This window comes from Silene latifolia, chromosome 11, assembly GCF_048544455.1.
Source record: "Silene latifolia isolate original U9 population chromosome 11, ASM4854445v1, whole genome shotgun sequence".
NCBI lineage: Eukaryota > Viridiplantae > Streptophyta > Magnoliopsida > Caryophyllales > Caryophyllaceae > Silene > Silene latifolia.
Genome location: NC_133536.1, coordinates 159586391 through 159658479, shown reverse-complemented (window position 1 = coordinate 159658479; position 72089 = coordinate 159586391). Strand labels below are relative to the sequence as shown.

Below are 72089 nucleotides of genomic sequence, written 5' to 3'. Positions count from 1 at the left end.
GATCTGTATCTAGAGTGGTTTCCCCGACTAGAGAGTAACTTAACTGATAAAACGAATCCGTATCCGAGCATGGCCATGCATTTCGATTCTGACTCCTCGAGTGGCCCCGAGAAATATCGAGTACACGATAAAGGCTGAATATTTCCTTCTACTCGACTCCTTCCGATCTAAGCACAGCATGAAATGACCCAGAAAAAATCTACTTGGCCCCCTGTTACGGATGACCGTGAGAAAGAAACCAAAGTCACCCAAAATCTGCCGTAGTCTCAAGAGACAGTCGATAGTCAAAGAATCGACTCTTAGGATCACCATGGCAGTCCTATCCACGACCGGGCAGCGAATGTTATAAAACATTTAGGACTCCACGTCGATGTCACAATTGTGTCCTACGAGATATCCGTATAACTCGCCTCTCGTGATTGGGGTCAACCGGTTGACTTATGGCTCGTTGAACCCACCATCAACCAACGCCACAAAATAATTGCCGAGTTATCACTCATGAGGGCAATTAAGGACTAAAAACTATAATGTTTGTTGATTCACTTTGTGGTGTTCAAAATTGTCGTACAATTCCACATGAAAAACAAAATATATATATAAAATATCAAAATGATGATGTCGTATAGAGTACAAACGAGAATGAATCTAATCCATAAAAAGTACTACAACTCAGGAACACGTTTGATTCCCATGGAATTAACGTGCCCTTCATGCTTATCTTGTCGTAATGCTTTAGTGAGAGGATCTGCTATGTTATCATCGGTAGCAATCTTTTCTATCACTACTTCCTTTTGCTCCACGTAATCCCGGATTAGATGAGCTTTCCGTTGTACATGTCTAGATTTGTTGCTAGACTTAGGCTCCTTAGCTTGGAAGATGGCACCACTATTGTCGCAATAGATGGTGATTGGGTCATTCGAACTAGGCACTACGGATAGTCCATGTAAGAATTGACGCATCCATATCGCTTCCTTTGTTGCTTCAGACGCGGCATAGTACTCGGACTCGGTCGTAGAATCTCTTTGAACAGATTTGTTTGAACTCTTCCACCGATGATCAGCGCCATTAAGAGTAAAAACGAATCCAGATCGAGATTTCGAGTCATCTCGATCCGTTTGGAAGCTAGCATCTGCAGAACCTAGGTTGCGCATAGCTTTTGTTCGCCTCCATAAGTCAATGCCCAATCTTTAGTCCTCCGTAGGTACTTAAGAATGTTCTTTGACCAACCAATGTGGTTCACCTGGTTCTTTGTTGGAATCGACTTGTCATACTCAATGCATATGCCACGCCTGGACGTGTGCATATCATGGCATACATGATTGATCCTATTGCCGAAGCATAAGGAATCCGTGTCATGCGCTCTTTCTCTTCCGGTGTCTCTGGTGCCTGAGACTTGCTCAAATGCACCCCTGGAGCCATAGGAAGGAACCCCTTCTTGGAGTTAGTCATCTTTGAATCTCTCTAGGACTTTGTCTATGTAAGACTCCGATCGAGAGATAACATCCGTCGTGATCTATCTCGATAGATACGGATGCCTAGAATTCTTTGTGCCTCTCCCAGATCTTTCATCTGGAAATGGTTTTTCAACCATACTTTCACCGAAGTTAAGAGAGGTATGTCATTCCCAATCAGGAGTATGTCGTCAACATACAATATTAGGAAGACAATCTTGCTCCCACTCGACTTGATATATAGACATGGTTCCTCGACAGATCGAGTAAATCCATTTTCTTTTATCACTTGGTCGAAGCGATGATTCCAACTCCTTGATGCTTGCTTAAGTCCATAAATGGAACGCTTAAGCTTGCACACTTTCTTAGGATGTACTGGATCGATGAAACCTTCGGGTTGTACCATGTACAACTCTTCTTCCAAAAAGCCGTTTAGGAAGGCGGTTTTCACGTCCATTTGCCAAATTTCATAGTCATGAAAAGCGGCGATCGCTAAGATAATCCGAATGGAACGCAGCATGACTACGGGTGCAAAAATCTCATCGTAGTGCAAACCTGGCACTTGGGTGAAACCTTTAGCAACTAGTCGTGCTTTGTAGATATCTTGTTGACCTTCCACAGAATGCTTTATCTTGTAAAGCCATTTGCATTGAAGGGGACGAACCTTAGCAGGTAAGTCAACAAGATCCCACACGTTGTTCTCATACATGGAGTCCATCTCGGATTGCATGGCCTCAAGCCATAGCTTTGAGTCAGAACTTGTCATGGCACCTTTATAGGTTTCGGGTTCACTACTCGTTAAGAGTAGAACGTCATCTATGTCATGTTCCTCGACCATACCAATGTATCTGTCCGGAGGAATAGAGACTCTTCCCGACCTCCTAGGTTCCTCAGGAATGTTCACCGCAGCCGGGATTGAAGGAATAGGTTCCTCCAATAGTTGCTCGGTACTTGGCTCTGGAATCTCCGACAGGTCGAAGGTTCTATCACTCTTTGCATTCTTGAGAAATTCCTTCTCTAAGAATGTCGCACTAGCCGCAACAAAAACACGTTGTTCGGTTGGCGAATAGAAGTAATGACCAAGCGTTCCTTTAGGATAGCCTATAAAGTATGTCTTGACCGATCGCGGGCCGAGCTTATCCTCGTGTCTCCACTTGACATAAGCCTCGCAGCCCCAAACCCGTATAAAGGACAAGTTAGGGACCGTTCCTTTCCATAGTTCATATGGAGTCTTGTCATGACTTTAGACGGACTTGTTAAGTATTAGAGCGGCCGACATAAGAGCATAACCCCATAATGAATCGGGTAAAACCGTGTGACTCATCATGGATCGAACCATATCAAGTAGTGTTCGATTTCTCCGTTCGGACACACCATTCAACTGAGGTGTTCCGGGTGGAGTTAACTGTAGGGCAATCCCACAGTCCTTTAGGTGTTGATCAAACTCGTGAGAAAGATACTCGCCACCACGATCCGAACGCAGTGTTTTTATCTTTCTACCCAATAGGTTCTGTACCCTATTTTGGTATTCCTTGAATTTCTCAAAGGATTCACTTTTGTGCTTCATTAAGTAGACATAGCCATATCTACTCAAATCGTCCGTGAAAGTGATGAAATACCTATAGCCTTCTCGTGCGGTGATTGACATAGGACCACATACATCCGTGTGTATGAGCCCTAATAGGTCAGCAGCGCGCATTCCAACACCTTTGAAGGAAATCCGAGTCATCTTACCGATGAGACATGATTCACACGTGCCAAAAGATTGAAAATCAAAGGCCGAGATAGCTCCATTCTTGATGAGCTGTTTTACGCGTTTCTCATTAATGTGTCCCATGCGGCAGTGCCATAGATACGTTTGATCTTTGTCACCAACCTTTAACTTTTTATTCATTACGTGTAATATTTCCGTGGTCGGATCTAAAACATAAATTCCGTTCATGGAGACGGCTTGTCAGTAAATCATATCGTGTAATGAGAAAATGCAAGTATTATTTTCTATTACAAATGAAAAACCAAGTTTATCAAGCGCAGAAACTGAAATAATGTTTTTGGAAAGACTGGGTACATAATAGCAATCATATAATGATAACTCAAATCCGCTAGGAAGCTGGATCACATATGTCCCCTTGGAGATGGCAGCTACTCTTGCTCCATTCCCAACACGCAGGTCCACCTCACCCTTTACGAGGGGTTCGATGTTTCGGAGCCCCTGCACATGATTACACAGATGAGAACCACAACCAGTATCAAGTACCCAAGTTCCGTAACTTGCGTGGTTAATCTCAATCATATGAATAAAAGTAGAAGAGAGAGAAGACATACCAACAGGTTTAACACGACCTGCCTTTAAGTCCTCATGATAAACAGGACATGTGCGTCTCCAATGCCCAGTCTTGTGGCAATGATGGCATTCCATGTTTTCACTCTTGCTCTTTGTCATGCCTGATGAGTTGCTCGACTCACCAGGTCCACTCTACCGAACCCGACTTCTTGAACTTCGCCTTACCTACTGTTAGGTTTGCCGGAGCTTTGCCCTTACCTTTCCCTTTGTTTGACACAACGAGAACATCCTGTTTCGAGCTCCCACTGAACTTCATGTCCTTCTCGGTCTGTACGAGAAGGGAGTGCAGTTCATGGGGAGTTTTCTTCAAATCATTCATATAGTATTTCGCTCTAAATTGCGAAAAACCATCGTGGAGTGAGTGAAGCATGCGGTCGATAACAATGTTCTCGCTGATGTTACAGTTAAAGGTCTCACTTCTCGACATTCTCAATCATGCCGAGAATGTGTGGGCTAACCGGTTGGCCCTTCTCGAGTCTCGCATCAAAGAAGCGAGTGGTATGCTCATAGGTCACGATTCTCGGTGCTTTCGAGAATTCCTTAGTGAGCGTGGTGAAAATCTTGTTTGCACCATGGGCTATGAAGCGCTTCTGCAAATTGAATTCCATTGCAAAAATGAGTACGTTTTTAATCGCACCGCTTCCATACGAAATCGTTAAACTTGGCGATTTCGGTAGCTCTAGCCGTGGGACCTGGGTTTCCCGGGAGGGGCTCTAACAAAAATTTGAGCTTCCGTCGGCGGTGGCGGCATTCCGTAATGCCGCCTCCCGGTCCGCGAAGTTGGATCCATCATTCTTGATCGAGTAGACCGATTCATCCGATTCATGAAGATCCGCCAGGACTCACGGTCCAATGTGGCACTTGGCATTGGGTTATCACTTGAACCAGCCATTTGTTGTTTAGCAGTTTAAAATCGTGATCTACACTGAAAAAGAAAGAAAAACAAAACGAAATAAGCAACTCATCGAGGTGATTTAAGTCTATTTTAAAATTCATTTTAAACATGTAGACTCTTACACTTGCATAATTGATCTCCCTCAAGAATGATACAAGTGATCCCAAGACTCAATTTCTGTAAATTGATAAGCCAACTGTTTAGCCAATTCTTCCGGAAGAACTCTTGGTCGATAGATTTCCGTAAATCCTATCTATAGTCCACCATAGTCACAGGATCGTACGAGTGACCATAGTGTTGAGATAAAATAGGTCAATCGGTTCCAACTTACCCGACGTAGAAGGGGTCATAGTATGCCTACCGACGAAGAAGGGACTCATTGGAGTTTGACCTATAAAGACCGTTCTCAATTTTTGTTTATACGAGGAAGATCCCATCAACTAAATTATAATTCATTTTAAGTGAACGAATAACTAGCGTTTGTCGTGAATGAATTTATTTGGATGATGGCTTTAAAACGTGTGACATGAGAATGTCAATGAAAACTAACTCGTGACCTCTATATGTGTCAGTTTTCATGCAATTATCAGGTGGTTTGGTTTTTAAGCGGAAAATGATGCATATTATCGTAACGATAAAAATAAAGGAATACAATACGTAAATAAAATTCCTAGTGTGGCCTATCCTTGTAAAAAAAAACATAAAACAACTTTGGAATCCACCGTTGGACCCGAGAAGCTTGTCTTGATGTTCCATCTTGATCCAAGTAGCGGGAGTGAGCATCCGGTCTCCATCTTTGGTCTTCTCAAAAAATACAATTTAAAATTACAAATATAAACCTATTTACATTCTAATTAAAACTGTAATTACAAGTGAAAAATCCAAAACGGAGATACAAGATCTCAAAATACAACCAAGACCGTGTTCCATCATTACGGTAACACGTTCTACTAAGGCCACACTAAGTTACAATCGTTTGCAAAATTAAATACGTAATAAAAAGGCATTCACGGCATTCAAGATAAACGATAAATAAAAAATGCATCAACTAAAACAAATTCATTCGTGACATAATTCCGTAATTATGTTAAAATTATCCAAACCACCTTTTAATGATTAAAATTACGTGATAAAACCGCTTCTATCATTTAATTTTAATCTAATACAGTCCGTTACTTTAAATACATGTTAAAATAACTTAATGGTACGTGTGTGAACCGTTTCACAATCATAGCGAGTGTACTATATCCGTATAAAGTACATATTGAAGCCAAAAGAAAATTTAAGTTAAAAGAAACAAATTTTCAAAGCTGTCAAAATGGAAATCCCTCGATCCAGGGACACAAGTGCTCGATCGAGGGACAAAAGGGCTCGATCGACTGAATTGCAAGTCGATCGAGAGGTGTGCTAATCAGGAGGTACTCGATCGACAACACTGGTGGTCGATCGAGGACTTATATCAGCAATACTGCTCGATCGAGTACGAGGACTTCTCGATCGAGCAGTGGGGTTTTAAAAGCAGGTCGATCGAGCACAACAAGGACTCGATCGAACAAAAACTTGTCAGAAAACCACTCGATCGATTAATAACTTGGTCGATCGAGTGCAAAAACTTCTGAAAACTTCAAACCCTCGTGAAACAGTTTTGGCGAGACAAAACAAACGCTATTTTGATCAAAACTGATTGAAAACAAATCTAGAAATTGCTAGACATTAACATATTGTTATAATGATCGTGTAAAATAACAATATGCATAATATCAAAACGAAAATAACCCGTGTAACATGTCACGGTACGGTTTTCGAGACAAAACAACAACAAGAGCAACCGAAAACGCAGCAACAACAGAAAAAATTTCTGCCGTGAGAAAAATAGGCTGATGCCGCACGGTTTTTAGACAAAACAAAAAACGTTTCAAGATAGTTTTATGAAAAACACATGGAAAAATTCACGTGGCCTCGCTCTGATACCACTTGTGGGGTAATATCCGTATACGACCCTCTAAATTTAGGACTATAACGTAAAATTTGCATGTGATTATAGTCATAAAACGAAAAACATAATGAAACGATAAAGATATAGAAATAACCTTCGGTCCTAGTGCAAAAGGCAATGAGAGATCAAGTTAGATCTCCTCCTAATCGTTGCACCCAAGATGTCCGAGTAATGCCCTTGTGCTAGAGAGAATCCCCTAATTGCCTTGCAATATCGAGGGGATTGTTTTGTGAGTTTGTGTTGGATGAGAGATCCGAGTTCTGAGAGGCACAATTCCCAAAACCCTAGTTTTGTTTCAAATGAATCAACTAGGTTAGACAAGAGGAGAGAACTCCCCTTTTGTCTATGCATGTCTCGGCCAAACCGAGTGAGAGGAGCCCCTATGGGCTTTTCATTTTCTCTTCACTTAAACTCGTGGTCCGGTCCATGACTCGCTAAGTGTATATGACGCGGTTTCATTATAAACTGTTATCGGTTATCGGAAATTAAGGCATCAGCTAATAATACGGGTTAGCTGAATTATTAATTCGTGTCCGACAAAACAGTATTGTATAATTATATTCAATATACATTTAATTAAATATAAATCGTTTATATTTAATTTTACGAATTAACTGGTTAATCCGCCTTAGCCCATGATATTTAATCCGTATTAAATATAATATCTCAACATCACATATTTGACTAATTACTAGTCAAATAACTCAGACTAACTGGTTAGTCAATTTTGGCATCTACATGACTGTATTTTCATACCGTCACATCTCTCGAACGTATCCTATAGGTGTGACTTTTAGGGACCAGTTGATCACCGCCATCTGTATGACAATAACGTCAAACTTATCTAGCAAGCCAACCGTTATTGATAAACGTGGATCAACTGATAATAATACCAAAAGTATGCCCTTTGATCCTTTTAGAGGTTTATAAGTCCTTGCACTAACTGTTAAGGACACCAACCCCAACAGTAATAGATGCATCTACAAAAATGGATAGCCACTTTCCTCATCTAAGTGGCGGAAATTATCTAAAAGGGAAACAATCTAAGGGTACACACTCCATCATTTATACGGTTTCCTTAAGCTACTAAGCCTAGGAGGATACCAATAAATCACCTCCAAGTTGTGTCAAGCTAGGGTACCTTTGTCCTCAATCGTTAAATTCTTTCGTCAAGAATAGATTCCTTATGGGGTTAAAAACACTGTAGGAACGCGGAATTCCCCTTCTTGCCTAGACAAGAAGAAGGGTCGTCCCCTCTCCACCATGCATAAAAGTGGGTTGAATGGATAAAGGGATCAATGTGTTTTAAGTTTCATATGGGAGTTTGGTTTTGATGTTGTTATTCCCCCCAATTTCTTGTGGCATTTGACATTTGAGAACAATTTCTTTTTGCCATTTCTTGATGTTTGGCATTTGATGCTTGACAATTCTTTTCTATATTGCATTTTTGAACATTTTCAAAGTCACCCTAATTTATAAGGAGGCTGCTTATATTTGAAGCATAGGAGTCTATTTTTGCTCCTCTTTTCTTTGATGCATTTTGCAAACTTTTTTATTTTCATTTCAATGCTTGAACTCAAATTGATAATTTTTGTGCCCATTCCCTTTTTTTGTTGACAAAATGTGATAGATATGGAAGATGGCTGCATGGCTTCAAAGGTCACCTTGGAATAAACGGTAGCCAAGGAGTTATCACACCACAAGGTACTCTTGACTAGGCCTTAATCCATGGGTCAAAAGATACTAGCATGACACATCCTAGGGTGTTTTAGAAGCATTCTAGTGAACAAAGTCTCAAGAAGAAAAAGTATCTACAAAGGCCTTATATGCACTTGTCAAGTTTCCCAAATAGATGTTTTCACAATTTTTTTTCTAAAATGCAACTATATGCCATGATACAACTAACATTTATACAACCTAATGCAAATGCTTCTATCAACTAGTATGTCATATAAGCTAAATGCAACTCCTAAAATCACATTGGTTCATACCGCATCAATCAAAATAAAGCCACATAGTCATTAACATAGAGAGGAAAAAGGAGATTGGAAAGATCATACCATGCGGTCTTCATAATCCTCATGCCTCGGATATGGCGTAGTCGATCAATGTGATAGAAGGATAAACAAACAAACAAACAAACAAACAAACAAGTATATACAAAATATACAATTCTACACTATAAAGGAATGAACATGTTTTTGGTTTTTTTTCAAATTTTTCAAATTTTTATGGTTTTTGTTTTTGTGAAATAAAAGAACATATTTTTGTATTTTTCAAAAAAATTCAATTTTTATAATTTTTGATTTAAAAGTCAAGTTAGAATTTTTCATCCCCACACTAGTATGGGCATTGTCCTCAATGGCCAATACGATAGGAAATTATGCAAGCTAAATGAGAATGCATGATTTCTACACTAATATGCAAACTACATGACATATATACAAGTGATGCCTTCTAAATTACACTATATGATGCATGATTTTATTGGTTGGAGAGCTAATTTGGATTAACTCCCAATGCTTGTGTTTGAACTTCCCCAAACCGAGTAAAACACTATTTCTAGTGTAGAAGTAGGGAAGTTCATGCACAAGTATGCAATGCATGAAACTAGTTGTCATTTTGGATTTTCAAAAGTGGGAACAAAATGAGACACCTCAATGGGACCGAGGTGGGAGTCCTTTGAGTGTTGCTAGGACTCAAAACTAATGATCAAGATTAAAAATTTGAAAACAAGAGATATAAACAAAGCTAGAGGAGGTGTAGGAAATTCACAATGGAATGGGTTATCAACCCCACACTTGTGACATCCCCCAAAAGTTTGTCAATCCTCAATTGTCGCTCATTGTGACATCCTTATCACTATCATTGCTCTCATCATCCTTCCTCATCATCATCTACCTCCATTGACCCGGAGGCTTCACCATCTTCATCTTCACTTTAATTTTGCTCTTCTTCCTATTCTTCTTCTTGGCAAGAGTCACTACCTTCCCCGTCATCAACAACAATCTCCTTCCCCCTAGCAACTCGACTATCCATGTTGGCATCTCTAGAAGCATTTGGGAAGAATACCTCCCTAACTGCCCAACTAGGCAAAGGACATGAAGGATCAAGTAGTTCTTGCCTAGCTAAATGAAGGAGGGGCGGATATTGAGGACGGTAAGCATTGACTCGATCTTCATAAGCTTCCTTATGCATATGTTGCATAAGTTGGGTCAAGTAGTCGTTGCCTACCACGACATTCGTGCCACTTGGTTTGAATTCTTGGTAGGCAAATGGATATGGTAGAGTCACAATGGATGAGGAGGAGGGCTTTGCATCCGGTTCCCTATGTTGCTTCATAATCAATTCGGCTTCATTGGAGACGAGTAGTAGGTAGTTTGGACTACGGACGTTGATGCGGCATATCTTGCTAGGCAAGATGAAGGACTTAGCTTCTTTGGTGAGCCACTCATACTTGTTGTCAAGATTATAATTCTTGACCCAATGGAATTTGTTGATCATAGTGGCCATATCTAGAAGGTTGCCTCCTTTAACCGGTTTGTATGTATTATCTTTGTTGAAATCCGGGTTAAAGTGCTTGACTAACCATGGTACTAAGCCTCCGTTGACAATAAAAGCCGCTCCTTCTTTTCCATTATCAATTTCAAGCCACCGATCAAGTAAAAGTTGTAGGATGTTTTATTCTTTGGTGAACTTTTTATTGATATTCATGGTAGACTTAAGGTAGACAAAATCGAGCTCGGTAAAGTGATTGGTGCCTTTTCTTGCAATCAAAGTGTTGCCCACAAACTTATGCCACACTCTTATGCCCGGATGGTGGACATATAGAACATGGCACTCCCGGAAAGAGTCAAACTTTCGCCCGGTAATCGCTTTCCAAAGGGGTGAGGTATCATATTTTAAAGGCTTCTTCTCATAATGATAATGTCGTACAAGACCAAACACTTCACCAAATTCACCCAAGGTCATCCTTCTACACTTGTTCTCAAGGCGGAATTCAACATATTTTTGAGCCTCTAACTTAAGCACCTTCAAGGAGCTTATGAACTCCATGGTAAGTGAAGGGTAAGTCAATTCTTGCATTTCAAAGAGGGTAAGCAATTTCATGGACTCAAAAAATGTCTTAGTTCTCCCAAGCACACCCAATTTTTCTAAGGCATCTTGACATACAAACTTGGTAGCAATAATGGTCTTCTTAGTAAGGGATAAAAATGCATTCCTATGAGCATCGGTTAAGAAAGTTACCTCCGGAAAATTTTGCAATTGTTCTATAACCGGAGTAAGTGTAGCTTCCTCAATAGGAGTTGCAATCTCTTGGATTTCCACCCTTGGTTGATGCACTACCAAAGCTTTTGAGGCAAGAAGAGCTTGTTGCCTTTTGGATAAATTTGAGGTTTTGGGTGCCTTGTTTCCGCCTTTTGTTCTTGCCATGTTGTTCTCCTTGTCAAATTTGTATCAACAAACCAATATTGTGCTTGAATGCTCCTTGCTTCCTCAAGCTTCAATCAATTCCAATCAATTTTAGGATTTTCGAATTTGTACCCAAACCCTAGAAAATTGATTCAATATGTGAGGATTTTGATGTGTAGATGGTATTTTGTTAATAAAGTAGTGGTTTAATCTTGATTTGAGGAAGTTTTGTTTTGATGGTGTTGAATTTGGTTGAGAAATTTGTATTTTTGAATGAGGGGATTGAGGGTTTTAACGGAGAAACGATGTGTGTTTGTGTTTGTAAAAGATAGAAATAAAATGGGAAGGAGGGGTGAATCCTGTGTTTTTAATAAGTAGCAGCTCGGGACCCTCGGCTTCAAGAAGGGACGCTCAGATCCTCAGTCAGTGCACTCTAAGATTTCCAACCCGTGCTGGGACGCGCGGATTCTGCTCAGGACGAGCGGATTCTGCCGGGGACGCTCGGATTCTTCTGGGGACGCTCAGATTTACAAACAACATGGACTCAAAATTTTGAAGCATGTCAGGACGCGCAGATCCTTGTCAGGACGAGCGGCTCAAAGTCTGGTACGGGCGTCTTGTCTATGGTATGTGCATATTTTATAACAGACCCCTTTCTTCAATTCCAGCATTCCAAAAAACCCGCGTCCTAAGGCCAGGACGCTCGGATGCTCCTCTGGGACGCCCGGTTTGTCAGCAGCTGGAGCGGATTCCCTCCTGGGACGCTCGGATTCTCCTCTGCACCCACAAGCTCAGTTCTGCCCATGGGGATCTCCTTTTCCCGTATCATCCTTTCTTCATTTCCTTTGTTCAACATTGTGGGTGCACCACGAATGTTCGGTTCGCCTAGGCATTTGCTATCCTCACACTAGATCAAACACTACACATTAAAACATGTTAAAATACCTCCCTCACTTTCTCTCATGTCGAAAATCTTGATCAAAGTATGAAATTGCAGATCCAAAAGTGACAAAAATGCAATAAAGGAAATAAAATGCTAGTTAAAGGGTTAGAATATTTACAAATGGTGGTTTAGGGAGGACTCTACCAAACTCTCATTCTTGAATGAGACGTCAAGGGGGCAAAGCCAAGGTGTTGTTGATGTTGCTCAACACGTTGTAGAAGTAGTCGAAGGTTTGTTCATTTTCATTATAAAGATCTTGCATAGATCTTTGCACATTGTAATCTTCATGGTGGTGACCCATGTCAAAGTGATGACAAGGATCAACAAAGCCTTGGTCTAAGGTCATAACATTACCAATGTAGGGATTGACTAATCCTTCAAATTCGTCATCCCATAGACCATAAACTTCACTAGCTTGTTCCCCAATGGTATCATGAGTTGACAAGAGCAACTCTTCTTCCTTGTTGTCATGGCCAATGAGGCCTTCTTCATTTCTTGTCATGATTGGTGATGAGCTATTCAAGCTCTCATTGTTGAGGAAATTTCCTTGCTCTCCGGATAGAGCATCTTGAAAGTTATCCACTTTCTTCTTCCATATGGGTGGTGATTATTTACCCATAACTTGATCCTTGCATTGAGATGCTAACTTCTTCCTATCACTTTCTCGGCTATAATGATCGATCTTGAAACATGGATCTTGTAGTCGGGGAGCTCTCATTATTTTGTCAAGATTAAAAGTGATTGTCTCATCCCCCACTTCAAGTGTGAGCTCTCCATGTTTCACATCAATTACCGCTCCCGCGGTATGCAAGAAAGGTCTTCCTAAAACGATAGGAATGTTGGAATCCTCCTCCATGTCTACAATGACAAAGTCTACCGGGATGAAGAATTTGCCGATTCTCACAGGCACATCCTCCTATATCCCTAAAGGTATCTTTGTTGATCGATCCACTATTTGAAGCGTAATGTTGGTGAAGTTGAGTTCTCCCATTCCTAACCTCTTGCACACCGAGTATGGCATGACACTTACACTTGCTCCAAGGTCACATAATGCTTTGTTGATTGTAGTGTCGCCAATGGTGCATGGAATAGAGAAACTTCCCGGATCTTTGAGTTTTGGAGGAGAACTCCCTTGTAGAATAGCACTACTCAGTTTGGTAAAGGCAATAGTCTCTAACTTTCGGATGGATTTCTTCTTGGTAAGAATGTCTTTCATGTATTTTGCATAAGCCGGAACATGATTGATCAATTCCGTGAATGGGATTGAGACTTCTAAGTTCTTCACAATTTCCACGAACTTTCCAAGTTGCTCATCAAACTTAGGCTTAGCTTGACGACTTAGGAATGGAACTCTAATCACAATAGGCTCTTTCTCCTTAGCCTTCTCTTCATTCTTCTTCTTTGAAACTTCATTGGTGGTGGGTTCATCTTCCTTAGAGTTCTCCACAACTCTTTGCTTGTCACTAGTATCCACAACATCTTCATCAATTGACCTCTTCGGCCCTTCATATCTTGTACCACTCCTCAAATGGATGGCACTCACCGTTTCATATCTTGGGGGATTACCTTGAGGTGGTAATTGCCCATTTTGTCTTTGAGAGCTATAAGATGCTAATTGAGTCATTTGAGTTTCTAGCATCTTGGTGTGGGCTAATATGTTGTTGATGGTGATATCTTTGGCTTGACTATCTTTTTGCATTTGGGTGAAAAATTCTTGTTGGTTCTTTTGCATTTGGAGGACCGCTTTTTGAACATCAAAGCCTTGGTTATTTGATTGATTGCATGAAGGTTTATTTTGATAACTTTGGCTTTAGTTGTAAAAGGGTCTTTGAGCTTGATTCCTCAGGAGGTGGGGTGTATGTTGGTTGGGGGTTTTGAACATTTTGGCTCTTGTGTGAAAGATTTGGATGAAATTTGGTATTCTCATTATAGTAGTTGGAATAAGGGGTGCCACTCTTGTATGCTTGGAAAGCATTCACTTGTTCATTTGTTCCCCTACATTCACTTTGCTCATGTCCCAAAGTTCCACAACTCTCACATACTCTACTTGGAATTGAGGATGATGCAACCATAGCATTAACATGTTGTTTGGGTGATTTGAAAACTTCATCAAGCTTAGCCATGGCCTTCTCAAACTTTAAATTGATGGTGTCAATATGAGCACTTAGTTGAGCACCCAATTGTGTGATGGAATCTACCTCATGCCTTCCTCCTCTAGTAGCCTTTCGAGGCCTACTATATTGGGAATTATGAACCGTCATCTTTTCGATTTTGGCCCATATTTGATTGTTATCAACTCCGGTAAACATCCCATTGGATCCCATATTGAGAACATTGCGGGAATATTCATATAAACTGTTCCAAAATTGTTGCACAAGGAACCACTCACTAAGCCCATGGTGTTGACAAGAACGACAAGTGTCCTTAAATCTCTCCCATGCTTCACACAATGATTCTTCATCCCTTTGCTTGAACCCGGTGATTTGGGCTCTTAACATATTGGTCTTCTCCGGAGGATAGAATTTATTGTAAAAAGCAAGTGCTAACTTCTTCCATGAATCAATACCAAGAGTAGCCTTGTCTAGACTCTTCAACCATTGCTTTGCGGTACCGATCAAAGAAAAAAGAAACAATACTCATCGGATTTGGTCTTGATTAACTCCGGTTTGAGAAACCGCATCACAATAGTCACAAAAAGTCTTCATATGTGAATGAGGGTCTTCATTAGGCATCCCTCCAAATTGACTTCTCTCAACTAATTGTAAGAATGCGGATTTGGCAATGAAATTACCGGTTATATGTGTAACACCCCCATACTCCAAGTGCCTTACCAGGACCACTCAGGTATAAGGATGCTACCATCTCGGTTACCCGAGGCATGATAATCATAAGACAATGAAGAAACATACTTTATTAAATAAGTTTAAGTGATTACATTACAAAACCAAGCGTAAGCAAAATACAAATTTGTTCTCAAACTATAAACCAACTGAAAGGAACTGTTCTAATAAACACAACGGAAGACTAAAGACTCTGATATGTGATGACTCCATCCCCAGCTAGATCCCACGCGTATCCAAGATATACCTGCCAGGCAACTGCTCACCACCCCCGAATGGATCACCACAGTTTTTAAAAACATTTAAACGGGGTCAGTACTAATCACACAACTTATATATATATCAGATACACAGACAGCTTAACCGTCACACATACACACAATTACTCCAATCCCATCAATCTCAATCACCGATCGTCCTTTGGACCAGCCACGCGAGTGGGGGACCGCAGCCGTTCCCACCTAAGCCCCGCTCATCATACCGAGCGATAACCCTGTCCCATTAATATGCACATCCCCTTCCGTGGCGGGTTCCACGAAGGGCGAAACTAGGGCGTGAAGTCACTCCCGCAAGTGACTCCACTCAGCCGAGAACGCATCTCGAGAACCATCAACAGCAATCACAACCACAAACACAGTACAATCATTATATCAAACAACTAAATACAGCACATCACCAATATCCCATTATGGGACTAATACCGAGTAGGAAATCCCCCGGAAAGCTGTGATCGAGACGGTATCAACGGTGAGTCAAAAAGCCTCTTCTACGAACCCTCCTCCTATCATATAACACATAGAGGCTACACATCACATACTACACACAAAACCCCCAATCTCTAAATTAGGGTTTAACCAAACTTAACAAAACACTATAAAAATTATATTAAAAGCTTACCCTCGACGCAAGGAACTCAACGACACGAAAAACGACAAGAACCGACCGTCTGAACTCCGGGAATTGCTAAGGATGCGATTAGGAAGATGAACTGGTTGCTTTCTCTCTTAAACAGAAATTTAGGTTTTGTAAAAGTGATTTAAAACAATGACGACTATGTTTAAATACCTTAATCGCATAATTAACAAAACCCGAGAAAACCCCCCGTAAAACCGGACACTCGATCGAGTACCCAAGGTACTCGATCGAGTACCCCCTTACTCGATCGAGTACCCCAACTACTCGATCGAGTACCCAACAGGTCAGAAACTATTTTATTTTGCAACTTACCCTTACTCGACAGAGTAAGGCCTACTCGATAGAGTACCCCAAGACTTATAAATACGGAGTATTACAATATGTGGTGGTGTAGGAGTACCATTTGGTAGGTTCTCCTCGGTTGGTACGGAATGTGATGAAAATTTAGGCATTGTGGGTTGATTTTGTGGTGGGTTTTGTATTGGGTTATCCTCTCCTTCTCTTGAAAAAGGGTTGCTGAACTCAATGTTATTTGGTTGAATGTCCACAATCTCACCAATACCTACAACTCCTGAAGTACCTCTAGCAACTCTTCTATTATTGTCGGTTAAGGTCCTTTCAATCTCGAAATCAATAGGTAATAAATTACCTTGTGATCTCCTAGTCATGCAAAATATCAAACAACTTGAAAACAATTAGAACAACCTTGAGGAGATTGACTTCCCCGAGGTAAAGAAAGACACAACTAAAAACAATTAATGAAAATCAAATCAATTTAACAGTCCCCGACAACGGCGCCATTTTTGGTGTGGAATCAACTCGTTGTCAAAAGCTACCAACCAAAACAATATTTATAACTTCATAAACTACTCTTAGTAAAGAGGCAAGTAAAGGTCGGATCCCAAGGGACGGGTATTGATGTAGGATTCTCAATTGTAAATAGCTATGTCTTAGGGTGTCACAATTTGGGTTGAGATGATGTGTAATCTAGACTAATCAATAAAATGAAAGTAAAGTAATGAAAACAAAGCAAGCAATTAAAGGGAGTTTATAAACAAATAGGGTTTCATGGGTTCATAGGGCATTCATGGGAGTAGATCATACAAACATGTTCTCAATTAGATCCAAACACTTATTGTTGTGATGGGATCGAGTTAATGTATATCTTACAATCCCTAAGAAGGTTTGAGTCCCGGAGCCGAGTCATCTAGACTGTACAACACCTACAAGTCGACTTAATCCTTCCTATTCAACTCTATGCATGGTCTAATGAGGCTCAAGTTGGTTTATATCTTACAAGACTCATTGAAAAGATCAGGGATGGATAAAAAAATGCAAGGATTCATAGGCTCGCATTTCATCAAACATAACATGTGCATAAGTTGAAATCACAACAAGCAAGCAAATTAATTATGAAAACATATTAGATTAAGCATAGATCAATCCCCATGTTTGTTTCCCCTAATTCCCCATTAACCCTAGCTAAAGAACTACTCACTCATGATCAAGTTTAGCATGCTAATAAGGTTGTCAATCATACTAACAAAGCAAAACATGATGAATAAATGAAAATGATTAACAATAATTAAGCAAGAGTAAAGAGGAATTATACCTATGAAGATGATTCCAAATAATAAAGCAAAGAATAATAGAAGTACTTGATGATTGATGGAAGGTTGTCAATCCTCCAAATAAACCCAAATAATCTTCTAATTACCCAAATAAAGGAAGAACAATAGAGAAATTAAGGAAAGATTAAGATGTAATTAATATTGAGAAATGTATTACAACTAAATTAAGACTAATTTGAGAGTATTAAGATGGGATTAAGAGATTGTTAAGAGATGATTAAGAGGTCATGCTAATCTAGGTAGTACAAAGGGGTATTTATACTAAAGATTAAGTACAAGGATTAGGGTTACTAAGGGCTTTAATGACTATTAAGACCCTAATAAAACTTGAGGAAATGCTACTCCCGAGAGAAATGCGCGGATCCTCCTTGCTAGTCCTGCCACGATCCGCTCGTCTCGTGCTGTGGGACGGGCTGTTCTGTCTTGGGATCCGCTCGGATTAGGGAGGGGACGCTCGGATCTTTGCACTCCAGCCGCTCGTCTTGGGGTCAAGCCGCTCGGATCCTTGCAGTGTGTACGCTCGGATCGTGCTCGGGCCGCTCGGATCCCTAGGCAGAGTCTTTTTCTTCTTTAGCTCCTTATTAACAATCCGCAAGGATCGTGTTGGGGATGCAAGGATCCTTTCATCATTACCCTTTTACTTTATTTATCTACTTAGGCCTCTAGTGTTGGTCTTATTTTTTATGCTTGGTCATTAGATGCGATCCATTTAGCTCAATTTCACCTCATAAATGCAAGGTTAGCAATCCTTTCCTACCAAGGAGACAAAACCTCAAAGAATATGCAAAATGAGAACCTAAAGATAGTAAATGACCCAAATATGTGCTATAAAGCATGAGAACGAGGTTAATTCGGGGACTAAATGTGCTCAAATATGAGTCACATCACATGTACTCTGTATGATGTATGTAATATATCAAAATCAGGTCTTAGTTGTATTCATTACATTATGTTGGTAGTTTTATGATATATTGATGCTAGTGATTTGGAAAGTTTCGTTTTTCTGATTTCGTTATAACTGGTATTATGTTTGAAACTTTTAGTATATCTCACATGAATTTCTACTAATATGTTAAATTTTAATCATTAAACAATAAGATTATTTGGTAGACTTTTGTGAGAACTATGATTTATTGATCTGGAAGTAATAATTACATATTGTAAAAGTTGATCTTCACTCATATTTTTTCAAGACCGTTATAATAATTGGTTTGGACATATCATATAATTTTTGGACCTGGAGTTTCAAAAGATTTATTTTATAAAAATGAGATATATGTCCATAATCCACATTATAACTTTGGCTGAAGTTCAAAGTTTTAAAGGTGTGTAATAATTTAACACCGTCTCATCAGTACAATATATTCATATTGTATGAGTGTAAGTGGCTAGAAGTCCACGTCTATGAGTATATGAACCGCTGTTCAATTTAAAGCGGTCTTTATGAAAGACAAATTTATTTGCGAATTGATTCTTGTTTACCTGAAGTTGAACAGTATGATGAGATATAAAATTTGATCCATTCCTTAAAGTGAATGTGACATCTCATAAACACTCTGTCTATAACAGAGATCGAGAATATGGTGTTATGATAAGCTTAATATTGCGGCGTTAATTGAGCCTAATAATGTGGCATTTGATGAGCCAAATAAAGAAGCCTTAATTGAGCTTAATGATGTGGCCTTATTGAGCCAAATTCCTTCATTGAAAGAAATGAAAATATCTCATGAAAGTGAATATCTCATGCGAAGTCATGTGAGAATATGAGACTCGTATATGCAAGAGTTTGATATGAGAAAAGAAAAAAATGATATACGCACTGAAATTTTGATATTCATACTGTGACCAAAGTTCATAGTGTTTACATATACTAAATTATGACATGGAGTTCATAATGTTTGCATATATTAAAACTGTGACTTGAAGTACATTGTTTATAAATTCTCACATTTCATATAGTGAGTATTATTTTGAGTATCAATATTAAGAATGAACTCGATGTTTATACATGGATGTCTGCAATTTATGCGACAATTTTGAAAAACTCAGAATCATATCAAACCGATTCAAATCATTCCCTGGAGCGAATAAGATATCATGTTTTGAGGATGAAATTATTTTATCTTCCATACAAGTAATGTAGTCCTATAGACACATTACATAATAAATTTGATTAAAGGCCATTATTCTTCGAGAATAATATGGTATTGCTTTACTCATCTAACAAAGTATGAAAACATACCACAAGCAGTGGCTAAGTATGAGGATGTGGATATTTTCATGAGTTATGTGTTTATTTTTAAACACTGGTATTCTCACCAAAAGTGGACATTACTTCACATTTGAAAAACGAGTGATAATGTGACCAACATATAATATATTGTGAAGTAAATGGTTGAAAAATACAACTACTTTGAAAGTTGTTGAATCATCTCTGATCCTTAAAGGGAATAATTGATTCGTAAGTTGAATTGTGATACACTTACATGTATTATTATGTTGTATAACACATTGAAACGTGCATTGTGATAAGCATGCGTATGTCATCATTTTATATGTTGACGATTATAATTGTTGGTCATATAAAAATACTCAAAGAGTAATTTATTCCCTATTGGAATATTGATGAGTCTTGGTTACATATATGAGACACTTATTGTGCCATATGTCAGATGTCACATCATTTATCTGGTCGGATATAAAATTTTAATTTGAGATTTACTGATACAAGTATTGCTATAAGATTAGCATAATTAATATTGTCAACTAAAGTATGGCATGTGATAAGTGAAATTATTGAGATATATCCAATTCTTATTAAAGATTGCCGTGTATTTTTGGCAAACTAAGAAAGTTGACATGAAATGATTCAGATGTGACAAAATAAAGCCATCCGGGTTCTTACTATACCCGTTTTGATAAACCTTTTTTATCTTCAAGAAAAGATAAGTGCTGAAATTCTCTCATGTAGAAATTTTATTAAAGGCAAGAAACTACACTACGATTGAGTATATATGATGTTGGAGATCTAAACTACTCGATATCGAATAAAGAACTTAAATGTTCGTGTATGGATTGACACTATATTGTGTGACTTGTAGTCACATAATGATTTTTCTGAGTAGTTCCTGTGATTAAAATTCACATTCATATTTTTATATAAAATCGTTGATCTCTTAAACTGGGCATTGTGAATCAGCACATTAAAAATCCAACTGCATCACACATTTCTTCCAGAAATATTTTGTTATTGTACAAAGATGCCCATATAAATTCTCACCGATGATATGAGAAATTGAGATCTAAGGTGGTTATGATAAATATTTAGACTATACACTGGTTATAGCATGTATGTGAAAATCTATATAATTCAAACCGTATACCATAGCGTGTATTTGTATCACAAAAACATCTCGTATATTTTGGATCGGCCCTAAAACTCACAAATCAACCCCAATGGCAGAATTTTCATTTCCAGTGACTCTCATATAAGATCATCATATACTATAGGACAGGCCTAATAATAGAAAACAGGCCAATAAAGAGAGGTTAAAAGAAGGAAAAATTACAAATAACCACCACGTATTTGCGTTTTTTACAAATTACCACCACGTATTTGCATTTTTACAAATAACACCCAACCTTCGTCGTATATTCCCCAATCACCACCGTATTTTTACCCCGAGTATCATTTTTCTGCATTTCTGACTTGTTAAGTGACGATTCACGCGAAATTACCAAATGACCCTCACTTACTAGAACACACCCATTACTCCAAATACATTTAATTTTCCCCAATTCAATAACCCTAAATCCCCAAATTCATATCAAACAATTTCCCAATATATTTGCTTCTCATTCTCAATCAAGGCCTCCATTTATCCCTCACCCCGTACTTGTCAACAGTTTATAGAGGCCTATCTATTTTACGGCTAGCAATAGCTGAGTTGGTGATTTCCGTGTTCGTAGAACCATGATTCAACAAGATGCAAGCGTTGATTAATAGAGTGCACATTGGTACTTAAATTTGTTACAATGTGATTTGACCCTTTGAAAAGCATACAACATCACGATGTGATGTTAATATTATTAACATTCATCCCTTAATCAAATCCAAATCCTCAAAGTTGCATAATACAAGATTATTCATAACTAGAATGAGAATGTAACTAGAATATAAGTAATTTTTTTTTTGATAAAAAGAATCTAAGTAGTTGATGACAGATTATATGAACACCGGCCTTATTTATTAAATCAATAGACGAAACTCCAAATTTTCCCGTCTAAACATATTTCCTAAAATAAAGTTTAGTTTTTTTTAGCATATTCTATAAATATGGTACACTATAAAACACATAATCTTTCAAATTTATATATTTATGTCATTTAGTATTTCACATTCTATACAAAATTATCTCCAATCTTTTTATGATATAAAAAGGAATTCTTTTTTTTTTTCTGTTTAAAGAATCATACAAAAAATTTCATTGATTTTTTATGATAAAAAGTTGCGGCTAAAAATATATTATCAATAAAATTTTATAAAATAACACCATTAATTTCTCGGTAATAGGAAAAACTTTCATTGAAATACTCATTTCATGATTAATACGATTTAGACTTTGATTTTTCAAATCAAAATATAACGGACGTAAAAAAAAAGATTAGCTAGTTTATATTTCATAGTTATAATATACTTAAAAAAATAAAACTCTATATATACCGTGCATATATTGCACGGGAGCTAAACTAGTATCAATATCAATTATCAATAAGTATAATACCTATAAGGAAAATATTTTCCATTATCTAATCATGTGAAACCCTTCGATATCCAATGCAAATCTGCATATTTTACAAATCCCCCTACTACTAAAAGATTAAGGAATCTCAAAACATTTTCCTGCCCAAGTGATCTATTAGAATATTTTTCTCGAAACCACTCAACCCGAAAATGACCCGACAAAATATAACTCTAATTGACCCTAAAAGAGTAGAAATGCCTTTTTCTCTCTTAATCATTGACTCGAAAATGACCCGATCCAAAATAACCTGACCCGCTTGACCCGAAACAGACCCGGAATCCGAAATGACCAGGACCGACCCGAGCTAACTCGAAAATTTGAGAAACCCGAAATGGCCCGACCCGTTAACCCGATTTGCAAGGTCTACGGCCATACCCTTAGACCCTTAAAAAAATGGAAAATTCTCACTTGTACTCCTTAGGTATGAGCTAATCCTACTTATACCCCTACTTTCTAGTAAAGCCCACTTATATCCTCCAACTCTCTAATTACACAGCATCTGTGACCATTAAGCTAATTAAATATTACACAGTTAAAGTTGACGTTAAGTCACACATAGTAGTACTTAATAGCCCGACATGTTTGTTTTCCCTCCCACCAACACCATTTCTTCCCTCCAAATTTATCTTCCTTCTTCATCCTTAACATTCATCTTCTACCTTTCTTCCCCACTAATTCATCTTTAACATTTATCTTTTGCCATCGTTCAGATCATTACCCAGTAAGAATTGGTTTTGCTTTGATTTTCATAGTCTTACCTCAAGCTAGTACTGTAACACCCTCGTACACCAAGTGCCTTACCAAGGACCACCCCAGCGTATGAAGGTGTTACAAACTCGGTTGCCCGAGGTAGTAGATCAAATAAACAATGAAAGAACATTTATTAAATAACTTTAAGTCTTTACAACGGTGAACAACGTGGCAACATACAACAGGGATAACTATAAAGACTACTAAGCCAGATTGTCAAAAGACCTCTATTCCGGTAGCGTGCTGACTCGATTTCCTTACAAGCCCGCAAGCAACAAGACCATTGTACCTGACAAACCAGCTGCTCACCATCCCCGAATGGATCACCACAATTTTGAAAACACAACGGGGTCAGTTTACTGTTTAACAAAATAAGATAAGTACGAAAAGACAAACTGCTGATCATCATCCACCTCCAACTCCCAATCACATATCATAACTGACTACACACTAAAGTGTTTAGCCCTGCAAGATTACCCATTGCAACAAATAATCCTCACCGCCAGTAGGGTGACCGCAGCCTATCCCCACCTAAGCCCCTGCTCATCAACGAGCGATAACCATGTCCATTAATGTGCACTCCCGCAAGTGACTCCACTTAGCCGAGGACGCACCTCGCAAACATCATCATCAACCATCACAACACCAACACCAACACCAACTCCAAACAACGATCAACTGATAATAAAATATCAAATCGTACAACAATTACCATATAATCTTATAACAATTACACAGTAAACCGAGTAGGGAAACCCTACCTTATCGATGATCCATGAAAATGCACCCAACAACTAGCCAAGTAAGACTCCGAGAAGAATCCTTAAGACAAGGACCAAAGTCGACAACGATGACAGTCTTACTTAAATACTCCGCATATAAACCAATCCCCTTCCATGGTTAGTGTCTGGGATAGATGAGAGTGTATGGAGAGGTGGGTGATAGGTGAGAGAGAAATAAATATTAGGATTAGAGAGAGATGGAGAGAAAGAGAGAACCGTCAAAAATGAATTAAGTACGAACTTGCGTTTTATAGTAACGCGTCAATAGCGGCTATACTCAGTCGAGTACTCTCATACTCGGCCGAGTAAGCTCTACTCGGTCGAGTGTTATCACCACTCGGACGAGTAGCCCCTACTAGGTTGAGTAAACAATTACATGAGTTTTTTATCCTCTCACCTATCCCCTCCTAAGGTCTTTTGTAACACCCCCATACACCAAGTGCCTTACCAGGACCACCTAATGCATGAGAATGCTACCATCTCGGTTACCCGAGGAAATGTATATCAAATTGACCATAAAAGAACATACTTTAGATAATTAAGTTTAACGATTACGTAACCAAAACTGTAAAGTAAAATAAAACTGTTCTCAAAACTGTAAATCAACTAAGTGGAACTGCCTTATCAAACACAGTGGATGACTAAAGACTCTGATATGTGATGACTCCATCCCCAGCTAGATCCCGCGCGCATCCAAGATATACCTGCTAAACAGTTGCTCACCACCCCCGAATGGATCACCATAGTTTTCAAAACATTTAAACGTGGTCAGTTACTGATTACACAAAACACAATACAAAAGATATAACACACACAGGTTCCCCAAACTCAGTCACAACTCCACACACCTGACTATACACTAAAGTGTGTAGTCCTGCCAAAAAACCCATCGCAACAGGTATTCCTCGCCGGCAGTGGGGGACCGCAGCCGTTTTCACCTAAGCCCCGCTCATCTCATCCGAGCGATAACCCATGTTCCTTAATGTGCACATATCATCTGTAGCGGGTTCCACAGAGGGCGAATCAAGGGCGTGAAGCCACTCCCGCAAGTGACTTCACTCAGCCGGGGACGCACCTCGAGAACCACAGACAAACAATCATAACCAACCACATTATACATCAACTATTACCAATTACCAATTCCAATACAATATGAATCAACAACATTAAACAACCATCAACAACAACTATGTAATCAATAACCGAGTAGGGAAACCCTACCTGGAAAGACAAACATCAAGATCGTCACAATCAGCAAATCAAAACCGTTCTTCAACGCAATCACCTCCTATAATCACACAATCATACGATTACCATCTAACAACCACAGACACTCCCAAAACCCCCAAAATACCCGTAAAAAGTAACTTACTCGATCGAGTAAGTAACTTACTCGATTGACTGACACACTTACTCGATCGAATACCCATCAGCAGAACACTGTTTCGTAAACCAAACATACTTACTCGACAGAGTAAGCCCCACTCGATAGAGTACCCAAAGACATAGAAAACCGTAGTATTACGTCTTCCCTCCTTAAAACGAACTTCGTCCCCGAAGTTCAAACCCCAACCTATAAAACATGAACTCTTAACACCAACTCCACCAACTATGCATACCTCCACAACATGGCTCACGATATCGTATCCACCATATTATAGTCTATCGTCATTAACTCCATACACTACCGAATACCATCCACAAACGCCGCTAGCTCCGTCTCACTAACATATTACCCACTAAAAAATCCAATATCAAGACACTCATAAACATCAAACGGAATGTTACATTCTACCACCTTTAAAAGGAACTTCGTCCTCGAAGTTTACTCACACTCATAAATATCATCTTCCAACTGTCAACACTATCGAACTCGTAAACATCATCATCCAACTGTCAACACTATTGAAGTATTCTCCCATTCCTAAACCTCGCACTACTACAAGCACGGCCATGACCTTTAATAATATCAATCATAACACAAATCCATCCTTTATTCTACGCCAAGGCTCAAACTTCCATTTATACCGCAACATGTACAACCATAAAGCTCTCTTTGTCGCATCCTATTCCTCTTAAGATAAGTGTTACGTCCTCGTAACCCACTAATACTAAATCCTTTGCTATACTTCCCAAAATCCTCATCACCATCGCATGTCAACAATAACCGACTATAACCTCAACACCTACAACCATTTCTATATCCAGGTTTCTCTTCCTCTAACAGTCCACATTCCTCAATTCATTCGGACTCCATCTAATCTATACCATAAAATCCTCAGCAAAATCACAACACCAACTCCTCAACATACTCCTCTATACATGCGTTTATCTCCATAATCATAATTCAGGATCCATAATTGTTACACACTCTCACTATATCCTCAAGCTCTCCCTTTTGTTACCACAACTCATCCACAACTTATCATGATACGAATTTCCAACACCCTATACTCACTGTCCCAATAAAAGATTATGAACCACCTGCAGCTTCCAGATCAGTACAACATATGTTCCAAAAATCATTTGCCATTACTATGTCAACCAATGCCTCCTCTAAAAGAAGATCACAAGTACTCTAACAACCTCTCGCAACTGTGTCCCATCAATAGGATATCACTATACCATGACAACAACGGAAACATACACAACTCTCTTCCATATCATACTCTACCCTCACCCCCAAGCTGAAACTGGTAAGAAATATCAATAAACAAAACAACCGTCTATCTGTCCAAACCGAAACTCGCAGGAAACAGCAGTAAACAAAACAACAATCTATGTATAACCGGTATGTACTTTCAAAAACTCGTATCATAATCATCCCTCCTACTCCACCACAATCGATGACGTCATCGCAATACCGCCACCAACATCCGCACCGCAGCGCAAAAATACCCGCATCATAACACGAAGTATCGTGCCCTGATCACCACCCGAGGCACAACAACCACATCGATAGTCATCGCAACCTACACAATCCCATAAACACTGACTCAGTATAACTTCTTGGACAAGAAAACTTACTCAAAACCGCTTTACTAGATCACAACGCAACATATTACACGGAATAAACAGATAAGAACTTCATAAATATCATCCATACCACTTCACGGGATAAACATATATCATGAATATACAAGCAAGTATAACTAGCCATGCCAGATCACCCAACCTATCACTTTTTATAATCATTCCATTAGGTTACCGTACCCAACATCTATTACAGAACATTCATATAATAACTTTGTAACTATCACACCATACCACTTCTCGTGAGGTCAGAACCTCACACAAACATTTATACACACCATAGACCCGTAATCACATCAAACTAGTCAATCCTGATCACGTAAGTTACCACCTGATAAAGGTTACCTCTTGCCCGAGCTTAACTCGTATGCCCCTCATAACACATTCTCCGGTTCGCATAACCATCATCTCTTGCCAAATGTAACCATATCATTAATACTCAACTACTAGCAACCGCCTCCTATAACTACATCTTATACTCTCACATAACCATACATATCAATCCGGCCTTTACAAAACCAACCTTTTTAAGATGACTATCATTCCTATTAATCATCACCCTTAACCTCTAGTGATAACACCACACCACCACCACCACTGTTCATATATCAAACCTCTTATACTCACCTCTAAATGTCACGGTTTCTTTACTATCTTCGGTTAACATCCCAAATAACGAACATCAAGTCCATCAACAAAATTTACCTGAACATTCATCCCAATTTTGTCTTTAGTTGTATCGCCACCTAACTCACCACCAAAATCTCATATCGTTCAAATACTCTACCAACTTTTACTCCCCTTAATTCCTCGAATCTCATGGCTAACATGTTGTCCTGAAACTCTTATGTAACTATTAACTCACACCCTCTCATGATGCTATCACACATTTCCATGATTCCTTACTTTCATGTTCCTTAACTCTGGTTGACATTTTCTCAGCTTACTTTCACCCTTCTCTTCTCTTTACACTCAATAATACCAATTATTAACTCATCTCCTTACTCTTGTACCTAACTCTCTAGTAATCCGGTTACCTTTTCGTTGCTCCAAAACTCAAATTCCATTAATTTATATCGGTAAATTCTCACTCTTTCTTACCATGGGTCCTCTCTCATTATTCTACTCACTCACACTTACCACTAATCAATCCACAAATCAACGTTTATTGTTTAACAACCGCCTCTAGAAACCAAAACTCATTTCATACCGTTAACTGCCCAAGGAAATTACATACTAGGCTCACCTCTTGATAATCCAAATTCCTAAACTAAATCTCTATCTACAAATCCACATCGCGACATAACTCAATCTAAGCTCTTTATACACCATTCTTTTCCATCTATCTACAACGACCTTTCCATTACATATATTCTTAACCAACACAATCCTAACCATCTCCCTCCATAATTCCTTACACATCTTAAGTTACCGCCATTTGCATCCCTCATTTCAATCTTTTCATTCGCACGTTCCATAAACTTACATCTCCTCCTTACCCCTATTCACTTAATTTTACATTACTCAAACTCGCGATTATATTACCCATCACATCTCACAAAATATGCTCCTTGCTTCTATAAACTCATCAATCTTCCCTTTCCTTTTCCACTATCCCTCACAACCACAAATAACTCATATCCTCCCCACCAAACTCATACCCATCACAAGGTGTTACTCATTACATCATAAGATCTGATAACTTACACATCAGAACCAACACATACGTAAAACAATGCATAAAGAAGCAAAAGAATACCTTTGGATTAAACATGATATGCGACGAGGTAAAAAGATAAGCATATGACCAAAAACAAGGGTCACTAGATCGAGTGCAGCCTACTCGGTCGAGTAGGTGAGGTCAGAAGCACGTACAACAAATTATCAAGGCTACTCGATCAAGTAAGGGGTACTCGATCGAGTAACAAGAGGTGCACTCGATCGAGTAAGGGCTACTCTATCGAGTACCCTACGCATTTCTCAGCACTGTCCAATGTTTGTAAAACGGCCATATCTCACTCGTTTCTTGGTCATTTTAGGCATGTGACCTATCTTTAGAATCGTAAAAGAACAAGCTATCACCTCCAATTGGAATCACATCAAAATCAGATATACATATAAAGTTATAGCAGTTTAAAGACAACCACTCTATAATCGGACAACATAACTACTTGAGTTTTACTTCCAAACAACTTAAACAACAACAAGGTAAATAAAACAACTCAATACTCATAAAACCACTATCCATAACCACATGTTACTATCTATAAAAGCCAAACAACAACATCCATCATGCACATATATTATTCAACTTATCAACCATGTAGTACCCGCATGCTTTAACTTTATAACTTTTCATAAAACAAAACATACTTGTACATTACAACTCCTATTCCCATGTTACTAATACAACAATATTACAACTCCACTTCGTCACCTAAACATATTATTAATCACGAAATTCATATTCTCATGCAATTGTCACTCCATCTTTTCCAATCAATTCGTCCATTTCAACCTCATTCTTCATCCAACATGTGCATATGAAACAACAGTAAACAAGTATATAACTTTATTATATAACTTTACGCAAACAAAATCATTTATAATCATATCACATCCCCTAATCTCATGTTATTAATATTGCCACATTATAAATCAGTTCCACCTACAACATGATCATCCACAACATATTACTATATACATCTTCTTCACCTTTTTCCACCATATTCACCAATCCACCACAATCATTCATCCAACATTGCTATACAACATATCATCCAACATACACAATAGAACAATAGTAAACACATAGCGATCCCATGACACCCCCTAGTGACCGGTTCAAACTTGTAGGGCGAGATCGCGACCTTAGGACGTCTCTCAAACCTTTGCATTAGCTCCTTACAACTCCTACCCGGGTTCATTTTGTTTTGACTCTCTAGATTCATTGGGTTCATTAGTTACAGGTTCCAAAATCATCGCTCTGATACAACTTTGTAACACCCTCATACACCAAGTGCCTTACCAGGACCACCTAATGCATGAGAATGCTACCATCTCGATTACCCGAGGCAATGTATATCAAATTGACCATAAAATAACATACTTTAGATAATTAAGTATAACGATTACATAACCAAAGTTGTAAAGTAAAATACAACTGTTCTCAAAACTGTAAACCAACTAAGTGGAACTGCCTTATCAAACACAGCGGAAGACTAAAGACTCTGATATGTGATGACTCCATTCCCAGCTACATCCTGCGCGCATCCAAGATATACCTGCTAAACAACTGCTCACCACCCCCGAATGGATCACCACAGTTTTCAAAACATTTAAACGGAGTCAGTTACTGATTACACAAAACACAATACAAAAGATACAACACACACAGGTTCCCCAAACTCCGTCACAACTCCACACACCTGACTACACACTAAAGTGTGTAGTCCTGCCAGAATACCCATCGCAACAGGTATTCCTTGCCGCCAGTGGGGGACCGCAGTCGTTCCCACCTAAGCCCCGCTCATCTCATCCAAGCGATAACCCATGTTCCTTAATGTGCACATCCCCTCTGTGGCGGGTTCCACAGAGGGCGGATCAAGGTCGTGAAGCCACACCCGCAAGTGACTCCACTCAGCCGAGGACGCACCTCGAGCACCAAAGATAAACAATCACAACCAACCACATTATACAACAACAATTACCAATTACCAATTCCAATACGATATGAATCAAGAACATTAAACAACCATCAACAACAACCATGTAATCAATAACCGAGTAGGAAAATCCTACCTAGAAAGGTAAACACCAAGATCATCGCAATCAGCTAATCAAAACCGTTCTTCAACACAATCACCTCCTATAATCACACAATCATACGATTACCATCTAACAACCACAGATACTCCTAAAACCCCAAAATATCCAATTAGGGTTTCAACTAAAATCATTGAAACGATATAAAAATCATATTAAAGGCTTACCCACGATGCGACGGTTGCAACGACGTAAAGAACTCAACGATCCGACGACTCTAACCCTTAGGATTTGATAGCAATGTGAGAAGGGAAATCTACGTAACTTATGTTCTCTTGTGAAAAGTTAAGAATTAAGTAAAAGTGAAGAAGAAATGACGAAATATGTTTTTATAACCTTCTCGCGTTGCTATCAAAACCCGGCAAATAACCAGTAAAAAGTAACTTACTCGATCGAGTAAGTAACTTACTCGATCGAGTGACACACTTACTCGATCGAGTACCCATCAGCAGAACACTGTTTCGTAAACCAAACATACTTACTCGACAGAGTAACCCCCCACTCGATAGAGTACCCAAAGATATAGAAAACCGTAGTATTACGTCTTCCCTCCTTAAAACGAACTCCGTCCCCGAAGTTCAAACCCCAACCTATAAAACATGATCTCTTAACACCAATTATGCCTACCTCCACAACATGGCTCACGATATCGTATCCACTATATTATAGTCTCTCGTCATTAACTCCATACACTATCGAATACCATCCACAAACGCCGCTAGCTCTGTCTCACTAACATATTACCCACTAGAAAATCCAATATCAAGACACTCATAAACATCAAACGGAATGTTACATCTTCCATGGTCAAAAGGTCGATCAAAGGGTCCTTAAACAGGGCAGGTATTACAGTCTTCCTCCCTCTTAAAAGGAACTTCGTCCTCGAAGTTCAACCCATACTTCTCAAATGCAACGACAACACACCCAACAAAAGAGCTATCGTTTCACAATGAGGAACGCCACTCCAAAGTTTGGGATACATAAATCACACAAGATTCCGATAACTACAAAGTGTCACCACTACCCAATTATAGCATCAGTTACATAAATTAAGTTCGTGATAACTCGTAGTATGAAAGTTAAATGAATGAAGATAACATAGAAGGAAAAGGTGAGGCAGAACTTTAGTCAACTCGTTAGAACTTTTAGAACTTTTATATCGCGATGTTATCTACCCCTCTAAAAAGAAACTTCGTCCCCGAAGTTCATTCTACCCATTCACCAATGTCAACGGAAAGCAAGATAACAACAATTATGAAACATATATTCTAGTACAAAGTAAACACGGCTCCTCCACACGTATGTAAATAACCACCTTATGTATGCAAATCAAGGAGACAAGACACACAACATAATTAGAGAATTGCAAGGAGTATGAAGATGCCTTTGTCCTTGATCAACTTTGACTACCGCTAATACCCACAATCACATCTCATATCACTATCCCGTCGCACTTCAGACTCATCCATATGTCGCGATCATATATACAAGGTACATCACAATAAAGTCCGGAGATATTAGTAAAGTATTGAAGCATACACGGAACAAAAGAGTTACCCACGTAAGTTTATAACAATTTCCAATAATGAAGAGTGTATTATCCGTGTGCTTAGCCGAGTATACTAGTGTACTCGGTCGAGTAAGCGATACTCGGCCAAATATGTCATTATACTCGGTCGAGTTTTCCAGGTCAGAAAACAATTTTCGACACCAAACACTAATTCATTAAGGATCACCTGCAACCATCATTATACTCCATCGCCGACTAAAAGTTTTGGTCTAAAGATCTCAAACATAGTACGTGAAAGCAAGTAGCGGCCTTATGGCCAGTTACAATGATCCAAAAGAAAATAGTACGATAATAGAACAACAAGTATCCAACCACAAACCGAAAACAAATCCAGAAATACAACGGAAATCACATATCCGGACCCTCCTCCATCTCCTCACTACCACCTGTGCCGAATGTACCTGCTCCTTGAAAAGCTCCAGCTGAGTAGCCTCCACCGCCTAGCTGACTGCCATAGTTGGCTCCCCACGGTCCCGCGAGGCAGCCAAACTTTGTCTCCTCTGGTGGCCTCCAAAAGCTAGGGTCAACTCCGTAACTATGGAAGACTCCCGTGTCCACTCCGGGTCCTCTCCACCAAACCGGTTGTGCCAACCCTGTCCCTATACCCTGGTTGAGGGTCATCTCATGCATGTTCCAGAGCACCAAGGTAGTGGAGATCCGCTCAGTCAGGGACGGTGGGGTAGGGCGAGTACTGCGATGGGTAGATGCTCGGTGTGGACTAAGAAGGCTCAGTCTCAACCTCGTCCTCCCTAGATGCTCTCCCTCTATGGCGCTCACGAGGTGGGGGAGGAACCGGCTGTTTCTATGTCACTGTGGTAGGCTCGGGTAGGTCTAGGAGGATGGTGGAATCAATCAAGTAAAACTAAGGCTCGGGTCTAGGCTCACCACTCCCCTGGTCATACACAGCCAAATGATCAATCACGGGTAGGTGCTCAGGATCAGGGAGCACCATCCACAGGGATCCTCTCACTCCTCTCCAAGCATATGACCCATCCTCTAACTTCCTAAGCCATCTGATATAACACCAATACTTCGCATCCATCATAGGGACGGCCTCAAACAACTCAGTACCCGATGGAGATGGAGCCTCAAAGTCAGTCAGTCTCTGAGCTAAATGGGTCACTATGGCCCCACATGAAATGTGATAGTTCACAGACTGTGCCATAAGGTCCAAACTAGATCATACAACTCCAGGAGCACTATAGTAGAAAGGCTTCCCCCAACGAAGGTTAAGGTAAGACATCAACAACATGACCTAATGAGAATTCAGCTTACTCACATCCTCCCTCGCGAACAAAAGGCAGGTCATCATCCTAAGAAACATACAGAGGGACACATGCTGAACATCATTGATCAGCATGGCACTCGCACTAGGAACAGGTCAGCCAGTCAGGTAAGGTAGGTAGTGGGGTGCTCCACTATTCTTTGTCACATCACTAATATATCCCTCCTCTTCCGCCTCTAGGACCAGGTAGTCGGCAAACTCATCAAGGGTCAACTCATGATCCTCGTTCATAAGACGTAAAGAAACGGTCTTCCCTTTCACATCATACACAAAGGAACTCAAGAATTCCAAGGTCAAATATGGGTAGGACTTCTTACGTAGATGGTAAAGCCCCTTCATCCCCAAAATCTCAAAGATGTGAACTATATCCCCTTTAACCCCCAAAGTCTCCAAGATGTCGGGGTTCACTCATCGGGTCGGTCTCATGGTCAGACTCATCAAGGCAACAAAAGCATTACGCTGCTTATAGTCAGAGAAGATTACCGATGGATATTCTTCCACCGGAGGAACAACGAGTTCTTGGCTAGATTGACCCATTTCCATTTGAACATTGGCACGAGTCCGCTTCTTAGCTGGGGCTTTTGCTTTCAGCATGCTGCAAAAAGATGAATTTTAACAAGGATATTTCCAAAAAATTTGCCATAGTATGGACTGTTTTTCAAATCATACACTTTTAAGACGGTTTTTTTTCTTGCAAAACACAAATCATACTGCCCCAGAGAAGCATTTTTTTATCATCAAATAATACTTTAAGGAACATCCTAAGACAATCTAAGGGACCAAAAAAATCAATATTAGAGCAAACACTAGAAAAGTTTTTGTAACATAAGATGAGCAATTTCAAGCATAAATTCGTTTTAGGGAATACATAGACGATGTTTAAGAGCAATTAGAGCCTAAAATATCAAAATAGAAGCATCAAATCTGGATTATAAAAGCTAAATATTCGAAATTTTGAACAATTGCTACCATAAATTGATGATAAGTTGAAGGAATTGATTGAATACTTTACCTTGATTGATGTTTTGAGCAAACAAGAATGGAAATCCACAAGCAATTACCACCAATAATCACCCAAGCGTCTTGAGAGAGGAAGAGTTTTGAAGGTTTATGAGGAAAAGAAGAAGGTATGAGCCGAAAATAAGATGGAAAAGAGGAGTTATAGGGGTTTTAGAATGAACCGAGTTGTGCCGCGATAACCGGGTACTCGGTCGAGTATCGGGTTTACTCGGCCGAGTATGGCTTACTTGGTCGAGTGCTTGGTCTGCTCGGTTGAGTATCTAGAGATCAGTAGCACATACAATCTGTCATTCTGGGCACTCGGTAGAGTACCTCTTCACTCGGTCGAGTGCGGCCTACTCGATCAAGTATATACTCTACTCGGCCGAATTCAACAGAACAGGAACGAAGTTTTAGATTTCAAAAGTTTTTTCCTGCAAAACAAATAACGACGTTCGAAGTTCCACATAATTGAACTTGTCACCGTTAGGCCCTAATTCTATCACAACAAAGCACACCACGAATATCGAACGTTATTAAGTTATTTTCGAGTAATACAGGTTTATTGCACAAAACCGTAGTAAACCATTCATGTCACAACTAATGCATACGACTAATCTTGACTACACAATAGACGATATTGAGCTATAAACTCTCATCAACATACCTTATCATGCAATTCTATACACATTCGACACTTCATTATTCCCATGGAAATCACGTACAATACATTTCATACACGAGGCCTATCATGCTCAACTACAAAATTTTCTTGGCACATATCATCATACTCAAGTTATGCCATCCTCCTTATCATTTCATCCAACAACTCACAAAATTCACCATTCTCAAATACTACACCCATAGTGTTAATGTAACACCCCCGTACTCCAAGTGCCTTACCAGGACCACTCAGGTATAAAGATGCCACCATCTCGGTTCCCCGAGGCAATGATAATCATAAGACAATAACGAAACATACTTAAAAGTATATAATGTTTAAAGTGATTACATAGCAATTCTAAACTGATAAAAGAAATACAAGATTCTCAGACGGTCTACTGCTAAAATTATCAAAGCTATAAAACATCGTCTGACACAGCGGAAGACTTCTAACTGCCACGTGATGACTCATCCCAGCTATCCCATACGCGTCATATCATACTGCTCAATAATGCTCACCACCCCGAATGGATCACCACGAGTTTTTAAAACATTTAAACGGGTCGAGTACTAATCACACAATTCAATATATATCAACAATAAGATAAATAGACAGTTTAACCGTCACACACACAACCACACCAATTCCAACAATCTCAATCACCGATCGTCCACTTTGGACCACCCGCGATGGGGGACCGGCCGTACCCACCAAATCCCCGCTCCTCATAATGAGCGATAACCCTGTCCATTAATGTGCACATCCCTTCTGTGGCGGGTTCCACAGAAGGCGAAACTAGGGCTTGAAGCCACTCCCGCAAGTGACCTCACTCAGCCGAGGCCACACCTCGCGAACCATAGACAACGATCAAAATCACAATCACAATTACAATACAATTACTATATCAAACAACCAATCACAACACATCAACAATCATCCCATTATGGGACTAATACTGAGTAGGAAATCCTACCTGGAACAGTAACACAATCAGACGGTCTCAACAGCTGTATAAAAAAGCCTCTTCTACAAATCCTTCTCCTATCATACATACACATAATCACTACCAATCATTATCTACAACAAAACCCCCAATCCCAACATTAGGGTTTAACGAAACTTGACGAAATACTATAAAATTGGTATGTAGATCTTACCCTCGACGCAAGGATCACAAAGGTATAAAGAACGATGGAATCCAGGCCTCTCAAGCTCCGGATTTGTCAACAACACGAATGAATGCGAAGAACGTAACTTGAATCTCCCTTTAATGTTATTAGGTTTGTAAAAGTGTATTATGAAAGTGACGGAAAGATTTATATATTAATCCGTGTTATTAACAAAACCCGTCGAATTATCACCCGCTAACCGAGCTACTCGATCGAGTAGCTAAGGTACTCGATCGAGTGCCCCCTTACTCGATCGAGTATCCTAGTTACTCGATCGAGTACCCAACAGGTCAGAAACTATTTTAAAACGCAACTCACCCTTACTCGACAGAGTAAGGCCTACTCGATAGAGTACCCAAAGACTCATAAATACGGAGTATTACAGTCTTCCCTCCTTAAAAAGAACTTCGTCCCCGAAGTTCAACCCATACATAAAAACAAACATACTAACTCGGTCAAGACGCAACAAAGCTACTAAGAACTCAAAACAAAACCCCAACTTACGAAACATGAAACCATGAACTCTTAACACCAACTCTACCAACTATTCCTACCTCCACACCTCGCTCACGATGTCGCATCAACTACATCGAAACTCTCCGACACTAACTCCATACATAACCAACTACATAAACATCAAACGGAATGTTACATTCTACCACCCTTAAAAGGAACTTCGTCCTCGAAGTTTACTCACACTCATAACCTCATCATCCAACTGTCAACACTATCGAAGTATTCTCGCATTCCTAACATCGAACTACTACAAGCACGTCCATGACCTTTTAACACTATCAACCACAACATATACAAATCCATATCTTATGCTACACCAACACTCTACTTCCAAATATACTACCATATGTACAACCATCAAAATCTCTTTTATCGCATCCTATTCCTCTTAAGATAAATGTTACGTCCTCGTAACTCACTAATACTAAATCCTAGATATATCTTTTCATTATCCTCATCACCACCGCATGTCAAAGATAACCACCTAGAACCTAAACACTCGCCATGCACATATCCAAGGCTCTCTTACTTAAACAACTCTCATACTTCACTTCACTCGTCACACCACCTAACCTATACCACAAAATCCTTAACTTAATCCAAAACTTCACTTGTTCCCTATTACCGCAATATGACACACCTCTCTATATAAACTACATAAAACTCTTATCGTCAAAAGCATAACTCACGATCCACACTTGTTACGTACACTCACACTAGATCCTCAAGTTCTTTTCTTTATTACCGCAAAACTCATACAAAACTTAACATGACACTAATTCCCGACACCCTATACTCACTGTCCCAAAATCTGATTATGAACCACCTGCAACATCCAGATCAATACAACACATGTTCCACCGATCACTTACCATGACTATGTCTAAAGCCTCATCTTAAAACAAGATCAAAAAAATCTTGTAACAACTTCGACGATGTGTCCCATCAACAGAATGTCACTATACCATGACAACAACGAAAACATATACAACTCTCTTCATATCATACTCTACTCTCATACCAAAACTGAACTGGTAAGAAACATCAATAAACAAGACAACTGTCTATCTGCACCAACTAAAACTCGCAGGGAGCAACATCAAACAAAACAACAATCTATGTATAATTGGTATGTACTTTCGAAACTCGAATCATAAACATCCCGCCTACTCCTCCACATCCGGTGACGGCATCACAACACCGCCACCAATAGCCACACCGCAGTGCGAAAATACCCGCATCACAACACTAAATATCGTGCCCGGATCACCACCCGAGGCACCACAACCACATCGATAGTCATCACAACTTACACAATCCCATAAGTACTGGCTTAACATAACTTCTCGAACAAGAAAAACTTACTCAAATCCACTTTACTAAATCACAAGCAACATATTATATGAATTAAACAGATAATAACCTCGTGAATATTATCCTCTTACCATATCACAGTTTGACATGTATCATGAATACATACAAGTATAGCCAGTCATGCCAGATCACTCAAATTATTACCTTTTTGAATATCATTCAATTAGATTAGCTTACTCAACATGCATTACGGAACATTCAAATAACAACTTTATGATAATCACACCATACCACGTCTTGTGAGGTCAAAACCTCACACAAACATTTATATATCACAGACCCGTAATCACATCCAACCAGTCAATCCTGATCACGTAAGTTACCACCAGATAAAAGTTACCTCTCACCCGAGCTTAATCCGTATGCCCCTCATAACACATTCTCTCATTCGCATAACCATCACCTCATGCCAAATATAACCATACCATTAATACTCAACTACTAACAACCGCCTCATATAACCACATCCTATGCTCTCTCTCACAACCATACATATCAATCTGGTCTCTACAAAATCAACCTCTTTAGGATTGCTACCTTTCTAATATATCATCACCCTTAACCACTAGTCACAAATCATAACACTACCCTTTGTCCAGGACATCAAACCTCTTACACCCATCTCTAAACATCACGATTTCTTTCCTATCATTGGTTAACATCCCAAACAACGAACATCAAACCCATCAACAAAATTACCTCAACATTCTTTCCAATACTATCCTTAATTGTATCATCATCTAACTCTCCACCAAAAATCTCGTATCGTGCAAATACTCCACCAACTTCATACTCCCTTAATTCCTCTAAACTCATGATTAATCATGTTGTCCGACATTCGTATATAACCATTAACTTACTTACTCTTAACAGTATCATACATCTCGACGATTCCTTACTTTTATGTCACATAACTCCGGTGAACATTTTTCTCAACTTACTTTTATCCTTCTTTTCTCTTTATACTCAACAATACCATCTAATAGTTCAACTCCTTATTACTTCTATCTAATTCTTTAGTGCTCCGGTTACCTTCTCATTTCGCCAAAGCTCAAATCCCATTATTTCATGTCGATATCATCTCACTCTTTCTTACCATGGATCTTCTCTTATTATGTTATCGCTCACACTTTTCACTAACCTATCCATAAAATCAACGTTCACTGTTTAAACAACTTTATTTCATGTCGTTAAATGCCCAAAGAAATCACACGTAGTTTCACCTCTTAATAAACCAAATCTCCCAAACTCACTGTCTACAAATCCACCTCGCAACATGTCTCCATAAAGTTCACTATATACCACTCTTCTCAACTCCTTTAAAACGAACTTTCACTACATATATTCTTGACCCACACGACTCCTAACCATCTCACTCCATAATTCTTTACACATCTCAAGTTGCCACTATCCAAACCTTCCTTTCAATCTTTTCATTCTCACGTTCCTTAGACCCACATCATCCCTTACCCACTTTCACTTACTTTCACATCACTCAATTTCGCGAATAAATCACTCACCACGTCTCACCAAAACTTGCACCATGCCTCAATCAACTCATCAATATTCTTTTTCTTTTTCCACTTCTCAGCACAACCACATATAGCTCATCTCCTTCCACCAAACTCATACTCACCATAAGGTGCCACTCACCACCCCATAAGATTGGGTAACTTACGTATCAAGACCAACTTACATGTAAAACAATGCATAAAGAAGTAAAATAACAACTTTGAATTAAACATAATATGCAACGAATGTCAAAAGATAAGCATATGACCCAAAACAGAGGTCACTAGATCGAGTACCGGCCACTCGATCGAGTAAGTGACTTACTCGATCGAGTAGGTGAAGATCAGAAGCACGTAAAACAAATCACCAGGGCTACTCGATCGAGTAACTAACGTACTCGATCGAGTGACCCTTACTCGATCGAGTACCAAGGATACTCGATCGAGTACCCCAATTCTCAGCACTGTCCAGTTTTCGTAAAACAGTCATAACTCACTCATTTCTTGGTCGTTTTGGGCGTGTGACCTATCGTTAGAATCTTAAAAGGACAAGCTATCACCTCCAATTGGAATCACATCAAAATAATTTATGAATCTCAAGTTATAACAGTTTAAAGACAACCTCTTTATAAACGAAAAACACAACTATTGATTTTTACTTCCCAAACGACTTAAACAACAACAAGGTAGACAAAACGACTCAGTACACATAAAACCAGTATTACTAATCTCATGTTACCATCTTCAAAAATCAAGCAACAACATCCATCATGCACATATATTATTTAACTCATTAGTCATGTACTAACCGCATACTTTAAATTTTATAACTTTTCGTAACACAACATTCACATACATTACAATTCCTATTTCCATGTTACTAATACAACAACATTACAAATACACTTCGTGACCTAAACATATTCATAATCACAAAATTCATATTCTCATGCAATTGCTACTCCATCTTTTCCAATCAATTCATCCATTTCCAACACATTACTCATCATTCTCATACACTTTTCTAACAATTCCAACCAACATTGTAAGCCAACTATCATGCAACATGCTTTCAATCAACAACATACGAAATCACATTATCACCATCTTTTCTACACATTCCTCATTCTCCACATACATACATCCACCGATTCATGCCACACATCACCATATAGGTACACAATTCACAAGATAAACACATAGCGATCCCGACTCATATCCCATGGTGACCGCTTCAAAATTGTAGGGCGAGTTCGCGACTTTAGGACGTCTCCCAAGCCTTTGCATTAGCTCCTACAACCTTTACCCCGGGTTCATTTTAATTGACTCCTATATTCATTAAATTTATTGGTTACGGGTTTCGGGATCATCGCTCGATACCATTTGTAACACCCCATACTCCAAGTGCCTTACCAGGACCACTCGGTATAAAGATGTCACCATCTCGGTTCCCGAGGCAATGATAATCATAAGACAATAACGAAACATACTTAAAAGTATATAATGTTTAAAGTGATTACATAGCAATTCTAAATCGATAAAAGAAATACAAGATTCTCGGACGGTCTCTTTGCTAAAACTATCAAAGCTATAAAACATCGTCGACACAAGCGGAAGACTTCTAAGCGCCACGTGATGACTCATCCCGGCTATCCCATACACGTCATATCATACCGCTCAATAATCGCTCACCACCCCGAATGGATCACCACAGTTTTTAAAACATTTAAACGGGGTCAGTACTAATCACACAATTCAATATATATCAACAATAAGATAAGATAAAGTTTAGTTTAACCGTCACACACACAACCACACCAATTCCAACAATCTCAATCACCGATGTCCTTTGGACTACCCGCCGATGGGGGACCGCAGCCGTACCCACCAAATCTCCGCTCCTCATAATGAGCGATAACCCTGTCCATTAATGTGCACATCCCTTCTGTGGCGGGTTCCACAGAAGGCGAAACTAGGGCGTGAAGCCACTCCCGCAAGTGACCTCACTCAGCCGAGGCCACACCTCGCGAACCATAGACAACGATCACGATCACAATCACAATCACAATTACAATACAATTACTATATCAAACAACCAATCACAACACATCAACAATCATCCCATTATGGGACTAATACTGAGTAGGAAATCCTACCGGAACAAAGAACACAATCGACGGTCTCAACAATTTGTATAAAAAAGCCTCTTCTACAAATCCTTCTCCTATCATACATACACATAATCACTACCAATCATTATCTACAACAAAACCCCCAATCCCAAAATTAGGGTTTAACGAAACTTGACGAAATACTATAAAATTGGTATGTAGATCTTACCCTCGACGCAAGGATCACAAAGGTATAAAGAACGATGGAATCCGACCTCTCAAGCTCTGGGATTTGTCAACAACACGAATGAATGCGAAGAACGTAACTTGAATCTCCCTTTTAATGTTATTAGGTTTGTAAAAGTGTATTATGAAAGTGACGGAAAGATTTATATATTAATCCGTGTTATTAACAAAACCCGTCGAATTATCACCCGCTAACCGAGCTACTCGATCGAGTAGCTAAGGTACTCGATCGAGTGCCCCCTTACTCGATCGAGTATCCTAGTTACTCGATCGAGTACCCAACAGGTCAGAAACTATTTTAAAACGCAACTCACCCTTACTCGACAGAGTAAGGCCTACTCGATAGAGTACCCAAAGACTCATAAATACGGAGTATTACAGTTAAGCACACGTTATCACACAAGCTACTGCGAACATGTACATATGACGCACACACTTAACACGGACCACTCCCATACATCTACCCTTACACGGTGGCTGGCTTAAGCATGAGTGAGGCCGAGATTTTGAGATGAAGGCACCTTCTTACCCAAAACCATCATAAGGGGGCACCCAATACACATACACCAGGTTCATTTTAATTTGACACCCTATGTTCATTTGGTTCATTGGTTCAGGTTCCAAAATCATTGTTCGGATACCACTTTGTAACACCCTCGTATACCAAGGTGCCTTACCAAGGACCACCCCGGTGTATGAAGGTTTTACCAACTCGGTTGCGCGAGGTAGTAGATCAAATAAACAATGAAAGAACATTTATTAAATAACTTTAAGTCTTTACAACGGTGAACAACATGGCAAGATACAACATGGATAACTATAAAGACTACTAAGCTTGATTGTCAAAAGACCTCTGTTCCGGTAGCGTGGTGACTCGATTCCCTTCCAAGCCCGCAAGCAACAAGACCATTGTACCTGACAAACCAACTGCTCACCATCCCCAAATGGATCACCACAGTTTTGAAAACACAACGAGGTCAGTTTACTATATAACAAAATAAGATAAGTACGAAAAGATAAACTGCTGATCATCATCCACCTCCAACTCCCAATCACATACCGTAATTGACTACTGTAATACTATGGTTTTATATGTCTATGGGTACTCTATCGAGTGGGGCTTACTCTGTCGAGTAAGTATGTTTTTACGCAAAACAGTAGTCTTCCTGTTGGGTATTCGATCGAGTATGTGTGACACTCAATCGAGTAAGAGGCACTCGATCGAGTAAGTCACTTACTCGATCGAGTAAGTCACTTACTCGATCGAGTAAGTCACTTACTCGATCGAGTAAGTGAGTCTTACGGGTTATTTTAGCCGGGTTTTGTTAATAACGCGTGATTAGTATAAAAGAATTCCGTCACCTTTCTTAATCAGTTTTCACTTTTCTAAAACCTTTCAAGAGAGAAAAAGAGTTACGTTGTTCTCCTTCTTTGCGTTGTTAGCAAATGCCAAGGGCTAGGATCGTCGGATTGTTTTGTTCTTTACGCCGTTGTGATCGTCATGTCATGGGTAAGATTCTTGTATAATTTTTATAGCATTTATTTGAGTTTGATTAAAACCCTAATTAGGTAGTTTTGGGGGTTTTGGGTGTATTGTATTGTTTAGGAGATAATTGTATGCATATGTGTTATAAGAGGATGATTCGTTGAGGAACGTTATTGATTAGCTGCTGTGACGGTTTGTGATTGCTATTCTAGGTAGGGTTTCCCTACTCAGTATTGGTTACATAGTGTTGATGGAAATTGTTGTGTTGTTGATTAATTATCGTATTGGAATTGGTTTTCGGTAACTGTTGGTTGTGTAAGGTGATTGTTGTATAACTGTCTGTGATCTTCGGGGTGCATCCTTAGCTGAGTGGAGTCACTTGCAGGAGTGGCTTCACGCCTTTGATTCGCCTTCTGTAGAACCCGCCACAGAAAGGATGTGCACATTAATGAACATGGGTTTATTGCTCGGATGAGATGAGCGGGGCTTAGGTAGGAACGGCTACGGTCCCCCACTAGCGGTGTGGAATACTTGTTGCGATGAGTATTCTGGCAGGGCTACACACTTTAGTGTGTAGTTAGGTATGTGGTGATGTGATGGAGTTTGGGTTGATTGAATTGGTTGTGGTATTGTTTTATTGCAGCTGTTTGTTTTGTGTAATCAGGACTGACCCCGTTTAAATGTTTTAAAAACTGTGGTGATCCATTCGGGGTTAGTGAGCAGTTGTTTAGCAGGTATACTATGGATGCGCACGGGATTAGCTGGGGATGGAGTCGCCACGAGTCTGATAGTAGTCTTCCGCTATGTTGTCTTTATACTTTTGTTACTTCAGTTGTAGGTTGGTTGTAGAACAGTTGTACTTTACTTTACAGTTGGTTTTGTTATGTAATCATTTAAACTTATTTATTAAAGTACGTTCTTTTATGGTCTATTTGATATACGTTGCCTCGGGTAACCGAGATGGTAGCATTCTCATGCTTTAAGTGGTCCTGGTAAGGCACTTGGAGTTTGGGGGTGTTACAAAGTGGTATCAGAGCCAGGTTTTTGAACCTGTAACTAATGAACCCAATGAATAGAGTCAAAATAAAATGAACCCGTGTGGGAGTTGTTAGGAGATAATGCAAAGACTTGGGAGACATCCTAAAGTCGCGAACTCGCCCTACAACTTTAAACCGGTCACTATGGGGTGTCATGGGATCGCTATGTGTTTACTAATGTTCTAATGCATATGTTGGATGATGTGTTGTATAGAAATGTTGGAAATTGATTGTGGTGGAATGGGGAATGTGGTAAATGATAAGGTGTTGTGAATAAGCATGTTGCATGATAGTTGGTCCACAATGTTGTTTGGAATTGCTGGAAAAATATAATAGAATGATGAATGATGTGGTGGAAAAAGGAAGTAGTTCATATATGATAATATGTGATGAATAATGATGTTGCAGGATGGATGATTTACAATGTGGCTATATTGGTAACATGTGATTAAGGGTGTGATATGATTATACATAATTTTATTTGCGTAAAGTTATATAATAAGTTCATATACTTGTCTACTGTTGTATCATATGTACTTGTTAGATGAAGAATGTGGTTAAAATGGATGAACAGATGGGGAAAGATGAAGTGGCAATTGCATGAGAATATGAATTTCGTGATTATGAATATGTTTAGGTGACGAAATGGATTGGTAATATTGTTGTATTAGTAACATGGAAATAGGATTTGTAATGTATGAGTATGTTTTGTGTTACGAAAAGTTATAAAGTTAAAGCATGCGGGTAGTACATGATTGATAAGTTGAATGTTATATGAGCATGATAGATGTTATTGTTTGGCTTTTGGTAAGTAGTAACATGTGGTTAGGGATAGTGGTTTTACAAGTATCGAGTCACTTTTGTTCGCCTTGTTGATGTTTAAGTTGTTTGAAAGAGAAAATCAAATAGTTATGTTGTTCGATTATAGAGAGATTGTCTTTAAACTATTATAACTTGAGATGTATATATTATTTTGATGTGATTCCAATTGGAGGTGATAGCTTGTTCTTTTACGATTCTAACGATAGGTCACATGCCCTAAACCAAGAAACGAGTGAGATATGACCGTTTTACGAAAATTGGACAGTGCCGAGAAACGCGTAGGGTACTCGATCGAGTGGCCCCCACTCGATCGAGTGCACCCCTTGTTACTCGATCGAGTAACCCTTACTCGATCGATTAGCCCTGGTAATTTCTTATACGTGCCTCTGACCTTCACCTACTCAATCGAGTAAGTAACTTACTCGGTCGAGTGACCTGTACTCGATCTAGTGACCCCTGTTTTGGGTCATATGCTTATCTTTTGACTTCGTAGCATATTATGTTTAATTCAAAGGTGTTCTTTTGCTTCCTTATGCAATGTTTTACGTATGTGTTGGTTTTGATGCGTAAGTTACCCAATCTTATGATGTAGTGAGTGGCACCTTATGGTGGGTATGAGTTCAGTGAGAAGGACACGAGTTATATGTGGTTGTGATGGATAGTGGAAAAAGAAAAGGAACCCTGATGAGCTGATTGAGGCGTGGTACAAGTTTTGTGAGACGTGGTGAGTGATATAATTACGAATTTCAGTAATGTAAAGGTAAGTATATATGATCAAGGAGTGATGTAAGTGTAAGGAACGTTAGAATGAAAAGGTTGAAAGGAAGGATGTGAATGGTAGCAACTTGAGATGTGTAAGAAATTATGGAGGGAGATGGTTAGATTGTGTTGGTTAAGAATATATGTAATGAAAGGTTGTTGAAGCGGGATGGAGAATAGTGGTATATAGTGAACTTAGTTGGAGACATGTAGCGACGTGGATTTGTAGATAGTGAGTGAATTTGGGAGATTTGGTTTATTAAGAGGTAAAACCAGTGTGTGCTTTTCTTGGGCAGTTAACGGTATGAAATGAGTTTTGGTTTGTGAGTGATAGCGATGCGAGAAGATCCATGGTAAGAAAGATTGAGATGATACTGATATGAAATAATAGAATTTGAGTTTTGGAGCAACGAAAAGGTAACTGGATTAATAGAGAGTTAGGTACAAGGAGTAAGGATATGAACTATTAAATGATATTGCTGAGTGTAAAGAGAAAAGAAGGATAAAAGTAAGCTGAGAAAAATGTTGACCGGAGTTATGTGATATAGAAGTAAGGAATCGTCGAGTTGTATGATACTATCATGAGGATGTGAGTTAATGGTTATATAGGAGTTTCAGGACAACATGATTAGTTATGAGTTTCGAGAAATTAAGGGAGTAAGAAGTTAGTAGAGTATCTGTACGATATGAGATTTTGGTGGAGAGTTAGATGACGATACAATTAAGAATGGAATTGGAAATAATGTTGAGGTAATTTTGTTGATAGATTTGATGTTCGTTATTTGGGATGTTAACCAAAGATAGGAAAGAAACCGTGATGTTTCGAGATGAGTGTAAGAGGTTTGATGTCCGAATGGTGGTAGTGTTGAGGTGTTGTCACTAGTGGTTAGGGGTGATGATAAATAGGAAAGATGACCATTCTAAAGAGGTTGATTTTTTTAGAGACCGGATTGATATGTATGGTTGTGAGGAAGTATAAGATGTGGTTATATGAGGCGGGTGCTAGTAGTTAAATATTAATAGTATGGTTATGGTTGGCAGGAGGTGATGGTTATGCGAATGGGAGAATGTGTTATGAAGGGCATACGAGTTAAGCTCGGACAAGAGGTAACCTTTTTCAGGTGGTAACTTATGTGATCAAGATTGACTAGTTGGATGTGATTATGGGTCTATGATGTGTATAAACGTTTGTGTGAGGTTCTGACCTCATGATAAGTAGTATGGTGTGATAGTTATAAAGTTGTTATTTGAATGTTCTGTAACATATGTTGGGTACGGTAACCTAATGAAATGATATTTAAAAAGTAATAATTTGAGTGGTTTGGCATGGCTAGTTATACTTGCATGGTGTATTCATGATATATGTTTATTCCGTGATATGGTAGGGGGACGATATTCATGAGGTTCTTATCTATTTATTTCATATAATATGTTGCGTTGTGATCTACTAAAGTGGTTTTGAGTAAGTTTTCTTGTCCGGGAGGTTATACTGAGTCAATGTTTATGGGAATTGTGTAAGTTGCGATGTCTATCGATGTGGTTGTGGTGCCGCGGGTGATGATCCGGCACGGTACTTCGTGTTGTGATGCAGGTATTTTCGCGCTGCGGTGCGGCTGTTGGTGGCGGTGTTGAAATGCCATCACCGGTTGTGGTGGAGTAGGCGGGATGATTACGATACGAGTTTTTGAAAGTACATAACAGTTATACATAGATTGTTGTTTTGTTTGCTGCTATTTTTTGTGAGTTTCGGTTGGACATATAGACTGCTGTTTTGTTTATTGATGTTTCTTGCTAGTTTCAGCTTGGGAGTGAGGGTAGAGTATGATATGGAAGAGAGTTGTGTATGTTTCCGTGGTTGTCATGGCGTAGTAATATCATGTTGATGGGACACAGTTGCGAGAGGTTGTTGGAGTACTTGTGATGTTCTTTTAGAGGAGGCATTGGTTGACTTAGTAATGGCAAGTGATTTGTGGAACATGTGTTGTAATGATCTGAAAGCTGCACGTGATTCATAATAATTTGTTGAGATAGTGAATATAGGGTGTTGGACATTAGTATCATGTTAAGTTATGAATGAGTTTTGCGGTAATGAAAGAAATGAACTTGAGGATCTAGTGTGAGTGTGGGTAATAAGTGTGGATCGTGAGTTATGCTTTTGGAGATAGGTGCTTTGTATAGAGAAGTATGTTGTTCTACAGTAATGTGGAACAATTGGAGTTTTGGTTATGCTAAGGATTTTGTGGTATACGTTAGGTGGTGTGCCGAATGAATTGAGGTATGAGAACTGTTTAAGTAAGAGAGCCTTGGAAATAAGAATGGTTATAGGTGTTGAGGTCATAGGCGGTTATCTTTGACATGCGGTGGTGAAGAGGATAATGAGAAGATATATCTCAAAATCTAGTAATAGTGAGTTACGAGGACGTAACATTTATCTTAAGAGGAGTAGGATGCGATAAAAGAGAGTTTGATGGTTGTGCATGTTGTAGTATAATTTGAAGTAGAGTGTTGGTGTAGCATAAAGAATGAATTTGTATATATTGTGGTTGATGTTGTTAAAAGGCCATGACCGTGCTTGTAGTAGTGTGATGTCCAGGAGTGTGAGAATTTTTCGATAGTGTTGACAGTTGGGTGAGGATGTTTATGAGTTCGATAGTGTTGACAGTTGGATGATGATGTTATGAGTGGGAGTAAACTTCGAGGACGAAGTTCCTTTTAAGGGTGGTAGAATGTAACATTCCGTTTGATGTGTATGAGTGTCTTAATATTGGATTTTCTAGTAGATAATATGTAGTGAGACGAAGCTAGCGACATTGGTGGATGGTATTTGGAAATGTATGGAGTTAGTGTCGACAGACTATAATGTGGTGGATAAGATATCGTGAGTCATGTTGTGGAGGTAGGCATAGTTGGTGGAGTTGGTGTTAAGAGTTCATCTTTGATAGGTGGGGTTTCGTTTTGAGTTTTTAATTGCGTTTTTGTGTCTTGGTCGAGTTAGTATGTTTGTTTTGAGTATGGGTTGAACTTCGGGGACGAAGTTCTTTTTAAGGAGGGAAGACTGTAATACTACGGTTTTCTATGTCTATAGGTACTCTATCGAGTGGGGCTTACTCTGTCGATTAAGTATGTTTTTACGCAAAACAGTAGTCTGCCTGTTAGGTACTTGATCGAGTACGTGTGACACTCGATCGAGTAAGGGGCACTCGGTCGAGTAAGTCACTTACTCGATCGAGTAAGTCACTTACTCGATTGAGTAAGTGAGTCTTAGGGGTTATTTTAGCCGGGTTTTGTTAATAACGCGTGATTATTATAAAAGGATTTCGTCACCTTTCTTAATCAGTTTTCACTTTTCTAAAACCTTTCAAGAGAGAAAAAGAGTTATGTTGTTCTCCTTCTTTGCGTTGTTAGCAAATCCCAAGGGCTAGGATCGTCGGATTGTCTTGTTCTTTACGCCGTTGTGATCGTCGTGTCAAGGGTAAGCTTCTTGTATAATTTTTATAGCATTTCTTTGAGTTTGATTAAAACCCTAATTGGGTAGTTTTGGGGGTTTTGGGTGTATTGTATTGTTTAGGAGATAATTGTATGCATATGTGTTATAGGAGAAGTATTCGTTGAGGTAGGGCTTCCCTACTCAGTATTGGTTACGGTCTGTGATTGCTATTCCAGGTAGGGCTTCCCTACTCAGTATTGGTTACATAGTGTTGATGGTAATTGTTGTGTTATTGATTAATTATCGTATTGGAATTGGTTTTCGGTAACTGTTGGTTGTGTAAGGTGATTGTTGTATAACTGTCTGTGATCTTCGGGGTGCGTCCCTGGCTGAGTGGAGTCACTTGCGGGAGTGGCTTCACGCCCTTGATTCGCCTTCTTTAGAACCCGCCACAGAAGGGATGTGCACATTAATAAACATGAGTTTATCGCTCGGATGAGATGAGCGGGGCTTAGGTGGGAACGGCTGCGGTCCCCCACTGGCGGTGTGGAATACTTGTTGCGATGAGTATTCTGGCAGGGCTACACACTTTAGTGTGTAGTTAGGTGTGTGGTGATGTGATGGAGTTTGGGTTGATTGAATTGGTTGTGGTATTGTTTTATTGCAGCTGTTTGTTTTGTGTAATCGATCGACCCCGTTTAAATGTTTTAAAAACCGTGGTGATCCATTCGGGGGTGGTGAGCAGTTGTTTAGCAGGTATACTATGGATGCGCGCGGGATTAGCTGGGGATGGAGTTGCCACGAGTCCGATAGTAGTCTTCCGCTGTGTTGTTTTTATACTTTGTTACTTCAGTTGTAGGTTGGTTGTAGGACAGTTGTACTTTACTTTACAGTTGGTTTTGTTATATAATCATTTAAACGTATTTATTAAAGTACGTTCTTTTATGGTTTATTTGATATACATTGCCTCAGGTAACCGAGATGGTAGCATTCTCATGCTTTAAGTGGTCCTGGTAAGGCACTTGGAGTTTGGGGTTGTTACAACTACACACTAAAGTGTTTAGCCCTGCCAGATTACCCATCGCAACAGATAATCCTCACCGCCAGTGGGGGACCGCAGCCTATCCCCACCTAAGCCCTCGCTCATCAACAAGCGATAACCTTATTCGTTAATGTGCACATCCCCTTCTGTAGCGGGTTTCACAGAGGGCGAAACTATGGCGTGAAGCCACTCCCGCAAGTGACTCCACTCAGCCGAGGACACACCTCGCAAACATCATCATCAACCATCACAACACCAACACCAAACTACAATCAGCTGATAATCACAATATCAAATCGTACAACAATTACCATATAATCTTATAATAATTAAACAGTAAACCGAGTAGGGAAACCCTACCTTATCGATGATCCATGAAAATGCATCCAACAACTAGCCAGACAAGACTCCGAGACGAATCTTAAGACACGGACCGAAGTCGACAACGATGACATCCTTAATTGAATACTCCGCATATAAACCAATCTCCTTCCATGGTTAGTGTCTGGGCTAGATGAGAGTGTATGGAGAGGTGGGTGATAGGTGAGAGAGAGAGATAAATATTAGGGTTAGAGATAGAGAGAAAAAACCATCGAAAATGAATTAAGACTTACGAACTTGCGTTTTATAGTAACGCGTCAACAACAACTATACTCGGTCGATTACTCTCATACTCGGCCGAGTAAGCCCTACTCGGTCGAGTGTTAGCACCACTCGGCCGAGTAGCCCCTAGGTGGAGTAAACAATTACATGAGTCACTTATCCTCTCATATATCCCCTTCTAAGGTCTTCCGTGGTCAAAAGGTCGATCAAAGGGTCCTTAAACAGGACGGTTATTACAAGTACAACGCTGTATCTTATAGCTTCTGCAATTGGCCAAAGAATTGATTTACATCCACCTATAATCAAATAATAGTAAACAAATATTAATGCCTAGAACTACGCAATACTTGAACACATCAAAGTATTAGAAATTGGTATTATGAAACTCTTATTATGATTGAAACATGGTAGGACAGTTGCTGCAAATGGACTATAGAAGGATAAACACTGAGAAATAATACGCTCTCTTATGAGACGATCTTGCCATTAATTTTTTTCGTTATACAGACAATGGATATTTTGCAACAATAGAGACTCAGAATTAGACTATTGTAAGTAGATAAGAATCCATATATTAAAATATGAAATGAATCCATTCTGTAAAAACAGGCTAAACACACATTTTCAAGTATAATCATCAATAAAAAGGGACAAAAATTACACCTAAATATAAGAGAAGATGAAGAAACTGAACGATCATAGATCCATATTAGACTCTCTAATAAAAATTAAATTATCTCATAATTTATCATTTAGGTGATCTATGTAACATGCATGCTAATATGAAAGCATAAAAATGAAAATTCAAGGAAGAACAATTTCCTTACATTGATTTTATGGTAAAATGGGCACAAATTAGTTCACCTTACTAGTTTGTTCTTGAGCTTATACCAAATGGATGATCCTCCTTACTAATCTTCAAAGAGAAGATCTCCTTCAAGATGCACCCAAGAACTTACCCAAAAATAATAACAAGTATTTAACTAGAACCTTGTTAAAATTATCCCCTTGATATTATTTGTAATATTACTAACATTTCTTAGTAATAAAAAGGATTATTAACTTCTTAGTAAAGATTTTTTTTTTTTTTTTTTTTTTTGGCAGCTGGAAAGAAAGGTTCCTAGTGCAAGCCCATAGCCCGTTTAGCCAAGGCATGAGCTCTTAAGTTACAATCCCTGCGAACATAACTAAAACAGAAGCAATGAAAATCGGATGAAAGAAGTAATAATCTCCGCAAAATGTTCGATATGGTGATGTTTGGTCTGCTTCCCCATCCATTGTGTCAAAAGCGAAAGGCAATCCGAGGAAATTTCAATGTGCAGATTTCCTGCCTGGCGTGCCCAGGAAATGGCCTCCTTTAACCCTAGCGCTTCGGCTTGAAGAGGAGATTCAGCCCTGCCTCGAAGAAATCCTTCATAACAAATGTCACCATCTGTCCCAAGGGCAATCCATCCAAAACCCGCAAGACACGAGGTCTTCCAACTTGCGTCAACGTAGATACGTACCATATCGCAAGACGAAGGACTTCCAATACAATAGAAAGGTCGCCCCGCTCGGAGCAGCTGATAGTCAAAGTCATCATCCGGGGAAAGAACCGGGTCGCCGGTCTCGAAACCAGGTGGATACAGTGGCTCAGAATTAGCTTTATCGTTGGCTTGAAGAACTTCATTTAAAAGGTGACGAGTCTTGGCGTAGAAGACACCCGTGTTAAAGGTGTTGCCCCTAAACCGGATATCATTTCGTAAAGTCCAGAGACTAACCAAGATCACAAGAAAGTGAATAACAAGATTAAGCCCATCCTCAAGCTTGAAGAGGTAGAGAATCCAATTAACGATCCAGTCGCGGACATCAATATTAGGGAAATGACCGACAGTAATACCCAGCCCCGATCCGGCCCAGATTCGTGAGCTAAGAGGGCAGTCGCGAAAAAGATGATCAAGGGTTTCCACGCAGCCGCTTGTATCATTACACAGGACACAAGAGGAAGCCCAGGTCATGTCTCTTTTAGCAAACTCACTTCCAATCGGTAGGGAACTAGCAATAATTTTCCAAAGAAGAATTTTCCATGACTGGGGTCCCGGCAGGTTCCATAAATGCTTCTTGCAGAAGAGTTTCCAGTTAGCATGGATCCGAGCTTTGTCCTTTCTAGATCCATGTTCATAGAAAAAATCGCGGAAGAGAATACCATAGCCGCTCTTGACAGTGTAAATGCCACTGGTAGCATAGGGCCAAAAAATCTCATCCCGTGACTGAGAAGAATGAAGGGGGGTAGCCAAAATGTGGTTTACGCTTTCGTCCGAAAAGAGTAAGTTGATTAAGCCTTCATTCCACCCTCCATTATTGATGCAGATATCCTTTACGCGAAGATCCTTTAAGAAAATAAAGCCTTCCTCAAGAAGGCTATCCTTAGGCTCCGGAGTTTGCCCATTAACCCACCTCTTATCCCACACATTTAGATTAGAGTCAATACCAGGTTTCCAGCCAATGTGTTCCTTAATAAATTTTAAGCCATGAGTGATGCTTCGAGCACCCCAAGAGAAGGATTTCTTCTTGCAGATCCATGAGTGATTTTCAAATCCTAAGGGACCCATAATCTTCTCTCGGAAAACTGAACAAAAGAGCGATGTCTCATTTGACACGAGTCTCCACGCGTGTTTTGCCAATAATGCTTGATTGAGGCAACCCACATTTCTAATACCGAGGCCCCCTTCACTCTTCGGGAGACTAGTGAAGTTTCTACTACACCAGTGGAGGCACTTACCTGTTTTACATCCAGCCCACCAAAAATGTGACAAGAGAGCGTTAATCTTCTTGGTCACACTTACCGGAATTTTAAATGCCGATAGAAAGAAAATGGAGAGATTGGATAGGACAGAGGAGATTAAGGTAAGTCGCCCAGCTGGAGAAAGAAAGATCCCATTCCACGAAGATATGCGTTTCATAACAGATTCCACAAGGCCCATGAAGATCTCCTTTTTTGATTCTTTGAAATTCGGTTGGTAGACCAAGGTACTTTCCAAAGCCTTTGTTGTGCTTTATATTGAGTGTTTTTAAACAAAAACTCACCTTCCGAAGGGTGTTATTTGGGCTGAAGATGATTCCCGACTTGTCGTCATTAATGACCTGGCCTGAAGCCTCACAGTAATTTACAAGGAGACGTTTGAGATGTCGTACCGCAATTCCTTTGTTCTGAAAGAAGAAAACCGAATCATCTGCAAAGAAAAGATGCGTTAAAGGGGCTACTCCACGGCACAGGCGAATACCCTGGAGTTTGCCCTCCCTTTGGGCACTCTCGACGTTGCAGGAAAGAACTTCCATACAAAGGATGAAAAGATATGGCGATAAAGGATCCCCTTGTCGGAGGCCACAATTCGGTCTGAAAGGATGAAGGGGAGCCCCATTCAATAAAATTTCATAGCTCACCGTCGAGACACAATTCATGATCAGGTTAACCAAACTTGGAGGAAAGCCAAAAGTAAGCAAAGCAGCCTGAAGGAAATCCCATCTAACCCGATCAAAAGCTTTGCTCATATCAGCCTTGAAAGCGACTGTACCAAATTTTCCATGTTTATGAGTGTTAATCTTATGAATCGCTTCATGAGCCAGCAAAATATTGTCACTTATACTTCTCCCAGCCAGAAAAGCATTTTGATGGTCCCCAACTAAATAACCCATGACTTTCTGCATGCGGTTTGTAATGCATTTCGTAATAATCCTCATGAAAACATTACAAAGACTGATTGGCCTGTAGTCCTTGACAGCTTCAGGACTATCACATTTGGGAATTAAGGCAATGAAGGTACGATTCATTTCCTTCAGAACAACACCAGAGTTGAGGATTGAAAGAAGAGCCTTAGTACAATCCTTTTTCACAAGATGCCAGCAACGTTGGTAGAAGATGGCCGGAATGCCATCAGGGCCTGGAGACTTCATCGGCCCCATTTGAAAAACAGCCTTTCGAACCTCTTTAGCACTAAAGGGCTTAGCCAAAGAGTCAGCATCATCATTCATTATTCTTTTGTTAAGGTTTCTTAGTAAAGATGAATAATGATTTTTAGAGAGATGATAGATTTTATGTTCACATGGAAAACATACAAATGATGTTGTATAGAAAAATGAACAAAGGATGGAGTATAAGGAAGGAAAAAGTGGCGGGTGGATGTGGAGTGTTGTAGTGGACAAATTGTCTTATATTATTTAATCTTACATCACATGCAAAATCTATATAAGATAACTTATGGTAGTATATAAGGTAAGGTGAAATGATTATGTGTGTAATCATCCACTACTCTATTTTACACGGTCCACTTGCCCATTTACGGGTCCATGTTGGTTCTCATTTTTGTCGCACAAATACGTGTAATTTTATTTTAAACATCGTTTCATGTTTAAATATTTCCATAATTAATTCGTCCAAATCACTCCGTAAATATACGTGTACCACTACAAATATTATTTACGTACTAATATTAATCACATTAATCAATTAGTACAATTTTAGTGAATTAACAATTAATTAACTAAAACCCATCTCCCAAAATTTATTATTCAATTATCGCATAATTAAATAATAACTGCCGTTCCTCGAGTTCGCAACTCAAAATCTCTCTAAAAATAATCGACTAACCTTTTAGTCTATAAATCAAGGGACTAAATAAATTGTATCTCATACAATTAATTAGTTGTCAATTGGGGTTCGTTCCTTTAGGTGTGACCGAAAGGGGTCAGTTGATCACCGCCGTCTCACGACAATAACGTCAAACTCTAGTCAGCCAACCGTTATCGATTTACGTTAATCAACTGACGAGGATCAAATAATAAAATATCTGATGATATTCCTTTAATGAGATTTATTATGTAAACGCACTATTGTGGAGGACACTAACTCCAACAATCTCCCACTTGTCCGACACAAGGTGTGAGCTACCAATTCTCTTGTCCGTTTTAATCTCTCAATCAATATAAGGTGTAATTCAGGTCGCACTAGCACACGAACATATCGCGAGTGGTTTTCTCGATCGGGAGTGTGACTACCTGACCGGAAAAATCTCTCACAGATTACTTCCGAGCGTGGCTACGCATTTGTAGTCATTAACTCCTTGAGTGGCCTTGAGATATAGTTACCCAACGTGGGTGGACAATTCCTGTATGCCCTATCTATCCTATTGCACAATACAGCTCACCATGACCTAGTAAATGCCCTTTTGGCCTCCTTTCACGGCACGACCTAGGACAAAAACCAAAGTCACTCGAAAACTGCACTTGCTCAGATAATAGTCTCCAGTCAAAAGAATCGACTCATTAGAACATCTTAGAGATCCCCGCCACAACCAGGCGTCTATAATAGAACTTAGGGACTCTTTAAATGGTCACTGTCCGGCAACGTGTCACACACTCTGCCTATGTAATCGTCCAGTCATCACGTATGACCTTATGGTGTTGAACAACCATCAATTGACTTACAATCTAGTCACTCCAAGACGTCACCTCATTAAGTGATTAGGGACAAAATACAATGTTCATCTTATTCACTTGAATAGTGTTCAACATTGTCTCCACAACTTATTCAGATAGACAAGGTATTCTATGTTTTCAGTCAAACTGAATAATTGAATTCTTAAAGAAACTCTAACAATGAATGCGATCATCACTTATGTAAATATCAATACTCTATCCAATATTTACATAACGATCTTTAGCAATTAAGGTATACTCCTCAATTCACATTGAGATGACATAACCATCATGTCTACCTTATGCCTACGGCTTTGGTTAGAAGATAAACAACGGTTGCATCACTCTAATTTCCATTGTTATTTTCCTTTGTTCTATGCTATCTTTTCATCACATAGAGCATATCTAAGTACACGTCTAAACAAGTTTTTAGACTCTGATTCTAAAGCCAGTCAAACACTCCCACTGTTTTCACAGTCTCTTGGGATACGATATTCGGCTAACAGAACTATTCTAGTCCCATTAAATTCCGGTTATCTACTATCTCTCTTACAACATCGGATGTTGTAATGTACTTATCTTTCGTTCATGATTTGTACGTATAACACTTATGCATACACATCCTTCATATGACATCTTTTATGTATGACTCCTCATACATGTTTGCAATATACATGTATAACTTCTTATACACATATGTATAACTTCTTATACATATTATTCTTTATTCACATAGCACTCCTACATGCTAACCATTCCTTAATGAGGCCCATAACATCTTATAAGCATAGGAATGTTTCCGTGTAATCCTTTTACACAAAATTCATATATTCCTCCAGTCAAGAGTAAATCCTCAGTGCTTCTCAAGTACTTAAGGATGCTCTTGATAATCATCTAGTGACACTCACTAGAAAATGATTGGTAACGACTTCTTATATTCTCAACATGATAAGTCCCGACGAGAGAAGCTTTTAGCATATTTGATAGATCTTGCAGCGGAAGCACAAAAGACCATTTTTATTGTTCAATAACTTGAACGAGTCAAGAATCTTATCACATAAGTCTCTTGACTATAATGCTAATATCCATGGAGATCTATCTCATTAGATCCGGATATTTATGATGCGCCATGCTACTCTCAAATATTCACCCGAGAATATTTCAAGTCACTAATATGTCAAACACATATTTAGACTAAGAAACATCACCTTAGCTACATTTCTAGTCATTAATATGTCAAGCACATATTTAGACTAAAAAACTCACTTTAGCTCCCACTAAACTCCATGTATCATCATGTTACCTCGACACTCGAGTAATACCATTTTGATAGACTACATGATTGAACTCAAAGTTCCAACTCTTTGACGTATATAGATCACAAAAGGGAACTTTTAAGCATGCCAGACTTCTTAGCATTGACAAGATCAACAAAACTTCACCGAAGGAGAAAGTTTCGTTATCCTTTTGCCTAAACTCATCCTCATGAGAGGCTATATCGCTAAGACCATACGAATTGATAAACGCATTTGGATTGTCAGAAACTCTCTATAACAAGCCCAAATTTTAAATATCTTATGTAACCTTTACGACAAGATCAAGGTAACCAACCAAAGTATTCACCTTAAATCAAGTCTCGAAAACATCTCGTGTTTCCTTCCTTATCGCATCGTGTGCAAGGAGATTAATTCGAATTACAAGGCGACACGCCATCACATAGAATTCATACTATAGAAAAGCCTTTGATGAGGGTTTAAGATTCCTCACTTTTGAAAAGTAATGCAATAATATCGAAAAATTATCTCCTTATAACCACTGAGCCACAATAAAGAACGTCTTCTTGCATTGTACTCACCACTGAGCCTCAATAAAGAACATCTTCTTGCATTGTACTCAGTTTGTGGGTCTTGAACTTCCGTAAGTTCAAAATTTCTCCCACTCTGTCTTCCAGAAAAATGAAAATCTTTTTGGAAAGACAGCATTACGAGCCACAAACTCTTTGTTCTCGTTTTGGAGGAGTAAAAACCAAGTGGTTCAATTTTGGATAAACCTCACAAATACATAAATTGGTTCTGAACATAAACATTTATGGTCCCAAATGTATAAAAAGACAAGTTAGGGACTCTCCCTATCCATATCTCATATGGAGTCATTTAGGCTATTATAGCCGGATTTTAAACTTTTAGTGAGAAAATAGCTTACAAAATTGCGAAAAACCTCAAACTATATCTCATAAAGTTCAGTTTATATACTTGACTACACCATACTCTATGGTATCCCAAGGAGATGGTATTATGTGAACTGGTTCACAATCTTCTTAGTGATTATCAAGGTCATTACTTGATATTACCCATTTGATCTTCAAAGTCATTACTTTGAAACTCCCGTTCAACATCTTGATCTTGACGTGCTTTTGGTTTACTACTTCATTTTGAAAATATAACACGTTTCAAAAATCACTTTTATGTCTTATTAAATAGATACGAGGTTTTCATATCTACTTAACATTATGGTAAAAGTAACGAAGTATATATATAACCAACTATTGTCCTTACACATCCGTATGTATATGGTCAATCACCTCACTATTGTGTTTCTTTTCTGCAAGAGAAAACATAATACATGCACACCCCGAATTAGAGACATTAAAATCTACAAGATAGTATAATATTTAGTTTTCGTGAAGAATGTAAAATTCCTCTAACTTGAGTGGTCTAAACCAACCACCAAGTCATCATAGGAGTAGGTATAACATTTTGTTTTAAATCACATGAGTGATGCCTTCTATGTATAAACATAGATAATTACATTCTTTTAAAACCAAATTTAGGTACATTTGTCCCTATCGAAATCATTGCTACTCGAGCACCATTTTGATACAAAAAAATATCTTATGCTAGACGTCTTACGTTTTATCAATTCATGTAAAGTTCTTTACAAAGAAATGACCCGTACTTGATATCTCATACCAAGATAGTGGAACTAGCCTATCCTTTGAGTAGATGTCTCTTTCAACTTTGTTCTAGCGCATACATCTAGGGTTGATACTTCTTCTTAACTCCCACTCACTTTCACATTCCTCTTTGCTTCAACAAGCAAAACTGAATCTTATGAAGACCTCTCTTCAAGTCATTCGTGATATTTTATACACTTAGTAAGAGTGAATTACTATAAAGTGAGTGTAACATGTGGCAAATCTCAACTTCTTGCGAAATTGGACTACCTAACCGTTCAATTGTCATCATATGCCTAAACTCTTTAGCGCATAAACAATCGATTTGGCCTTTCTCGAAGTGAGCCATTTGACGGTATCATATTGGAGTATTATAAGTGTTTTTGAAAACTCTTTTCGCAAACTTTTGAATTACTCTTGAGTAATTAAAACTAATATGTCCCCTTCATGACGGAGGTCTCACTTTCGAAATCAAGACACTCTTGATAAAATGTGACTTCCTTTTAAACTCGTAATATGAGTTTTCAACATGAAACCCCTTTTTAATATGTATGGACGTTAAGTTGTATAATAATCGCAAAAATCGTTGTAAGCTTATGTAGGTGAATTAGTAAATCATGTTACCAATCATTGCTACCGAATTCCTTCAAAGAAATCGCTTCCTATGAAAAAACAAAACGAGTATAATAATAAATAGAGGATGAAGTGCGCGATGTCATAGTAAATTCATTAATGAAAAAGAACGAAAAATAGGAAAAATTAACATTCAATGTTTTAATTTTACTTGTGAAACATCTTTAACAAGTTTTAACATTTATATAATGATCTCCCACTAAATTATATAAATGATTCCAAGACCCAAATATTAAACAAAAATGAGCATCGCTTGGGCGAAACATCCCATAATTGTGTAAATTCGGTAAGTCACGTTGACTAATTCTACCTCTAGAACTCTTGGTCGACGAATTTCCTTAAATCCATCTACTAGCCACGGAACACAAGACCGTCTTATATCCCGTTGAGTCCAACCAATTTTGGCGTGTGATAACCGCTTACCACCCTACTTACCCAAGGTAAAAAGAGAACACCCCGCTTGGGCGAGCGTGGCTCTAATGAACAAGAGATTCATAGGTGTTACTAATTGGTAAGGCTAATCTCAATTTTAGTTATGTGAGAGATCTTGTCAATTTAGTCATAAATTCCTTATAAGTGAATCAATTCGGTGAATGTAAATGACGTGAATTGACAACCGCAAAAATAAAAATGCATGGCGATTTTGGCATGCGCGAAAATAAAACAAGCAAACTAGTAAGCATATGAATAAATCCTAGTATGGTCACCTAGTTAATAAAAACTAGTCTATTACATTTCGGTAACCAACTCCTTGGTCCCTTGCCTCTTCATTCCATAAGTGGCTCTTTCTTGTGGGATTTGGAACACCTTCCAAAAATAGACTTCGTCTCGATGTAATCCGTCTTTTGGAAACGCCGCTAAAAATAACTATTACAATTGAATTACATAGCTATTCCTATTATAAATTAATTAATAAAATAAATAAAACTATTAATTAATTACAAACCGACGATACGAGATCGTATTTAGTTACAAACAAATCGATATTCCCATTCATTTCGGGTAATAACGATTAAAATCAACTAGGCCATACTAGGTACAACAAGATAAATACTTTAAATAAATGACAATCATTCATTCAACTTAAATAAATATGCTTAAAATGCTGTAAAAACATGCCAAAATCGCCCTATCTCTCAATCGTTGGTATTCATCTCGGTTTTTGTGGATTTAATCGATTTTTAACATGTAAAAATCAATAATCAACTCTTAAATCTCATTTAAGTCCAAACTAATTGTCCAAACTATTTTGAACCTCAAAATTAGTCCTCACTAATTTTATGATAAATAATTAGTTTGATTTGGTGATATTTTGCTAATTTAATCGGTAAAATCATAGTATTTAATTAAAAATCCAAAATAATTGAAAAATTACCCAAAAAATTGAAACAAAAATTTTTAATATTATGGAATACTCCCAAGAACACCAAAATGTCATAAAAATTTCCCAAAATTTCCGGATAAATTTTATGAAGAAAAAGATCAATATTTATCGGTTTTTAACCACTAAAACCAATAAACATCAAAACAAGGTGAAAACACAAATTAAAATTTAATTTTAATATTTAAATAATATTTTTGAATGTACATAAATTTATCATGGGAAGAATCAAATGTTTCGGAATTATGATTAATTAATTTGACTTTTATCGACTTTTATCTCATAAAATCAATAAACATGCAAAAAATTTGAACCAACCTTCAACTTTTTGCATACAATCAGTAGAAAACATGCATGAAATAACATAAAAAATCCATGCACCGAATCAACTTTTAACTATTTTTAGTCAATTTTTAACTAAAATACGGCATTTTGACTCGGGTTTCTACCAAAAATCATTAAAAATAGCAAAATAACTTCAAAAATCACCAAACTTAACCACAAACCTTTTAAGATCAGTAAGTATGCATGCCCCAAAAATTTCGTGCTAAAACCTCTTCTAACACAAATTTTGAGTTTTTATAAAGGGTGTTGATTGTCGTAGTACAACATTTACTCAGTACAATACACTTATTCCCAAATTACCCTTTGCATTTCCCCCCATGTTGTGTAGTTGACCTAGTTGTGTACTGCCTGGAGAAAAAACAAGAAATGTGACTTCCTTCAACCTTGAGTCCTTGATAATCAATCCACCGCCCCCAGGCCCCAACCACCGTTCCTTCTGCTACTCAGCTTGCAACCGCTCCCTCCCATGTCACCGCACCATCTCACTAATCTACCATCGCCACCCTTACTCAAACTCTTCTACCCCGACCCCGATGTCACCGCAACATCTCACTCAACCTCCTCTTCCTCTGATGTCGTCGTACCCTCCTCTTTCCCCTCACCGACGAGACCACATCCCCCATGGCATCATCAACCGCCGGTCAACCGATCGGCTTGCCATTTTCAGGACGACGACCGCCTCAAAGCTGCACGCACACTTTATCAATCCATCCTCTGCTATGTGTGCTCTCCCACGGCCCCAACCGAAATCCGCCGGCAAACCCCACCCCCAATACACTCGAACTAAGCCGTGTATACTGTCGCCCATTACCTCGTTGCCGATTACTTAACCACCCTAATTGCCCAAACCAATTATAAAATTGAAAACCCTAAAATTTTATACAAAATTCAAGAACAACGAGAATTTTTTGATAAGAATTAATCTAATAATGATCAAAATCGTGTTTTATCATTGAATTGTGATCCATGATTGAAAAAGTTGAATCAACTTGAATTTCGTGTATTGAAATCGCTTGAGAGAGGGTAATTTTTGGGTTTTTTCTAGATAGGGGTAACAAATGGAATTTTTGGGAGAAAATGTACTGAAATGAGTAAAAAACATACTGCGAAAATAAATTGCGTAAATTATCTCATAATTCATTAAAATGCTTAAAATCAACATGCAAATTACAAGCCTAAGCTCTGATACCACTTGAACGGTCATAGATCCATATTAGACTCTCTAATAAAAATTAAATTATCTCATAATTTATCATTTAGGTGATCTATGTAACATGCATGCTAATATGAAAGCATAAAAATGAAAATTCAAGGAAGAACAATTTCCCTACATTGATTTTGCGGTAAAATGGGCACAAACTAGTTCACCTTACTAGTTTGTTCTTGAGCTTATACCAAATGGATGATCCTCCTTACTAATCTTTAAAGAGAAGATCTCCTTCAAGATCCACCCAAGAACTTACTCAAAAATAATAACAAGTATTTAACTAGAACCTTGTTAAAATTATCCCCTTGATATTATTTGTAATATTACTAACATTTCTTAGTAATAAAAAAGATTACTAACTTCTTAGTAAAGATGAATAATGATTTTTAGAGAGATGATAGATTTTATGTTCACATGCAAAACATACAAATGATGTTGTATCGAAAAATGAACAAAGGATGGAGTATAAGGAAGGGCAAAGTGGCGGGTGGATGTGGAGTGTTGTAGTGGACAATTTGTCTTATATTATTTAATCTTACATCACATGCAAAATCTATATAAGATAACTTATGGTAGTATATAAGGTAAGGTGAAATGATTATGTGTCTAATCATCCACTACTCTATTTTACACGGTCCACTTGCCCATTTACGGGTCCATGTTGATTCTCATTTTTGTCGCACAAATACGTGTAATTTTATTTTAAACATCGTTTCATGTTTAAATACTTCCATAATTAATTCGTCCAAATCACTCCGTAGATATACGTGTACCACTACACATATTATTTACGTACTAATATTAATCACATTAATCAATTAGTACAATTTTAGTGAATTAACAATTAATTAACTAAAACCCGTCTCCCAAAATTTATTATTCAATTATCGCATAATTAAATAATAACTGCCGTTCCTCGAGTTCGCAACTCAAAATCTCTCTAAAAATAATCGACTAACCTTTTAGTCTATAAATCAAGGGGCTAAATAAATTGTATCTCATACAATTAATTAGTTGTCAATTGGGGTTCGTTCCTTTAGGTGTGACCGAAAGAGGTCAGTTGATCACCGCCGTCTCACGACAATAACGTCAAACTCTAGTCAGCCAACCGTTATCGATTTACGTTAATCAACTAACGAGGATCAAATAATAAAATATCTGATGATATTCCTTTAATGAGATTTATTATGTAAACGCACTATTGTGGAGGACACTAACTCCAACAATCTCCCACTTGTCCGACACAAGGTGTGCGCTACCAATTCCCTTGTCCGTTTTAATCTCCCACTCAATGCAAGGTGTCTTTCAGGTCACACTTGCACACGAACATATCTCGAGTGGTTTTCTCGATCGGGAGTGTGACTACCTGACCGGAAAAATCTGTCACAGATTACTTCCGAGCGTGGCCACGCATTTGTACTCATTAACTCCTCGAGTGGCCCTGAGATATAGTTACCCTACGTGGGTGGACAATTCCTGTATGCCCTATCTATCCTATTGCACAATACAGCTCACCATGACCTAATAAATGCCCTTTTGGCCTCCTTTCACGGTACGACTTAGGACAAAAACCAAAGTCACTTGGAAATTGCACTTGCTCAGATAATAGTCTCCAGTCAAAAGAATCGACTCATTAGAACATCTTAGAGATCCCCGCCACGACCAGGCGTTTATAATAGAACTTAGGGACTCTCTAAATGGTCACTTTGTCCAAACAAAGTGTCACACACTCTGCCTATGTAATCGACCAGTCATCACGTATGACCTTATGGTGTTGAACAACCATCAATCGACTTACAATCTAGTCACTCCGAGACGTCACCTCATTAAGTGACTAGGGACAAAATACAATGTTCATCTTATTCACTTGAATAGTGTTCAACATTGTCTCCATAACTTATTCAAATAAACAAGGTATTCTATGTTTTCAGTCAAACTGAATAATTGAATTCTTAAAGAAACTCTAACAATGAATGCGATCATCACTTATGTAAATATCAATACTCTATCCAATATTTACATAACGGTCTTTAGCAATTAAGGTATACTCCTCAATTCACATTGAGATGACATAACCATCATGTCTACCTTATGCCTACGGCTTTGGTTAGAAGATAAACAACAGTTGCATCACTCTAATTTCCATTGCTATTTTCCTTTGTTCTACGCAATCTTTTCATCACATAGAGCATATCTAAGTACACGTCTAAACAAGTTTTTAGACTCTGGTTCTAAAGCCAGTCAAACACTCCCACTGTTTTCACAGTCTCTTGGGATACGATATTCGGCTAACAGAACTACTCTAGTCCCATTAAATTCCGGTTATCTACTATCTTTCTTACAACATCGGATGTTGTAATGTACTTAGCTTTCGTTCATGATTTGTACGTATAACACTTATGCATACACATCCTTCATATGACATCTTTTATGTATGACTCCTCATACATGTTTGCAATATACATGTATAACTTCTTATACACATATGTATAACTTCTTATACATATTATTCTTTATTCACATAGCACTCCTACATGCTAACCATTCCTTAATGAGGCCCATAACATCTTATAAGCATAGGAATGTTTCCGTGTAATCCTTTTACACAAAATTCATATATTCCTCCAGTCAAGAGTAAATCCTCAGTGCTTCTCAAGTACTTAAGGATGCTCTTGATAATCATCTAGTGACACTCACTAGAAAATGATTGGTAACGACTTCTTATATTCTCAACATGATAAGTCCCGACGAGAGAAGCTTTTAGCATATTTGATAGATCTTGCAGCGGAAGCACAAAAGACCATTTTTATTGTTCAATAACTTGAACGAGTCAAGAATCTTATCACATAAGTCTCTTGACTATAATGCTAATATCCATGGAGATCTATCTCATTAGATCCGGATATTTATGATGCGCCATGCTACTCTCAAATATTCACCCGAGAATATTTCAAGTCACTAATATGTCAAACACATATTTAGACTAAGAAACATCACCTTAGCTACATTTCTAGTCATTAATATGTCAAGCACATATTTAGACTAATAAACTCACTTTAGCTCCCACTAAATCCATGTATCATCATGTTACCTCGACACTCGAGTAATACCATTTTGATAGACTACATGATTGAACCCAAAGTTCCAACTCTTTGACGTATATAGATCACAAAAGGGATCTTTCAAGCATGTCAGTCTTCTTAGCATTGACAAGATCAACAAAACTTCTCCGAAGGAGAAAGTTCGTTATCCTTTTGCCTAAACTCATCCTCATGAGAGGCTATATCGCTAAGACCATACAAATTGATAAAGGCATTTTGGTTGTCAGAAACTCTCTATAACAAGCCCAAATTTAAACATCTTATGTAACCTTTACGACAAGATCAAGGTAACCAACCAAAGTATTCACCTTAAATCAAGTCTCGAAAACATCTCGTGTTTCCTTCCTTATCGCATCGTGTGCAAGGAGATCAATTTGAATTGCAAGGCGACACGCCATTACATAGAGTTCATACTATAGAAAAGCCTTTGATGAGGGTTTAAGATTCGTCACTTTTGAAAAGTAACGCAATATTATCGAAAAATTATCTCCTTATAACCACTGAGCCACAATAAGGAATGTCTTCTTGCATTGTACTCACCACTGAGCCTCAATAAAGAACATCTTCTTGCATTGTACTCAGTTTGTGGGTCTTGAACTTCCGTAAGTTCAAAATTTCTCCCACTCTGTCTTCCAGAAAAATGAAAATCTTTTTGGAAAGACAGCATTACGAGCCACAAACTCTTTGTTCTCGTTTTGGAGGAGTAAAAACCAAGTGGTTCAATTTTGGATAAACCTCACAAATACATAAATTGGTTCTGAACATAAACATTTATGGTCCCAAATGTATAAAAAGACAAGTTAGGGACTCTCCCTATCCATATCTCATATGGAGTCATTTAGGCTATTATAGTCGGGTTTTAAACTTTTAGTGAGAAAATAGCTTACAAAATTGCGAAAAACCTCAAACTATATCTCATAAAGCTCGGTTTATATACTTGACTACACCATACTCTATGGTGTCCCAAGGAGAAGGTATTATGTGAACTGGTTGACAATCTTCTTAGTGATTATCAAGGTCATTACTTGATATTACCCATTTGATCTTCAAAGTCATTACTTTGAAACTCCCGTTCAACATCTTGATCTTGACGTGCTTTTGGTTTACTACTTCATTTTGAAAATATAACACGTTTCAAAAATCACTTTTATGTCTTATTAAATAGATACGATGTTTTCATATCTACTTAACATTATGGTAAAAGTAACGAAGTATATATATAACCAACTATTGTCCTTACACATCCGTATGTATATGGTCAATCACCCCACTATTGTGTTTCTTTTCTGCAAGAGAAAACATAATACATGCACACCCCGAATTAGAGACATTAAAATCTACAAGATAGTATAATATATAGTTTTCGTGAAGAATGTAAAATTCCTCTAACTTGAGTGGTCTAAACCAACCACCAAGTCATCATAGGAGTAGGTACAACATTTTGTTTTAAATCACATGTGTGATGCCTTCTATGTATAAACATAGATAATTACATTCTTTTAAAACCAAATTTAGGTACATTTGTCCCTATCGAAATCATTGCTACTCGAGCACCATTTCGATACAAAAAAATATCTTATGCTAGACGTCTTACGTTTTATCAATTCATGTAAAATTTTTTACAAAGAAATGACCCGTACTTGGTATCTCATACCAAGATAGTGGAACTAGCCTATCCTTTGAGTAGATGTCTCTTTCAACTTTGTTCTATCGCATACATCTAGGGTTGATACTTCTTCTTAACTCCCATTCACTTTCACATTCCTCTTTGCTTCAACAAGCAAAAATGAATCTTATGAAGACCTCTCTTCAAGTCATTCGTGAAATTTTATACACTTAGTAAGAGTGAATTACTATAAAGTGAGTGTAACATGTGGCAAATCTCAACTTCTTGGGAAATTGGACTACCTAACCGTTCAATTGTCATCATATGCCTAAACTCTTTAGCGCATAAACAATCGATTTGGCCTTTCTCGAAGTTAGCCATTTGACGGTATCATATTGGAGTATTATAAGTGTTTTTGAAAACTCTTTTCGCAAACTTTTGAATTACTCTTGAGTAATTAAAACTAATATGTCATCTTCATGACGGATGTTTCACTTTCGAAATCAAGACACTCTTGTTAAAATGTGATTTCCTTTTAAACTCGTAATATGAGTTTTCAACATGAAACCCCTTTTTAATATGTATGGACGTTAAGTTGTATAATAATCGCAAAAATCGTTGTAAGCTTATGTAGGTGAATTAGTAAATCATGTTACCAATCATTGCCACCGAATTCCTTCAAAGAAACCGCTTCCTATGAAAGAACGAAACGAGTATAATAATAAATAGAGGATGAAGTGCGCGATGTCATAGTAAATTCATTAATGAAAAAGAACGAAAAATAGGAAAAATTAACATTCAATGTTTTAATTTTACTTGTGAAACATCTTTAACAAGTTTTAACATTTATATAATGATCTCCCTCTAAATTATATAAATGATTCCAAGACCCAAATATTAAACAAAAATGAGCATCGCTTGCGTGAAACATCCCATAATTGTGTAAATTCGGTAAGTCACGTTGACTAATTCTACCTCTAGAACTCTTGGTCGACGAATTTCCTTAAATCCATCTACTAGCCCCGGAACACAAGACCGTCTTATATCCCGTTGAATCCAACCAATTTTAGCGTGTGATAACCGCTTACCACCCTACTTACCCAAGGTCAAAAGAGAACACCCCGCTTGGGCGAGCGTGGCTCTAATGAACAAGAGACTCATAGGTGTTACTAATTGGTAAGACTAATCTCAATTTTAGTTATGTGAGAGATCTTGTCAATTTAGTCATAAATTCCTTATAAGTGAATTAATTCGGTGAATGTAAATGACGTGAATTGACAACCGCGAAAATAAAAATGCATGTGAGTGGCGATTTTGGCATGCGCGAAAATAAAACAAGCAAACAAGTAAGCATATGAATAAATCCTAGTATGACCACCTAGTTAATAAAAACTAGTCTATTACATTTCGGTAACCAACTCCTTGGTCCCTTACCTCTTCATTCCATAAGTGGCTCTTTCTTGTGGGATTTGGAACACCTTCCAAAAATAGACTCTGTCTCGATGTAATCCGTCTTTTGGAAACACCGCTAAAAATAACTATTACAATTGAATTACATAGCTATTCCTATTATAAATTAATTAATAAAATAAATAAAACTATATAATTAATTACAAACCGACGATACGAGATCGTATTTAATTACAAACAAATAGATATTCCCATTCATTTCGGGTAATAACGATTAAAATCAACTAGGCCATACTAGGTACAACAAGATAAATACTTTAAATAAATGACAATCATTCATTCAACTTAAATAAATATGCTTAAAATGCTGTAAAAACATGCCAAAATCGCCCTATCTCTCAATCGTTGGTATTCATCTCGGTTTTTGTGGATTTAATCGATTTTTAACATGTAAAAATCAATAATCAACTCTTAAATCTCATTTAAGTCCAAACTAATTGTCCAAACTGTTTTGAACCTCAAATTTAGTCCTCACTAATTTTATGATAAATAATTAGTTTGATTTGGTGATATTTTGCTAATTTAATCGGTAAAATCATAATATTTAATTAAAAATCTAAAATAATTGAAAAATTACCCAAAAAATTGAAACAAAAATTTTTAATATTCTGGAACACTCCCAAAAACACCAAAATGTCAGAAAAATTTCCCAAAAATTCCGGATAAATTTTATGAAGAAAAAGATCAATATTTATCGGTTTTTAACCACTAAAACCAATAAACATCAAAACAAGGTGAAAACACAAATTAAAATTTACTTTTAATATTTAAATAATATTTTTAAATGTATATAAATTTACCATGTGCAGAATTAAATGTTTCGGAATTATGATTAATTAATTTGACTTTTATCGACTTTTATCTCATAAAATCAATAAACATGCAAACAATTCGAACCAACCTTCAACTTTTTGCATACAATCAGTAGAAAACATGCATCAAATACCATAAAAAATCCATGCACCGAATCAACTTTTAACTATTTTTAGTCAGTTTTTAACTAAAATACGGCATTTTGACTCGGTTTTCTACCAAAAATCATTAAAAATAGCAAAATAACTTCAAAAATCACCAAACTTAACCACAAACCTTTTAAGATCAGTAGGTATACATGCCCCAAAAATTTCGTGCTAAAACCTCTGCTAACACAATTTTTGAGTTTTTATAAATTATCTCATAATTCATTAAAATGCTTAAAATCAACATGCAAATTACAAGCCTAAGCTCTGATACCACTTGAACGATCATAGATCCATATGAGACTCTCTAATAAAAATTAAATTTTCTCATAATTTATCATTTAGGTGATCTATGTAACATGCATGCTAATATGAAAGCATAAAAATGAAAATTCAAGGAAGAACAATTTCCTTACATTGATTTTATGGTAAAATAGGCACAAACTAGTTCACCTTACTAGTTTGTTCTTGAACTTATACCAAATGGATGATCCTCCTTACTAATCTTCAAAGAGAAGACCTCCTTCAAGATGCACCCAAGAACTTACCCAAAAATAATAACAAGTATTTAACTAGAACCTTGTTAAAATTATCCCCTTGATATTATTTGTAATATTACTAACATTTCTTAGTAATAAAAAAGATTACTAACTTCTTAGTAAAGATGAATAATGATTTTTAGAGAGATGATAGATTTTATGTTCACATGCAAAACATACAAATGATGTTGTATAGAAAAATGAACAAAGGATGGAGTATAAGGAAGGAAAAAGTGGCGGGTGGATGTGGAGTGTTGTAGTGGACAAATTGTCTTATATTATTTAATCTTATATCACATGGAAAATCTATATAATATAACTTATGGTAGTATATAAGGTAAGGTGAAATGATTATGTGTGTAATCATCCACTACTCTATTTTACACGGTCCACTTGCCCATTTACGGGTCCATGTTGGTTCTCATATTTGTCGCACAAATTCGTGTATTTTTATTTTAAACATCGTTTCATGTTTAAATACTTCCATAATTAATTCGTCCAAATCACTCCGTAAATATACGTGTACCACTACACATATTATTTACGTACTAATATTAATCACATTAATCAATTAGTACAATTTTAGTGAATTAACAATTAATTAACTAAAATCCGTCTCCCAAAATTTATTATTCAATTATCGCATAATTAAATAATAACTGCCGTTCCTCGAGTTCGCAACTCAAAATCTCTCTAAAAATAATCGACTAACCTTTTAGTCTATAAATCAAGGGACTAAATAAATTGTATCTCATACAATTAATTAGTTGTCAATTGGGGTTCGTTCCTTTAGGTGTGACCGAAAGGGGTCGATTGATCACCGTCTCACGACAATAACGTCAAACTCTAGTCAGCCAACCGTTATCGATTTACGTTAATCAACTGACGAGGATCAAATAATAAAATATCTGATGATATTCCTTTAATGAGATTTATTATGTAAACGCACTATTGTGGATGACACTAACTCCAACAGAAACAACCGTTGATCATAGAAATTTAGGATTCACTATGAACTATTCATTACAAAAATGAGAAAAGATTCAAACTTTACGATTACATAACAACATAAGAACATAGAATACTCTATCGGAATTGATTGTTAACCAAAAAAAGTCATCTTGTAACACTATTTAAATCGGTTGTGAATACGTCACCGTCTTAAACAAGAATTTATGCCCAAAAATATATTGCAAT

General features: G+C 38.1%; 1 protein-coding gene across 1 annotated transcript; it reads right to left on the bottom strand.

Annotated features, from left to right (window-relative positions):
- Positions 1-33055: 33055 nt before the first annotated feature.
- On the bottom strand, positions 33056-55255 carry LOC141614236 (uncharacterized). The gene is made up of 4 exons (XM_074432994.1): positions 54311-55255; positions 52439-54267; positions 33962-34073; positions 33056-33349 (listed from the first exon to the last, which is right to left on the bottom strand). Exons 1-4 carry the CDS (start codon positions 55253-55255, stop codon positions 33056-33058), a joined length of 3180 nt encoding a protein of 1059 aa, XP_074289095.1.
- Between the last annotated feature and the right edge of the window lie 16834 nt (positions 55256-72089).

What these genes read in the sequence shown, in the direction of transcription:
- LOC141614236 (XM_074432994.1), bottom strand. Translation starts at nt 55,255, where the DNA reads ATGAATGATGATGCTGACTCTTTGGCTAAGCCCTTTAGTGCTAAAGAG. An exon ending in CAAATAACACCCTTCGGAAG is followed by an intron (nt 54,268 to 54,310) that starts GTGAGTTTTTGT and finishes AGCACAACAAAG; the next exon opens with GCTTTGGAAAGTACCTTGGT. An exon ending in ATCCGATTTTCATTGCTTCT is followed by an intron (nt 34,074 to 52,438) that starts GTTTTAGTTATG and finishes ATCTTTTTGCAG; the next exon opens with CATGCTGAAAGCAAAAGCCC.